Raw genomic sequence first — 71248 nt, 5'->3', positions numbered from 1 at the left:
GCGACGAACAAAAACTACGTGTTCACAAGCTGGTTTTAGCTTCGAATAGTGTATACTTCGAGGTATGTATGCAAACTTTGTGGAAAGAATAAATAGACTGTAGGTTTAATATCCATATTTTATGTGCATTTTGAAAACGGAATCTGTATATTCAATATGCTAGTTTAATTGTTCTTTTACTTGGATTTCATTGGTTCTTTTTGACCATCAGCGCGTATCTTTTACGTAAATGTATTTACCTTATTGGTATGTCATGTATCAATATTAACAGATGTTGGTGATGATGGTATTATATACTCCATTAGCATCTCATTCTCTATATTTCTTAAACATATCATTAAGTGTTATCACATTGAAACAAGAAGCATTGAAACATTCCTTTCTCTGTCTACATAAGCTTTTATAAGTTATTGTTGTAGCTGAAGATACAGTTTTAATAGAATAGTCATGATATATATTTCATAGATATAGTGCAAAAAGATTCTTGAAAAGTATTATGTAAAAGTGGAAGGAGGGGGAGTAATTTATTTTTATTTATGCTTGTTGCAGAGCAAATTATTTCACTCTCATTGTGAAATATGTTGATTAATATTTCGATACGCATCTCTATTTTTCCTTGCAGATCTGCTGATGACTGAGCAGTATCATTAAGATTTTGTTGAATGAGCTTTAAGGATCTCTTATTCTCTATTATAATTGTTTTTTTATTGTTTATCTATATAATTATTTAATGATAAATGGAACTCCTTAATTGTTTGTACTCGATGAAGCAAGGTAATGATAATTCGACCTTATATTTTAATAATCACACTTATCGTCTTAATTTAACGAATAGACAGCTTCCTTATGTACCATATTTTTGAAAACGTGTGAAACAGAAATTATTTACTACTGTCAGAAACACTAGAGGAACAATATCTCTTCTTCATATTTCAATGATTTAAAATTATTTGAATGTACAATGTGACAGGCTTATACAGTGTGCGTTGTTTCAAGGGGTCCTAATAATGCATACCACGAGAGAAAACTGTGTTTGACGTTTATAGAAGAGGACGATAATTATCACTAAAACCCGAAAAAAACATGTATACACAGAGAGTAACTAATTTTTATCAGCAAAAATATTACTGAGTTTGAGCATTCACGATTCTTTTCACCTGTTATTACGTAAACATGATGAAATTTCTTATAATACCCACTTCAAAATCTGGAGGAAAAGTGTATTTATGGCAGAACGATTTTGCAGGGATAATATAAGATTCGTATAAAACTAAAGAAAGCCTTGCGTATTCGGAATTTCGTTAGTTCTTTACAAACATTCGAAGAAACCAAGCTCGAAGGGCATACTTTATACAGTTTTCAAACACGACACAGCCGTTCTTTAGAAAGGTATTAAATAACTAACTCATATGATCTAAGGGTAGAGTATGTACGCTCGAGTGTCTCTATTTTCCGAGAGTACGTTTATCGTCTCATTGTTCGTGTATGCGACAAATCTATATAGAGAAATACAGAATTGCTTGCATGATGTGATTACCTCTTTTCGTGTACAAATAAGCCGGAAATCAATATCGCGCGAAATAATCTTCATACGACAGTTTAAAAAGCACATCGACGACTGAATATTAATCCTTCAACTGCTCTCAGCGGCGCAAGTGCGTTCATTCACCTGCAACTTGCTCGCTCTTGGTTCGGAGAGTGTCGAAAGCATGCGAGGAATAATTCGAGTCGTGCGCGGTTGAAGGATTAAAATTAACGTCTAAAATTACATCTATACATTTACATTTAGCTCTATCTTTCTCTCTTTATCTTTCTCTCTCGGTCTCTTTGTTATTTCTTTGCGATATTCCCTTTTTTTCGTTGTCCCGCCATAGGAAATACTACAGCAAGACTTGGGGCAAGAGCCGATTATACTTTTAAAAGACTTGGACTTTGAAATTCTGAAGGCCATGGTCGAATTCATGTATTGCGGAGAAACCACGGTGTCCCATCAATATTTGTCGTCCCTGCTCGACGCGGCGAAAATTTTCAAAGTACGTGCAATGTAAAATATCGCCATGCCGACCACAGTGTGATTTTGACACGCGAAATCTGACCTGCTCCATGTTCCCTGTAGGTGAAAGAACTGGTGTCCGTGATCGACACGATCGTCGGCACGAAAAGGATCTTGGACAACCTCGAGACAACTTGCCTGAAGCAGCAGACGGGAGACGGCAGTTTCAAAGTCGCGAACAGCTCGCTCACGGAGAACGATTACGTCCGTGTCAGATGTGATAAGCTGAGCATGGAGAACGCATCGCTCTGCGCCGCCGATAACAGCAATAACGACGTGTGTTCGATCAAGGGTCAGTCTTTGGAGAGCGACGCGATCGACGACACCGAGCACGAGTCCGAGCACACGTTGTACGAGGAGCCGGAGCTCTTCGACGTCGGGAGCGACAAAGTCGTCGCGGAGACGCCGTCGTTCTCGATGCCCGAGATCAGCGTCGACTGGCGAAGCGACGCGAACCAAGTACAAACTACGGGATGCGCACGCGGCAATAGAGACGCAATTACTTACTGCAATAATAGTCACGACTTAAAACCTATGCTCTACGAACAATGCTGTGATCTTTCCGAGGTAAGCGATCAAACTACCACCACCTCCTCTTCCTCCTCCTGCTGCTCCACGTCTCGCCTCCCGCGGGTAGACGACGAGCACCGTCTCGAGAGCAGCGCGGACGTTCCTTTTAGCAAAGTAGGCAAATGCGTCAAGGTTTACACGCACAAGCGGCGCAAGTCCGCCGACGAGATGCGCCACAAGCTCGTACACACACAATGCAACTTAGTGCCAACCCCGCCGCCCTCCACGGACTCGATTGATCTGCTGGACGAGCCGTCCGATGTGCCGGTCACTCTGCTGACCTCCCTGGACATGGAGAGCGACGAGTACATCTTGAGCCTGAGCACGGAGAGCATACAGTCCATAGTAGGTAGTACGATAAGCGACCAGCACACGGTGATCGGTTGCAAGAAGTCGAACGCGAGGCCGGTCCTGAGACGGAGCACGCGGCTGAATCAGCAGGAGAGCGATGAGGTCGCGGCGACCGAGAAGCCGTTCAAGAAAGGCAGCTCCCCCAACCGGGCGGAACCCGGTTGCGCGAAAGCGAAACGCAAAGGCAGGGAGGATCGCAAGGTGCCCGATCAGCACGTCGAGCTGCAGTCCGCCGTGAAGAGGAGCTTGAAGAACAGGAGGAGCAGCTCGAAGCTGATAGTGAGGAAGAGCGGCAAGGCGGTGGAGGAGTCGAGAACGACGAGCGGCGGAGTCAGGAGCGAGGATGCCGAAGGATACGCGAGGACGGTGTTTCGAAGCCCCGTCTCGCCGGTGAAGTTCGACACGATCGGCGGCATCGACCGCGCCCTCTGGGGCGATCGGTCCGACAAGCTGAGCGATGAGGAGAACAACGAGACGACGGACTCGCTCGTTTATTCGCCCAACAACGCGATCCCCTTCGCGGTCGGGTTGCTGCCGCTGCGCACCGCTTTGGAGAAGATGCAGGCGACGCCGGATTACCAGCCGCGCAAGACCCGCTCGTCGTTCGCTGCCCCGTCGTCGCGGCAGGACGCCAGCGCGCTCAAGCGAAAGGCGAACTGCGCCTTCCCGGACATCGCGAGGAAGCAGCAGGGCAGCGTCGGCAACGCCGCCGAGAGCCCGAAGACCGTTTGCCATATACAGATTAAAGCGGCGCCGTCGCAGGACGTGAAGAGCCGCAGGTCGCGCTTGCTCGGCGACGGCCGTCGCGAGCAGGCGATTACGCAGGTTAGTTAGGATAGGCTCGGGATGTGAGGCGGTGCTCGCGAGACGGCCGCGGGACTTCTCGTGGGAGGAGGAGGACCTTGATGAACCAGCTCTCTCTCTCTCTCTCTCTCGAGTCAAGTTGTCCCTTGGTATTCGCGGAGGGAGGGAAATGTGAGAGATTCTCAAGATTGATCATTTATTTCGTCGCCGCATGCATGGAGTGTATCATTGTACTCGTCTCCTCGAGATTCGCGCGCTGAGAATGATCTCTACAATCGATCGGGGGGGAGGGTGAACGCATAGAACTACCTTCACGATCGTGTTTTCGCATATAAGAAGGAAATTCTCTCGCGCGCGCGCGCGGCTGTCTCGTCGTGGCTCGTGTATAGATATATATATTATTGCGCAATATAATATACTTGGTGGGGAAAAAAAAAACACCGTGTGTTTCTCTTAACTCGTTCATCATGCGTACGTAAGTCTATTTTTTATAATGTTAATTTAACTGTAATTTAGCTTGGAATATTATTATTGAATCTGCAATTTTGTATAGGTGTAAGCATTGTGCTTCAACGAAGTTTAAAGAAAACATCATGTCTTTTCTTTTCTTTTTTTTTTCTCTTTTCACTTCCTTTCTTTGTTCGTGTTCGCAATCGTTTCGCAGCAAATTACAGGTAGTGATTGAGCGACGTTTTTGCACCGTTTACATTAAGCCTATCATCAAATTAACCCGTTAACCTGGTCATTACTACCTGTGAAAATGATTGTGTTTGAACACGTGAGAATGAATACTTTATAGTCCATTAGCGACTTCTATGTAAAATATATGCCCGGAATTAATTTTAAGCATTGTAAAGTGACACGCGCAATAGAGGGAGAAAGAAAGAATAAGGATAATGTTATATTTTTATAAATTTTCGTTTTTAATTATACATAACACACACACACACACATACACACACGTGCTCCCAGAAAAAAATATATCTCTGAGAGAAACGCAATCTTAATTGAGACACCTTGTACCTTCAAAAAGCATAAGAATAATAACTTTTTAATGAAACCTCGTGAGTCACATTAGCGTGTAACTTAAAATAAATTAGCGAATTGTAAAATGGAGAATAATTTGTATAAATTAAAATGTAGCGAGCATATATCGTGTTGGATAATTGTTTATTTATCGTTTCGATGTCGATCGTGTGTCTTTTTATTTAAAAGGCGTCTTCGTTAGCTGACAATTGTGTAGATGACATATTACGACTAATTTAACATAAGAATGCATGCTATATAAGCGGTAACGAAGCTCCTAGATATGCGTTGCAATAGCCACGTCGTTAAAGGGGAAAGAAGAAGAAGGAAACGAGCGCGTTCTAAATGTACAAAATGTATTTTTAACGTAACTTAATCGAACTCGCGTGATCTACGATCGTACGTCTGTTTTTTTTTTCCTTTTTTTTTTCATCTTGTACATTTAGCTGCAGTATTCTTAGAGTTAAAACGGTTGCTGCTCAATGTAAAGGGATTGTTTATCGCGATTTATGACATACAGATAGTGATGAAAAGAAGATATACATGAATGTAAATACATATATATATGTATATGTATATATATATATATATATATATATATATATATATATATATATATATATATGTATATACATATATTTTTTCACAATAAATGTTTTCGATGGGAATCGGCGACTTTCTCGTAACTCATTCCTATCTCTTTCACTTCGATATTTTCCCATAGTTGTTTCCGCGTTTTAATATCGTAGAATGTTTCAGTTCACGGTGCAAGTGCCCTTTCCCCTGTACTCGGAGCCCCAATGGGACAAGCGAAGTGCAGAAGCGGACGATTAGGAGAGAAGGTCGACGACTCGTCGGTGACTATTAATTAGCAAACTGAAATCATTCATTCTCACGACAATGACGTGTGATGTTCAGGCAATGCTCCTATCCTCAGGTATATACTCTGCGTACACAGAATATTCGCGGAACACACACACACACTGTGCGCTCTGCTTGAGTAACAATAATGATGAAAAAAAATTAGAGGCCCAAGAGGAGGTGGAAACCGGAGCGTGAACGTGAAAATAGCAATGCAACCGCACGGTCTTGACACTGCGCAGAAGGGCAGACAGAGCGAACGAAAGAGAGAGAGAGAGAGAGAGAGAGAGAGAGAGAGAAAGAGGGATTAAAAAAGAAACACAGCGGCTTCTATTTATAGCTGTGTAATTTGATTGGTCGCACGAACACGGCGACACGCGCGCAATCCATGCGCGACTTAGGCGGATCTTCATTAGTGTGTATACATACTTGCTGTTTCTTAGGTTGGTCGAGGAGAACGATCAGGCTACTCGATATCGCGTGCGTGTGCATATATATATATGTGTGTGTGTGTGTGTGTGTGTGTGTGTGTGTGTGTGTGTGTGTGTGTGTGTGTGTATGCACAATGTGCAAGAAATTGATTTCATGAATGAAGTGAGCGCAGTAACTCGCGACACATTTAGCAAGCTCCGTTTTCTTCCTCTTCTTTCTCACTCTTTTTTTCTTTGCCTCGGTCTAGCGCATGGAAGAAAAATTCTGGCGAGACTATATTGAACCACAAGGCGAGAGAGAGAGAGAGAGAGAGAGAGAGAGAGATGTGGAAATATCAGAACGGACTCAACAAAAAAGGGACGTATCTTTTCCAGAAATAGTACTTCGAATGTGTTTGCGGAATGTGCGAAAGTGGCCTCCCGTCGAGAGAAAATACCTCTCTCGGTGTGTATCAGCCGCATACTTATCTTCCGCGAAATGGCAGGTTAAAAGACGGTCGCTAACAGGTAAATCGTCGGGCGCGCGACCGCAGGTCAACGCGAGTGACTATTCCTGTTAATGAGATGTACACACGCGTACGCGGTTAAATTGCATTTTCAGTTCTCTCTCTCTCTTTTTCCCTCTCCTCCCGATCTCTCATGAGCACGCGCGCATCATCATGCAGAAATGAGTTCTTCGGTGTATAAATAACAGCCCTTAGGACTAATAAACTAGTCAACCATGTAACATCATATAATGTGATCTCGTTAACCGGGATTTCGGTGGATCTCGTCTTTCGTCGTTCGGCGATTTTTGTTCGATCGTAGTTACGTTCAATCTAAACACGATCGAACAATCGAGACCGATCGAGATCGGTTCCCGCGACTCGGCTTCGGTTGATGCAGAAATATACGTAATACGATCGTTGCGGAGGATTGTCGCTCGACGATTACGCAATGCCTACTTCCGGATCGTTCTTCGGCGAGTGAACGACGTTTGGAGTTGTTTTCCAGGCGATTTTTAGACCACAGTCGCTTCCACCGCGTTCCCCTTTCTCGTCTCAGCTCGATCGTTTTAGCAACGATCCGTTTGTCGCTCATAGCCAAGGCGCTCGTATTGAATTTTTTCTACCTGCTGATCCACATATTTATGCATTGTTCATGCGAAACAGAGAGGAGGGACGAACAATAGTCTGAAAATCGCCTTGAAAGCTGGACGATTGAGACCACCAAGCATCAGAATAACACAACATCAATGGTTGCGTTCAGAAGACCTAACGATTGTACAACGGTTGAGCAATTCGTCAACATAATTGGTCTAAATTTAGATTTAGGGATCTAACAGTAAAGACCAATAATCATTGACTACTCACTTGTGTTTTCTGACCGCAGTCAATGTTATCATTTCTCTCTAAACAATGTAACTGTTACGCAACATACACGCGCATTGTACTGTATTTACATTGTTGAGCGGGAAATTAGAATGTTAATACACGTTACGGCTAGTTGACGTTCACGTCGAGAGAGCGATCGAGGGCCTCGCTTCCGAGTCCCGATCGATCCGTCACTGTCTTCATCGATATAACTAACTGTTATCCGGCGGATTGGCTTGTGATGATCACTCGCTCGACGACGATGCGGGTGGAAATGCGCGCCGACGAACGTAACACGGGCGGACGCGTTCGCGACGCGTTAAGCTCGCGGGAGTTTAGAGAGAGAGAGAGAGCCAAGGAGAGGACGTGCCCGACGAGGTAGGTCGACGCAGTAGCGTCGCAGCAGCGGTGCAATCAATGGGCGCATATTGATCTCAACCTTTCGCGCGCGCGGAGTCTCCGCACCTGGCGAAGGCGGACGGCGCGAGAGGGTTTCTCCGCGCGGGACTATCTCTGTCGCGCGCGCGCGACTCTCTGCGTACCTTCGCTCTTCTCTTTGCTCGTCAGCATGCTCCTCTCCACGTGCTAAAACTCGAGACGATCGAGTGATTTGGAAAACCGAGTGTAAATATGACTCTTTCTTCTCTCCGGTCGGAAGAAGACGTGATTCGCGTCCGCGATGCGAGCACGTACTCCTTCTTTTCCCTAGTACGGCGCGGCTCCTGTGAGAAAATCACGTCGGTTCTCCTGCAACAGTTCGAAACGGCTTCAAAAAGAGGCGCGCTCAGACGCCGCTTCCGCCGCGACGCCGGCAGATGGCGGCGACCGCGCCGAGCATTCGGATTGGCCGCTTCGAAAGTAGTGCCAGACATGTGTCGCGTTTCCCGCCTCCGGTGCGGTTTGTGTTGTTGTGTGTGGGGGCCGCGCCAGTCCGGTGAGTCGGAGCGTAGAGACACGTAGAGAGCGGCACGTAAGGGCCTAGGCCGGAATCGAACCGCGGTGTCTTGGTCGTCGGCTCTTCTCTCTTTCTCCCACCCCTCTCTATCTGTCGTCCCTCTTTCCCTCTCTCTCTCGCTCTCTCCGGCACGCACGAACGCGCGACGCACGCAAGCAAGCAGGCGGGCGAACGAGCGAGCGAGCGAGCAAGTGAACGAGTGAGTGAGTGAGCGAGCGAGTGAGCGAGCGAGCACGCACGCACGGCAGCAGCAGCAGTGGTGGCTCCCTGTCCGCGCACTGTCCGGTGACCGACCGTGGTTCGGCTGTGTCCGTCCGTCATATTATATTCCCGGCCCGAGAGAGAGCAAGGTTGCTGGCACGTAGTTGGTGGTGTTGCGACGCAGGAGGCGGTGGGGACGGACGGACGTACGGACGTACGGCGGGTGTGCGATTCGCGGTGTGCGCGTACGAAGCGGCGGAACGAGGAGCCAGCGCGAGAGAGAGCGGTTTGGGACTGTGTGCCGGCCATGGAGAAGCGGATAGAGCTCGAGAAGCGGGGCAGAAACCCCGGCGACGTAAGGCACATCTTTTCAGTATTCTTTCATTCTCGCTTGCTGCGTTCAATCTTTATCTCCCCTTCCCACCCCGGTGTTGTGCGTCTTCTCGCCCGATGTGTGTTTCTCTCGAGTGTGTACTCTCTCTCTCTCTCTCTCTTTCTGCGATTCGCACGCGCTCCTTTATTACGTGCACAGGAGAACCCACGCATTTACGCGGTGCTCGCGTCGCGTGCCTGTGCCACGCGACGATGTGCGTCGCCGTCGTTGTCATCGTCTCTTTCTCGTTGCGTCGCGTTGCGTTGTTGTCGTTACCGCCTGGGTCCTCGCGGTTTGCGGCCGCCGCACGACCGAGTTAAACAGTCGGCGGCGGCGTTCGCCGTTGCCGCGAAAGAGGGACGGTGAGAAAGAAAGAAAGAACGAGAGAGAGAGAGAGGGAGAGAAAAGACAGAATCGCCGTGTTGCCTCTCGCGCTTTGGTGGCCGCGCGGCGACAACACCACGCATTCGCTACAATGTGGCGCGCTGCTCTGTTTCTCTCTCTCTCTCTTTCTCTGTCTGCTGTTCGCCTCGTTCTCTGCATTTCGTCTTGACGGCGACCGCGTGGCCGCCGTCGGTCCCGTGGACGGTCGTCTCCGACCGGGACACGGCATATGCACGCACTGACGATGGCCGCGAACGAGCAACGGGCATGGCGCGTTGGAGAGGCTTCTCGATTCTCTCGATCCCCCTTTCTCCCTCTCTTTCTCGCACCTTCGCACGCACTCCGCACGTCGCTTGCCTACATCCTTCCGAGTGGCTCCATTTCTTCCCCGATATTTTTCTCTCCCTTTCAGCCTGTTCGTTCGCCGCGTGTACGTCGTTCTATTTCGTTCGGTTTCTCTCTCTCACTCTCACGAGAGGCGACCGCGCGCGTCGATCGACGACGCGACCAATCGCCTTCTCTCGCCCTCGGAAGTGATCTCGCGCGGCGATCGGCATCGTGACGCGCTGTACGTCTTTCTCTCTCGCTCGCGTCTCGGTTTTCTTCGTCCTTCTCCCCGCGCGCGTCCGTCTCTCTCGCTCGCTCGCTCGTGCGAGTGAGAAATTTGGTGAACGCTACACGGGCGCAAGGGATCGAGCAGCACGGCGACAACGATGCGCGCGAGATCGCCGCGCTCTGTCGAAATGCCAGTGCACGGCGACGCGGTGGGTTACGTGTCGCCGCTGCGTGTTCCTTAATCGCGCGCGTTTATACGTACGCGATCGTTTATTCGCCGCTGCCTCGCTCTTATCGCGTCGCGAGGAGATACGTTTCGCGTTACACCGATCGCGCGCGAGAGAGAGAGAGAGAGAGCACAGCGACACGACGACGATGATTATGACGAGGACGGTAATTTCGACGAAAGGCGGTCGTTTTTCTGGTAGCGTGAAAAGTGAGACGCGCGCGATCACAGATACGCGCGTCGTGCGCGCACCAGCAGCGTGTTCCCTGCAATTAATGGTGGATCTCTCGCGGTGACTTCGTCGCTTGACTTTGTATCTGCGGATAATCGATCTCACTCGAGTTCCCTCTCTGTGTCTCTCTCTTCTCACACACATACACACACACAATTCTCTCTCTCTCTCTCTCTCTCACTCACTCACTCACTCACTCACTCACTCACTCACACGCATACGCACACACTCTCTTTTCTTTCGTCGTGTTACGCGCGGCACCGGTTACACACGCGGTGCGATATATTTTGTCGCGCGATTTCACTTCCGCGCGTTAACAGACTCAACAGACGAGGTGTGTGCGCGTTCGATTCGATTTCTGACGTAATGATGAAACTCGAACATACGCCAACTTCGCCGTGCGTGCCCCACAGCTGGATGCACGGTCCGCGCGAGTCGCGTCCTCGTAAAAATTCCTCTTGCTATCCGGTCGCGAAAATTAAATAGCGGCTAGTCACTAGTTGCATTTCGACGTGCGAAATACTCTCGTTTCGTCGTCTACCAGCTCGCGCACCTGTATGCGCGATGTATTTTGCGTACGTACACACACGCATGCAGGCACGCGAGCGCCGTAATGGGTTAACACCCAACCCAACGGAGATCGTGATGCCGATTGATTCCGGTTGAATTTCTCACCGGAATCCGCCCGTTCTTTGAGTTACAGATTCGCGCATATGTCTCTCTTTCTCTCTCTCTCTCTCTCTCTCTCTCTTCCGATATCGAGAATTCAAAGCTATTAAACATATCGACTGATGCGAAATCGCCGATAAAAATTCGGACGAGCGCGTACGCACACAGAAATCGCACTCGCGTGACGGACTACATGGCAGCGATGATGATTTCGCTATAATGTAACGCTCGAGAATATGAATCACTCCGACGACGCACCATTGTTGTTCGTGCATATGAGGGAGAAAAATCACGCCGCGATTGCCGCGAGTTAATCGTCGAGTTATCGTCGGCGCGAAGACTTAGAAATTCGTTTGCCCACCGACATGACCGCACAGTGTAATAATAAGTTACGTAAGTGATTGATGAAATCTCGCGCGCGCGTCAGTCGCGTGTCAGATGCGTGTGCGCGCGCGCGACAACGAAACCCGCCGTGAGATATCCGCCGGGATGGATTTATATCCGATCCGTGGTCAGCAGACTCTCTTTCTCTCTATGTGCGTTCCTCGAGTAAATTCGTCAAATCAGATCGATCGTACCGATAAATATATTTATACAGGTTCATGCTCGCGAGATAAGATATTCACGGGGCGAACACACGACCCGAGAATAACAAAGAAGGCTCTTACCGGCGAGAGTCGCAGGCCGCGAAATGCGACAGAGATTAATGCGACTGAGCGAGGAAAGAGAGAGAGAGAGAGAGAGGATACTTCGACGGTCGATTTTCCGGCGAAATGCGCCGCATTTTCCATTAACGCCCGCGTGGCGTGCCCGTTAATTAGGCGCGACTAATTGCGAAGAGAACCGAGTATGCGTACGCGTGATCCCGTCGTGAACTTCACACACACACAATAACCGCCGCCGGCAACATTTCCCCCCGGAAATAAGAAAAAGTGCCGGCCGATTGACACACGCCGGTGCGATAACGAGATTTCGCAGCGTGTACCTACTTTGTGTCGTTTTTCGCGATCGATCGATCGATCCTCGCGAGAATAATCGCCGAGAGGAGTGGAAATGCGAGAAGCGTCGGTCGCAGGTATACCAACGCGGGCAGAAGAGCACACGCGTTTCCGCGGTGCGTGAACTGCGTCGAGACTTCGGGGGTTGCGAATAAATCGTGGCCGAATGGAGGAGAACCGATTAATTGCGCGGCCGACGATCGATCATGCCTGTACTCGCATCCGTGAAAATCCTCGCGAATGCACACGGACAGACGTACACACACACACACACACACCCAACAGGCGACCGACGGCAGTTTACAGCATGTCTCTTAGGAAATTTCCTTTCTAGAACGCGTTGTTCTTGTCAGCGATAAAGCGTTTACGGCGCGATGATGCGCGTGCGAGAGACCGCCGGTGTGCGCCGTGCCGCCCGCTCGTCGACAATGATCGTTCTCCGGGAATCTTTCTGCTATCGGTGTGACATCGATCGGAGTGAAAAAGCCGCGACGAGGTGGTACCACTTTCGAGCGAGCCCCGAAAACGCGTCTAGTTTCTCCCTTTCTCTCTCCCTCTCCTTTCCATCGCCCGGCTTAGTCGGTTCCGTCGGCGCTGAGCAGGTATATCTCGAAAACTCGTATCAATTATTAATATGACAAGTTTGTCACAAATAATTATAATAATTTGAGTTAAGTATTAATTCGCCATCTTGATATCAGCTCCTCGCGTTCTTTTCGGCCACGTGAGCACACGATGCGTTCTTAACGAAAAAGCATTTCCGCTCGACATTGAAGAGAATCTCGGAAGTCCGTCAATCATCGGCGAGTTCCTAGTAAGTCGCGAAATGAAACGCGCGACTTCGTCTCGCGGGATGTTCGTTTCTCGCGACGTCGACGGAGATCGTCTCGCGCGATCCTGAAACGTGGAAACTATAATTCGACGGACATGACTACTTAGCCGTTGTATTTTCTAACGTCAAGGCGTCGCCACGACGGTCCCGATTAGCGAAAACGCGCGGCAGATCGCGCGAAGAGCGCGCGTGCGCACCTCGGCGCCGCGTTATGTAAATGAAACAGTCGCTCGCTCGCTCGCTGCTCCCGCGCGCGCGCACACCGCTCGTTCCGCCATGAGAGATGCGCGTGCACGCGGACGGCTGGATGTCGCCATTATGCCGCGGCGCCGGAACTCTTCCGCAGACGGAGGACACACTTCCGCCTGCCGGAGATGAAAAAGGGAGAGAATACGCGTCGCGACGCCGATACGTCGATCGCGTCGTCCCGGCGCGTGGGTACGCACCACGCGCGCTTCATGGTGTGTGTGCGTGTGTATATATGTCGCCCGCTAATCACCGCATCGCCATCTTGGACGAGTCCACTCCGTCGTCGGTGGTGACTCCGGCCGGCCGCCGCCGAGACTCACGGCGGAGGAGTCACGCGCACGTACGCATGTACGCACTCTGCTTTTTTTTCCGTCGAGGCGGCGCGACGCGACGTTATATACATAGTACCGCCGTGGTTCGCGCCTCATCGTCGTCGTGCCCGGCCGATGTCAGCCGGCATCGCCCGACTTTCTCAGGTGCATCGCCGCCGCATCGTCCACGCGGCGTCGCCCGCTCGTACGTGCGTGGGCGTTCGCAGAGCCGTAGCTAGGGTGTGGCGCAAAGCCGGGCGCCCCCTCCCCCCCGTTATCATCTCGCTTCTCGTTTACCGTGCTTCGTCGCGAAGCTTTTTGAATTGTTGACGCGCGGACTTTCGTGTTTTTACGCCGACTCACGTGAAATTGCTGAGGGATTTTGCACGGGAAAAATAATACATATGTGGAAAGAAAAATTTCGTCTCGTGCGTGGTCTCTTGCACGCGCGTATGTGTGCACGCAATGCGTACGGTAATTTCGAAGTTCGTTGGTCACTGATTCTCGGTCCTGCAGCGCGACGATTGCAAAATCGAAAATGTCACGTCGTTCGAAAAGTTCAACGACGTGACACGTACGCGGTGCCCCTCCTTGCCCTCTGCGTGACTATCATTGATCCGCTCCTATGACTCGCGTAACGATGCCCACCACCGTGATCGGCGTCAGGCATATGTCCCTGGTGGACGTGACGAAAAGCATAACAGAGTGTAGATGTACGAGGAATATCTTGATTCACACACAAACACACACACATGCGAGGAATAGTGACCGGAAACCTGACAACAAGGTCGCCCGCAAAAATTCAACTAAACGTTCAATGAGCATCCAATCGATTTGATTCATCGCCATGCTCGTGGAACGGGGGCCCTGAGACGCCGTGTTACCTCGTTATGCAAATTTACCACGCGACGTGCGGATTTCGTGACGCGGCGCATCAAGTATCCGGAGAAGCGCATCCATTGCGTCATTTGTTCCTTCGGATATCACAAGCGATGAAAGACGGAAGGGGGGAAAGGAGAATAGGAGGTGGGATCGTGTCGTTGGCGAGATGCTCCGAAAACCCGACCGGAAAAACGCGCCAAAACGGAACGGCCATTTTTTCAATGCGGATCAAGCAGCAAGAATCGACGGTGTGAAACGAAAAAAAGCAAATGCGACACCGAGATATCGATAGGGCGGAAGCATCATCGATACTTCTTCCAGCAACGAGATATCGATACCCCCCTTCCCCCCACCTCTCGTACTCGGCGTCGCGTGCCGCAGTCCATGCTTGTCGCTTGCCGGCTTTTCCGACGCCGCTAAACAAGACGCGGCATGCACTCCGCTTACCGTCACGCCTCCTCCCCTTTCTCCTTTCCCTCTCTCTCTCTCTCTCTCTCTCCAGCCGGAGAGAGAGAAAGAGAGAGCGCGCGCGCACGCCTCGTCACCCCGCACCTCCACCCCACTGACTCCTTTCCGGCTCCGCTCTCGCCCTCTCGCCTTTCTCTTTCTTCGATCAATAAAATAGCCCATCTCCCGCGAAAGCTTATCGCTCGTTTGAATTTTAGCGTAAGGACGCCGGCCGACTTTTTTCGACTGTTGCCCGTTTTACCCTGCCTTCTCTCTTTCTCTCTCTTTCCCTCGGCGATCCATCTTCTCTTTCCTCTCGTTTACGAGAGATACCGCGCAAAGTAGTGCCATACGTGCCGCGCTACTGGGCCACGATGATACGGATTTCGATCGGTCGACGTTCGTACCCGATCGGGACGCCCTGTACGTGCGTGTGCCGCGCGCTCGTTTTCGCGCTCACGAGTAATTTAATAAATACCAGTCTGGAAAATTGCACGATCCGTTTCAATTTTCCGCGCGACATGATGAGGCATTTTGTTCTATCGTATATCGCATATGCATGTTGTGCTCTGCTTTAAACGATCGACGACCGGTTCTCCCTCCCGGTTTTCTTGTTTGTTAATGTAAATAGTTATAGGTGATTCCAGTGACTCACGCGCTGTATGTGTCTCATTTCTCTGTTCTAGATCAAGGAGCTTGTTCTTGATAACTGTCGGAGTACGCAAATCGTGGGTCTGACAAGCGAGTTTGTCTCCCTAGAATCGTTAAGTCTCATCAATGTGGGTCTTACCAGTCTAAAAGGCTTCCCAAAGTTATCCAGTCTTAAGAAGGTACGTATGTACGCTTTTATCGCAAAGTAAATACTCCGACGCGATGGTTGTTGTTGAATGTTGAAAGAATGTCTAAATATTGAGCACGATTTGAGAAGGATACATTAATGATGCGTAACTCCATTTATCGTGAGAGAGCGAATCTCTCTCTCTTTCTCCTTTCACATGATGTAAAGGCAAAATGTCGTTCTGTTGTGCAGCTGGAGTTGAGCGACAATCGGATTTCGGGCGGTTTAAATCTGCTCGATTCGAGTCCCAAATTAACTCATCTGAATCTGAGTGGGAACAAGATCAAAGATCTTGACACGCTACAGCCGTTGGTAAGTTCTCACGCTTGTTACGTGCCTCGTGAGGCGCCTATTCGTCGTCGTCAAGTAAAATAAACGACAATCGCGCTAACGCAAGGTCCTTTTGTATATTTCAGAAAGAGTTCAAGAACCTCAAGAGCCTGGATCTCTTCAACAATGAAGTGACAAATATGGATAATTATAGAGAGAAAGTCTTCAATCTGATCCCTAGCTTACGATATCTTGACGGGTATGAAATTGTACAGAGAGCCGGCAGCACGCTAAATCATGTTTTTCTCTTCGCAAACCAATCAATCATTGATTTTTCTGTTAATTTTCAGATTTGACGCTGACGATGACGAAGTTGATGAAAGCGAGGACGACGAAGTCAACGGTAACGAAGACGGAGACGGCGACGCTAACGAAGAAGAAAGCGAAGACGGTTGGTTGAGAAAGTGTTTTGATATTACAATAATTACGAAAATTGTAGATGGTAATAACGTGTACTTATATTGAAATTATAGTTTCAGACGAGGAAGAGGATGATTTCGTAGCTGAATATGAAGAACCAGGATTAGACGTAGTCTACAAAGACAACCTTGAAGTGAGTTTCGTTCGCTTTGTATCTTAAATAATTTATAATGCGGAACTGCAATCGTCCACAATGTGATACCGAAGCATGCTTAGGGATGAACAGTACGTTCATTGAGTTGTTTCGCTCATTAGACGCTCATTATCCGTAACGTAATTATGAAAACGTGTGTGTAAGTTATTCTATGGCTTACAGTACAACACGACCCAGTTTTTCAATGTGATTAAAAATAAATATGTCAATATGATAGGATGACACTGACGAGGAGGATTATATGGGTGAAGAAGAAGAAGAAGACGATGATGAAGATAACGAGGACGAAGAGCAGGACGAAGAGGAAGGTACGAGATTTTTTGAATTTTTCTTACTTCCTCGCTATCGTTTCTATTTAGGATTTTGAGGTTAGCACGATGTAGTTTCTTTTAACGTAACGAAGCGAATAAGAGGAGGGAATTCGTTCGCATTATATCCGCGAAATTGATCTTCACTCACATCTCGTATTCTTTACTATTGGCTGACTTTCATTGCTTTTTACAACGGTGCTGAATTCTGTACAGAATTGTCACCTGCACGAGGAAAGAAAAGAAAACATGAAGACGGAGGCGATTCAGGGAACTAGAACACTTAAGATGGAGGCAAATTTCTGGTACTGTTGAATGAGTGTAAAATTCGTATAAATAATAACAATAATTGCGACGCCGAGTGAACAGCTGGGAATCAAACTAATCGACCGACCAATGACAGACTCTACAGTTAGTGATGTGAATTTATCAGTAAATCATTGACTGAAGGAAAATTGTCTGTGTAACAACAAAAGATTTGCCGTTGAGTAGGTGAAGTGGGATATATGAATGGTAGATTTGCGAGAGAAATAAGGGGAAGGAAATGAATGATGCTGGCATAAAAATAGGGCTGCATTCCAGCTGGACACAGCACAGTTTTAGTTATACTAACGATATTTTATATAGAGTATATAGTTAGAGTATTAGTGGTGTTGCATAGAGTGTACGGAAGATCGAATATTAAATGAATCGTGAAGAGAAAGCGAGTGAAAGAGAGGGAGAGGGCGAAATTGAAAGAGAGAGAGAGAGAGAGAGAGAGAGAGAGAGAGAGAGAGAGAGAGAGAGAGAGAGCGTATGCAGCCTGTGTATGTGTGTGTGTGTGCGTACGTGCGTGCGTGTGTACGTATGTATGTATGTATGCGCGCGAAAGAGACAGAAATAGGCAGAAGGAGGCAGTGGAGTTTTACACTTGAAGGAGCATATTTGTCTGTTAGCTCCAGTCGGCCAAAGGCTGGTCACGCTGGAATGCGGTCATCGTTAATCAGTACTAAGGTTACATAAGTTACATTTTAAATACATTATTATTGTACCGCGAAAAAAAAAATAAGTATAGAGTAAACGCGAGGAACAACTTTTGTACAGGTTTACACCATACATCGAGGTGCATTATATGCCTCTGTGATTTTTGGGACAGAAAATAAAGAGAGAGAGAGGAAGAGAGAAGTATATGTTGCTCGTGTATGTGAGCGTATATATCCGACGAGGGTGGGACGGGATCGGGAAGTAAGTCAAAAGACAAAAAAAGAAAGAAAGAAAGAAAAAAAGAAATAAAAAAAAAGGAAACCGGGAATCGCTTTAAGCGATATCGAACGCACACGTGTGCGCGCATTTCTTCCTCTAAGAAATGCACGATTCAGTATCATCAACGCGCGGGGGCTATCGATTTAGCGGATAGAAAGGTAAAAAAAAAGTAAAGAAGAGGAAATATCGTAATATCTCTTATCGTTTTCAATCGCGCGATTTCGATGACAAAGTAAGAGAGCGAGTTTAGACCGACGTTTACCCGATGAATGGAAGAAACGAAATTCCTCAGATACACCTCGATCGACGTGTTAAGCGTTGTTGCGAACGCGGACACGGTGTTATCCTAACTTAGACTTTTTTTCTAGTGAGCTTTAAGTTCCAGATATGTTTTATGTATGTACCAACGGCGATCGGCCGCTGCCCGGCGCGCATGGCTGTTAGGATTATTGTTATTTACTCTCGCGAACATTGTTCGCGTAAGGGAGAAAGAATTATTACGCTCTAACTATAACGTAAAGGAAAATCACAATTTAATTATTGCTATGATCTACAGTAACATCTCACTTTTAAACGGCAATTGTACAGCTGATGTAACTCGATTCTTTGGTTCGTTTTTTTCTTCCCTTTTTATATATACACGTATATATGTAGGACATCTCAGAGAGCTATCGTATTCTCTTTTAATTATATGTCTCGTATATATTATGCGTGAGAGAGGAGCTCGTTCTTCTTCTTTGGAAAAAAGAAAAAATTTTTCGCGCAAAGCGACACATCGATCGATAATAAATATGAAAACGAGAGTTTTGTTTGTTTTATATCTAGATGAGACGAAGTTCCTTCCATGGAAACTTAATCAAAAAGTCTTGATGGGATATTCGTTATTGAAAAAAAAAATTGGGACAACTCGCGGATTTCTCTCGAATTTTCGCTGAAGAAACACGCATTCATCAAACGATTTCCGACTGAAAGGAGATACGATAATTCTGGGACATCCTGTGTATGCCAAAGTATACAATTCTGTTAGTCGATAATTTAATTGTTTTTTTATACAACATTACGTAAACTGTAAGCGGCAGAGGCCTCGGTCTTTGGAACGAATCGCTAAAGAAACAAAAAAGTCAACATCGTGTGCGTCAAGCTATAATTAACCTTTAATTTCTGTCTCTGAAGTTACCATTGCGCTGAATACATTTCGTGATGAATGACGAAGAGTGCGAAGATGATAGTTAATGGATATTCTCATCTCAATATATTATAATTAATATTAAATTACGAGTATGATTTTTTAAGGAACAAATATTTACACTCGCGCTTTCGCACTTTTCAATTCTACCGAGATCAGAAAACGCAAAATTAGACGTAGTTGGGCGGTTAAGGAATAACGAAGGAAAAATGCGAGTAGAGCGACACACACTTAACGATACATGGGCGTAAGATAAGAAAAAGAAAGAAGGGAAGGATTTGTGCAGAGATGGATCGGATGATGTAGTTAATGGTGAGACTGTAATGAGTAAACTGGACGGGCAACCAATTAACTACGTAATCGTGTGAGAATGGATGAAGGAATGTGGTAGCAAGTGAGAATGCAAAGAGCGAGAGAGAGAGAGAGAGAGCGAGCGAGCGAGCGAGTGAGAGAGGATCGGTTTTATAAGAAAAAAAGAATAAAAATAATAATTATACGGTAGAGTCGAGGACCTGGCGCCTCCTTGTCGCCAGTTTGGTTATGGCCTTATCCAATTTTTCCAAGACTAAAGCAAATTTATATTAGGTACAATGAGTATATGTAACATGTACAGGTCCAAATCTGTAAATTTCCAATCTTGCAATTCGTAATTGCGGCTCGCGCGGAGAAAAGGCGTATTAAAGAGTTAAATTATAAATAATTAAGAATTTAAATTATAAATAATTGAGAAAATATTCCGCGCGCACCGCGACACACACGTGACACACATACAACACACACACGCACACGACATACCGTACATGCGTGACACACTTTTGTCAATTGCGATTTTGGATAGACCATTTAAGTAAGGGGAAAATGCGAAAAACAAAAAAATTTGTCTATCACCTTCTATTATCAGATATATTACATCTGTGTACTGTCTGTCTGTTTCCGTTGTTAAAATGGATTTTTATCATAACGTTTGTTTATTTCGAGCAATCCTCATCACACAAAATAAGAAAAGATAATTTATTAATAAAACCATTTACAAATCAATGATCGTGCGTCTGGTGCATACACACAACTGACGAATAAGAAACCTAGTTTTAGTTATTTTTATTACTCTTAAGTGTAAAAGCGAGCGGGGGGAGAGAACTTACTCGAGAAGAATGAGTTCATACACACACACACACGGTGTCGCAAAAAAGATAATGTTCTTCCCCGATCATTTGTTTTTTGGCGTGAATAAGATGAAAATTTTTCCCCTTATTTTTATCTTTTTTTTACCCTCATTTATATCTCCCAAAAGTTCGATGGAAATTTTATTTGAAGTTGGCGCAGTGACTCGCTCGGATTATCGCCATAACCACGGACGGTGGACCGATACCCAAATCGATCGGATGTGTACACCTATATATAAGTGAGGGTATGTATAACCAAAGAGACTGCGATTAAAGAGAGCTCTTATCTTAAGGAAGGATACATAAAATTTAGTTTGGAAGCAGAATGGCTGACTTATCATCAGTTTAATACAGTGTTTTATGTTTTAAATCTTTCGCCTGTATTCTTTCATCGATAAAAGTGCCTTAAATATGATTCCTCAGTCAATCAGGTGGTTCTCACTCAGCCACTTTCCTCGATAAAGAGAATTCAAAATACGGGCCTTTGCTCTTTAAATATCACACGATAACTGTCTGATATTTCGAGTCTTAAACTAAGAAGCGGTTCTGTTTATGATTGATGACAAATCGCTGTATAATAAAAAAAAGTGAGAAAAGATAATTTAAACATAGATCGAGGATACAAAGCACCGAGAGTACAAGTCGATCATTCTGTCGAGGCCTTTATTATTTAGCAAGAGACACAAGTCTAGTTATATCATTTATTATATTTTTCTTTACATAAAGTTTATATCAAATATTTTTCTTACTAAATATGCAAAACAAAGACAAATAATGAGATAACTAGACTCGCGTCGACTTGCCTTTTGTTGGAAAGCGATCTTTGCGTTTACGATGAATCTATCATTTAGTAATCTGTTCTCAATACTACAAGCTGTGAATAATTTGTGTTAATTCTGCGTTTTCGACGACGTTCGCGTCTAAGTGACAATAGTAATAATTTTGTACGTGAAACTCGAAGCGACGACCTCTCGACGATCGAGAGAATCGATTCGCGCGCGCACGAGAGAATCGACTCCGAGGATCGACAATCGCCGCGCACGCGCCGGCCCAAGTCGCGCCACGACAGGTGGCGTCACCAACATGGCCGCCGGTGGCTCGCGTCCACGTATCGTACCGCCGCGCTTCCAGTGCCTCTCCGCGCTCCCGTACGTGCGTTTCTGTTCTCGCGAGTTGGTGTCGCACCGCTGCCTCCCCCCTGCGCAGAGTTGCGAGCCGTCGCCGCCGCGTCCGACAAGTTGAGAGGCAGAGTGTGAGAAAGAGAGAGAAGGACACAGAGAGTTTAAGTGCTTTGGCTGTTTCCTCCGAGATCCTTCGGCGACCTGACACGACCGACCGACAAGCGCTTCAAGAGACATGGCCGAGAGTAAGGGCGCGTTAATCGCGAAGACAGTGCAAAAACATGCTGGCAGGGCGAAGGAAAAGGTGAGTGAACTAATGCTATTTCGTCGTCCTCTCTCCCGCCGACTTGCATTTCTCGCAAGATTGCCTGCGAGAAACTCGGCGAGTGTCGTATGTGCGAACGACTTCGGCACGCCGAGAGACGGAAGGATGAGAACTCGTAGATTCGCGAGCGACAGAGCCGACATAACCTCCGATTTGCGTCGGTCGCGACTTCTGACGTTCGTCGCGTCGTCCGGAAAACCGCGTTGTTTTTCCTACGGTAAAAATACTAGTCTCTCGTCGATTTGACATCGCTGGCTTAGACACGCACGCGATCGTCGTCCACGAGACGCAAGCGTAAATACAACAGTACGCGCGAATGACCTTCGCCGATTGGAGAAAGAGAGAGAGACGAATGACTCGCGAACAACAACAACAACAAAAAAGGACAACGGACGCCAGTCTTTCGCGCGTTTCGTCTGCTCTCGTCTACGCGGATTCCAGGCGAGTTCCCGCGGGAATATCGCTCTGTCGAGATACATGCGATTACGCGTCGTGACGACTCTAAGTAATTTGCGAGAGAGAGAATCGGACGCAATTTATCGGAAAGAAAAGAGCGAGAGAGAACGCGCGAGAGATGACGAGGAGTCTCGCGACCTGTTGGAAGGAAAAAGCTAGTCGAGAGGAAAAAAGAGCAATTAATGACATCATCGCGTCCTGACGGGAGATAAAAGCGCGATGAGCATCAGAGCCCCCCCTCCCCTTTCTCTATTTTCTCGACGACGATGATCGCTGCTTCCCGTAGCGATGGCGCCTTCGCTGCTGCGCGTGTTCTTACGTAATTTATAGGTAAACACCTCCGTAATTCCGCGGCACGGTATTGCTCGAAATGACAATTATGCAACCGCTGTGCCTGCGTAGGAAAAAAAATGATGGTACAACGCGCACAACAGCGACCGTCGCCGTTGCACTCGTGATCAACAGACGCGTGTCTCGCTCGGCCGCATTTTTTTCTTTCTTCTTTTCGGCGAGCATTCTACGTACGTCTGACGACAATTTACGACAATGCGATTTTCGGCCGGTCGAGGCTGCCCGGCCTCGTTGACCTCTCTCATGCGTGTGTGAATAGAACATCGTTGTCATCATGGAATGTTTAGCAGCAGGTGGGATGCCTCGGGCCGTAGCCGAGTCTTTTTATTCTCCCGGCTTTCTCTCCCCCTCCCCCCCCTCTTGTAATGTAATTGATCCGTAGAGACGTGACTTTCGTTCGTTGGTAAAATTTCGCGACGGGTCTTCGTGCGTCGAACCGACACATCGATTGTTTTCGATCAGAAGCGCCGTGATACGATTAAGAATGTTATGCATTATGCAGAGGCGCGGTCGAGTACACACGCAGCGCGCGCGTTTGGCGTCGCGAAACGTCTCTCGCGAACGTTTGCTGCTCACGAGAGCTCGAGATGAGAGGCGGCGAGTGTGTTTACGTGTTTCACTTTTGACGATTCACCGGCGACGAGTGGCGGGGAGTTCCTTCGCTTTTTCCGCGCGTCATTCAGACGCGAACGCAACTCGTCGTATTATTTGCGGAAACGTCGTTTGCGCGATCCACTTTTAGTTTCACTTTGCCACAATTCATCCGCGCGCGCCGGTCGGCTCNCCTCTCCCTCAGGCGCGACTAGACGATCGCATTTACGCGGGGTAATATCTTTCTCTCGCTCTTCGCTTATCTTGAATTATTTTGAATCTATGTCTAATTATGGAAGCGGGAACTGAATTTCCTCCCGCGTGTCGCGAATTCAGTTTGCGTCGTATAAGAAGAACCGAGTCTCAGGGTTGCGCAAACTTAGTTCGACGCATACAACCAAAGAAGTGGGGAAGAAAGTTTGCAACATTTCTTCTTATTATTTTTTATTACTTTTATTTTTCCAACAAGTTTCGCATTGCATCTGTATCGAATGGAATTTGTTTTGTTTCCTGGTTAAATTTCAAAATAAATTTTCAGTTAAGGGGGTTGCAAAGCGAAAGTAGTTTAATAAGAATTCGATGGAACTTGCACTCCGCGTATATTGAAAGGTTATTTAATCGATGTTAAAAAAAGATTGACCGTTCGGGAATTGAGATCTCGCGTTTAAATCGGATGCTTTTTATACGTTACATTCCTTGAGATTAACGTGTTATTTTTAATTTGTATCTTAAATATCTTCTAAGCTGAAAATGAAAATTCGACGAGGTACCAAGATATGAAGACTAATGTGTAGACATCATACATGAATCTCAGAATTAATTACCGTGTCCGGATCACAATTTATAGTAATACTCAAAATACATGTATATATATGCACATATTTAACACTTACATCTTTTGATTATCTGCGGCACTTCTATTAGATCAACTGATGCATAAATGTAACATTGATAAGAAAAATAAGGTAATATTTTAGTATTTGTAATGTTATGTATATATGTTAACCTCAACTTTGTTATGAATTAATTTTTATTATTCAAGTAATTCAGCTGAAAAAGTACTAATTTTTGATCTCTTGAAAAAAATACGACACTGAGCCTTACAATTTTCAGAAGATAAATCGGTTAAATTCAAAGTTAAATTTCAAGTTAAATCTTAATTCAAATCTTAATTCAACCTTCCGAAGATAAGTTTTTTTATTAATACACCGGATATACGTTTTTGAAGTTGAAGTTCAAAGTGTCGCGACCTTTTCGTCGCCGATAACACACTCTCACGTGTCACGTGAAATTGTGTCTCCGTCGATCTTACTTCCTCTCCTACCTCATAATTACAGAAAGAGAGAGAGAGAGAGAGAGACATTACATGAACATTCGATCGCAAGGCGCACACCGTAGATTGCGCCTCGCGATGGTGCACGTCGCATCGCTACTTCCGCACTTGGCCTCCGTTCATCCATCCGTTCCTACGTACACATGTATCCGCGCCTTTCGAGGACCCTCGTCGTTGATGTATCGCATAAGCATTGCATAACCGACTCCCCGTGTCACGCAATTCTCGTATGCACCGCGTCGTGGCTCGCACAATTTCTCAGCGGCACGCGGAAATAACAATGTTCCGCGATTTTCGCATTGCCTTCCCCTCCCGAGATTGCTCGCTCGCTCGCAATCGTTCTTTCTAAAGTTATACGAGTTCCTCTCCTCCTCTCTCCACCGACGAGGGAATAACCTCGATCTCCGGCCCCTCTCTTTCTCGCTCGTTCGCGTTTACTAGTAACGTCGAATGCGCGCATTTTTTCCTTCCTCTTTTTCCACCTTTCGCGAAACCGGGAGAGAAACGCCCTGGGATACACGCTTGGAGGTGAATAAAGGTGTCTTTATGCGCTCGGACGCGATTTCGCGCGCACTTAGACGGATTTACTGCCGCGCGCGTATGTGCGTGTAATCGATGCAGTTCGCGGTAAGGCACAGAGAGACACACGCTTTTACTTATACACCCATATCTAATCTCGGTGATTTTTCCACTGAATTCCAGTTAATTCGTGAGCGCTCCGGCATTGTGCCGCTGCGACTGACCACACGATTTATCCGGTAGAACCGGTCGTCTATAAGGCGAGTCACTCGCGTTCCTCTGTCCAAATCGAGAACTCGCGAAGAGGGAATCCGAATCGGCGGTACCGCGTCGGCGGGAGAATTCGAGACGTCCCAGCGGCGGCAAATTTATCCGAGATCGCGAGCGCACCTCCTCGCGAAAACGCTTTAAATCACCGGTGACCCGTAGTCTCTCGACCATCCTCGATATTTTAATAATATTCCCCCGGCACTTTACGACGGTATGCATATGTAAGCCTAGCTCGGTGGTCGTTATTTCGGTTCTCTTACGCGCGCGTGTGAGGTCATTATTATTTGCCGAATGTATACTCGCGCCGGTGTAAAAATACCCGGGCAGGTGACAGAGGGAGTTGACCGCAGCAATAGGAACGGTTCCACGTTTGCTCGTTATCTCAGAGCATGGGAGAGAGACTAAGAGAGAGAGAGAGAGAGAGAGAGAGAGAGAGATTGGTCCGATATTCCTTTTGAGCGACGGAGACAGAGAAGCGACGCGGTTCGCGCGCGCGTTCTTTCGGTATTTATAGCGCGAGCGAAGAGAAGAATAACACATTCGGCGGGACGCACCATCATTGTTCTTTAACTTTTCAGTGGTACGTAGCGCGCTAACAGTCCAGGATAATTATGCTACACTCTCGACGCTTGATAGCTCGTTTTTATCGTTAGCATTAATGCAGGCATCGCACCGACTAAAATTTTGAAGAGCCGGTTCTTTTTAATATGATGCGTCCGCCTCGGACCGCGAAGTAACTCTCGTCTTCGCGCCCGAAGATCGCTCGAAGACGAACATATCGACTCATTAAGGGAGTTTTAATTTTCTGCCCATTTTAATTATGACTCGTAATTAATAATAATTGACCACAATTATCTCATGAATGTTTTTTTTTTTTTAATTAAAAATCAGTTTATTTCGCGTAGGTTAAATTGAATGGGCAAATTAAATTTTATAATTTCAGAAAAGTAGATTTATTAACTCTCTAATGGTAAGCTGAGGCCAAATTGACCCTACAGCTTAATTTATTTCACAGCGTGCGCGCGCTGTTTTCTCTCCTTAAGGAATTCGCGCTATTATCTGCTTCTTTCATCCATGTTGCAGATTGATTACATTAAAAATGAACAAAACAGAGCACGGGGTCGGATTCGACCTCATCTTTCTGGATACGTTGAGAATCCACTTTGTCGTTGGAAGGTTAAAGGTTCTGCTTATTTCCTGGAAGTTCCTTATTAGCGTTAGAACCATTTTTATTGAAGGCTATAAAGATACATCTAGAAATTAGGTACCAAAAATATATAAACTGTATAATAATTATTTTAGCGATCGGTTTTATTCGATAAAATAGAAACGGCCCATAAATAGGAGGACTCTGGACGTTAACGAGTTAAACTAACGACGTTCGGGGCACGTAACTTCTAAAAAGTGATGTAACACCGCTATCGAAACGTCACTCGCGTCGGAGCGGGCGGAGTAAATAAGCATTTCGTTCCCGAAGTGAGGCGGTCGTCCCCGCGATTCGCTCGATTATTCTCGAGCGTGTATTTCCGATCGGCCGATAAAATACTTATCGGTGTAGCTTTCCACGAGACACACGTAACCCATTAGTAACACGAAGTTGAAAACTCTCGGTGATTACGTCGTACTGCCGGAAGGAGCGAAAGGATTAAGGATAAAGCGCGCTGTTGTGTGCATATATGCACGTATGTGTGTGCATATATATGTGTGGTATCATTTTTTCCGTTACCACCTCGCTCTCTTATCTGCTCGTTGCAAAGTAGGAAGAGAGGTAACAACAACAACAACAACAACACACTATAAAATCCGATATCGCGTGTACCAGCGTTCGCGCTAAGCCCGGTTAAAGGTTCAACCGGCACTCGAGGCGAAGAAAGTCCGAGTGGGCCGCGATGTCCGTTAAGGAGCCTTCACACGATCGGTAATTACTATCAACGATACCACACGTGTATCGATACCGCTGTGGATCGCGCACCAGCGATATCCGCGGACTCGTAACAAATGTATAGTGAACTATTAGACGTAGATATGAGAGTATATAGACACACGTGCACGCTCGTCTGTGCACGTGTGTGTGTGTATGGATTATATCGTGACGATGGTTGACCTCTGAGACTCTTAAAACATTCGAGACTCGCCGACGACTCGTACGACGCATTCGAGTCTCTCGAAGCATTCAAGGCTCCGGAAAGTTTCCGATTTCGAATAGCATGCGCGTACGCGGAGCGAGTCGGGATTTTTGTCTCGTAAGAAAAAATTAATCGAAGCAAGTCGAGTCGAGTCAAAAGAAACTTCAAGATTTATCGTTGTATGTATAGTCAATGGCAGATAAGTTATATTTTCGTTTTCGAATGGTAGAATGAACTCGTATTTTGCGTAATTATGTCAACCTTTCGTGGTTGAAAGAACATCTGTATCACATCCGGAGAGGAAAAAATGAATGAATCAAACGCGTTTTGATTGAAGGATACGGAATTTCTGAGTTTTTACGAGCCAAATTCGGTTTTTATAATCAGGAATTCTGTCTCCCTCAATCAAGTCGCATTTGATTTGTTCATCGTCAGGATTAGTTGGTCATATTTTTTTCTCCGTGTACATGTTATCCCGATTTACATTTCGGTTCGGTTTTGGTTCCGTCAAGGTAGATTTTGTAGATTCTATACGCAATAAAGAATTTTGTGTATATAACGGTCCGCTCAAATTCTCGTGTTACTTTAACCAGGTGAATGTGTTAAAAAGATTATGTTAATAAGATGAATATGTGAATTTCACATATGTTTGGGTACTTTTTAACATATTTCCACGTTAAGGTAGCATAAAAAATTCAGTGGACCGTTACACCAAAATTTTTTCCGTGTGAAAACTTTTTATATTTGAGGTATTTTTCAAGTTTTATACGTTTTATCGATTTTTCCAAATTTTACAAAAGTTTTGTTTACATATGAGGCGTTTTATAGATTCTGGAAAGATTTTATATGAGGTTTTTTTTCTAGAATTATTTAGATTTTATAGCGTATGTTCAAATTTCCACGTTAGATTACCGTTTTGATTGCAGTTTGCGCAACGACATTTGCGTAACCCTGAGACTCGGTTCTTTTTACACGATTTTTTCCCGTGCACATTATTCGCGGCAGAGCTGGATCATGTCTCGGGTTAGTCGCGCTAGTTGTCGGCGTGCACAGTCTCGTTTCTTCACCGGCGCGCGGAAGTCTCTCTCTCTCTCGCGCGTCTCGCGGTCGCGCGTTTCATAGTCTCCTAGACGCGATTTTCACCGCCGTATCCCACCTCGACCGGGACGCGACGGTTACTATTCTCGTCCCCGAGAGTCCCCGGACGCTCCCCGCGACAACTCGGCAAATATATCTACGAGCCCGTGGAGACGACAAGCGGCTTTTGAGTTTCGCGTGCGTTTCACGTTTCCGTCGCGCCACGCTTCTCAAAGTCCCGCGTTTCGGAGAGCCTGTTTCTCGAAATAGCGTGGATTTATAAATTAAATTAAGTATCGTATATGTGTGCGTATCTGAGTATCCGTGTATTCCGTTTGAGCGTGTAGAAACGAGATTTCGCACAGGGCGTTGTGTTTCAGGGTAACTCGGGAAATTCCCCTATCCGTTCGTCTCATTACGGTGATTCGCGTAGATCGTAACACAAAAATGCAGTCCACTGCACTTAGAGGCTCGAGACGACTCGGGTCACGATTAGATTGCGCTGCGTCAGACTGATTAATGACGCACACGCGGTAGAAGAAAACTGTAGTCAGCATTATTCGAGAAAAAGAGATGTGTGTGCGTACGCACGTATTCTCCCCCTCTCCCGACGCTCGGTTTCGTCAGGGGAGCCTCGTATGTTAGTTTGAATAACGGCAGGATAATAACTGCTTGATGATACTCACGAATTTGCCTTGGGAAGGAGGTGTCCGCCTCCTTGATTGTGGAAATGTCGTCTTTAGAAATTGAAAAAGGACGTACAACTACGATATACATAGATTATTTAACATCTCAATCATTCATATTTCAAGGGAACGAAATCCGCGATTTCTGCCGAGAGAGAGAAAGAGAGAGAGAGATTCTTAGCTCTCGGAAACGTTTACGACCTCCGTGACTATTAAATTATAATTATAAGATTAATGTAATTGTAATGAAATGTTCGTAACAGCACGTAACTAAAAATCGCGACAACTGAACCTTCTTTCAAGGATACAGAATATTCGCTACTTAACGGCTTTAGACGTTCACCGAGCAACGACCCACTCCAAAATTCCAATTGGAATTTTCGTCCCGACGCATTCGAAGTCCGCCCGCATTTTTACTCGCTCGGCAATAACTCCCGCTTTTCTGTGTGTTAACGAAGTCGGCGCAACCAGCCGGCGGCGTAACGCATTCTTACGCAAGTCGCTCGCGTCGTATAGATACAGTCGTGTATCATATACCACGTGAGATGCGCAGGTAGAGATGCAGACTCCGCGGAGCGATATCTCGCTAAGCGGGTCGGCGAATTCGAGACTTTGACTTCCGAGCTGGACTCGAAAGGAGCGAACTAACCGAAAACGCGCCGTAATCGCCGTTCCCTTCGTTGCTTCCTCGTCGTCGCTTTGGAGAACACTTTGGAGATGGTCCAAGCGAGACTGTCCGGCCAGCGGCAGCAGCTGGTCTCGCGAAGAGCGCGCATCGAAAGAAAGGCGCAGCCGAGACGGGCGTCTCCAAATGACCTTTCTTCTCAAATAGAAAGGTGCACGTTCGCCGCGAATAACAGTCGCGCGGAGCGTTTCTACCTCGCGAAGAGACGAGACGAGCGCGCGCGTTTAGGATTCTCCAGGCACGCATATCCATCGAATAACACGTCTTCCCGCTTCGAGAGGAAACGTGATCTCCGCGTCAAAACGGTCACTCGGTGAAATCGTGATCGCGAGAACTCATAGATTCCGTTTTCTGCTTATAGCGTCAGCGGTAGACACCCGGTATTCAGTGAGTAAATTTATCTTCGGGATTGCTAGGAAAATCCGAGTTCTCCTATCAGATACGGATGTGTGTCGTAAAATTCGGGATGAATTTTTTTCAGATTTTTACGATGTCACAGATTTACACATCTGTTAGAAATTGGTTTTAAAGTTTCGAGGAAAAAAACCGATTTTCTCTCATTTTTGCAATTTACGAAGGAAATCGTTCGTTTGATATATTTATGGTGACCAAATAATATTATATTGGGTTAAAAGATATTATTTCAAGTAATGGCGTTCTCTCTGTTAAATAATAGAATTTTCTTGAATGAGACAATACGATTTTTACTGAACAAACAATACTTCGTATATGTTGTTTCTGTGAAACAAATTTCAATCAAATAAATAGAAATACTAAATCTAAAGAAACCTTTTTCTCTGTGTGTGGGAAGCTCTAGAACGGTACAGCTTCGTGCGTCGGAGCTATTACGTCGATTTGCGTGCTCGTTGCCTTTGATAATTAGGACGGGCATTACTCCCCGCTCGATTTTCGAGAAAAAAATGACCACCGGTCGCGAATGCCGACGCTGACCTGCCCGCCAACACATATAGACGCTCCGGTTTCTACTAAAATTAGCGGCACCCACTGTGCGCCAAAGCATTCCTTCTGCCTCTCCGGCCGCGGAGCCTCCTCATGGCTTATCGATGAGGTAACGGGCGCGATAAAGATCCCGTTTTCTGCACCTGCGGGAAGAATCGATGCAGCCTCGGAGAGAGAAGCGAGAAAGTTTCTTGAAGGAACACCCGTCCACTCTCTTCTCTAATCCCCTATCTCGAGCGATAATCCGCAGAACTGGGTTGTTATCTTCCTTTGTTACGTTTTCAAGCTGCAATTCACACGTGCGCGCACTGCAGCACGAAATCACGGACTTTTGTCGCGCAGAGTGATGCAACTTATTACAATTGTAAAAATTCGTCGTTTCTCTCTCTCTCTCTCTCTCTCCAATCGAATTTACTCTATTCTCCGAGGAAAGGATTGCGTCGGGTCAAAGAAAAGGTAAAAAGAATAAAAATTCACGGGAGGCGAATTTGTGTCGCGCGAATTTGCGCGTGGAAATTCGCTCGTCCTCATTCGTCGCGCGATTCTCTCGTCGCTCGCACGTCGTCCGAAGTTTCTTACAATCGTTTGAAGCATCGTCGTCGGGAACCGATAAGGCTGGCCCGAGTCCAGTGGACTCGTTATAAATACGGCTCACGACAAACGCAGGCGAACCGGACGACTATCGTTCTTGACTCTCTTTCTGCCTCGTCTTTCGTTACTCTTCGCTTCATATTTTTTGTACTATGCTGCCTTCTAACGATATGTTAGCAACGACGTGCAGCACTTGTTCCTCTTTCCTGCCGCGGCACTCTTCTCTAATGACGCTTCTTTTTTACGCTGCACTTATTCTTTTTCTTCCGTTCTCCTTATAGTTCTCGCTTTTTCTTGCCCCTACTAGGAGAGAGATCGTCTGATCTAACGTATCTGATATAAATAGAAAGGCAATGCTAAGTCTTTACATATTAAATATCTGCTATAATATACAGGGTGTAAATTTCCGATACATCCGTGATGTGTAGAACGGATTAAACTGAACGGGAAAATCCATGTACTGTTTTGCAAAATTCACAGTGGTTTGTGAAAAATTAATTAATCAATCCGAGCGAACGAGTATACGAAAGGCGTTTCCTATGCGTTAATTCGCTCATATTGCTTAATTAATTTTATTATAATCGTAAACTATTGCAAGTTTTGCAAAATAGTACATGGCTTTCGTGTCTCCACGGATATCGAGAATTTTCGAACACCTTGTATATTGTATTATAGTAATATACCAATGTAATAATATGCTGTATTGAAAATACTAATTGTGATTTATATACAATACTGTCTCACACACAATAATAACTCTTAAAATCTTATACAGATTAGATAGATAAGATAGTAGTCAAAAACACTTTCGTTCGACGCGTCGAGGAACAGAATCACGTTTTGCTTGTTCGAATATTTTTATTAAAGCAACAAGATATAAGCGTTCTCAGGATTCAACAAGAGTTTGTTCAACATTCGACGATGTCTGTTCGCTCGGAAATACAAATCGGCCCAAATTCGCGAGATTCACGACTACGCAAGACGTTGTTTTAACGCGATCAGACGTAAACGGATCGACGGTTCGCGCGTGTTCTTGAATCAATGCCGAGACTCTCGGAGAATTTTACACGAGTTACACAAAAGCGGAGAAGTCTGTGTATCATGTTACGAAAGAAGAGAGAGGGAGATATATATATATATATATATATATATATACGTGCACTCTCGGTCGAATCGCTCATTCGCGTATCGTCGTGGAAACCGACTCGCAAGTCCGATGGCAGCATTTCCTTATTACATCATCCACCGGGAGACGCACGGTCGCTTATACGTGGCTATGGAAATATCGCGCGGGCGTACCGCGACGTTCTGAATGACGTCGTGCCGTACGGTTTATTAATAACCACCGATTCCCGCGACTTTTTCAACGCGACGTCCCGCTGGGATTTGTCCGTCGTTATTATTTTCTAAAACTTTGATGCACGGACAGGGATCGCGTTGCACCGTCTTGAGAAAGGAAAAGAGCGAAGAGTCAATAACAACGTTCCATGCAAATTTTGCGAACACGTTTTTTATCGCGTCTCGAGGTTTCTCGTAAAAATAAGATGTTTCTCTTTCGATGGAAAGAGAAAGAGAGAGAGAACCAAAATTTCGACTCGGCCAGTCACGAGTTTCATTATTGTTTCTCCCTCTTTCGTTTGCGATAAGAACGCGTAGCCGGAAATCACACTTAAAGAGGCGCCACGGGTCTTTCGGAGTCTGTCCTCTGCGAGGACAGACTCGTAAAAAGGCATGGCCTGACGCGTCGGTGTCGAGCGAGGATCTGTTACAACCACCTGTGGAACTGGATTCTGAGTACCGGTTCGATATTCCGGTCTCGAAATCTTAGCCATGAGTGTCACGAGGGCCCGTTTTGTATCAAGGACCGTTTAAGTACCGCGTCCGCTTCTTCAAACGAGTCCCGGACTCCTTGTGGAATTTCGGCGCGTGTTACTTGCGCGCAAGGCTATACGACTATTAATAGGGATTAGCGTGTGCTTTATTCCAGAGGCGACCTGTATACACATATATATACTTTATATATAAATTTACGACCGGCGATTCACGTCGCAGCTATAACGACACTTCACATTACGTTGCATGGATTGTAACATTCTCTTTTTGCCAACGAATAGCCTCTGTTCTCTCTTTTCTGTCGCGTAAAGTTGGATTCTTATTTATAAAATTTGAAAAAAAAAAATAATACATTTCCGTCTGCTCCTTTGAATAGAGTTCTAGAATTCTCGGTGGATTTTGAAAATGATTCGTGAAGAAAAAAAAGGTTGCCATAGATAAAGATTAGCTGTCCATATAATATCACTGAAATCTATTTAATTTAGCTAATTCTTTTTGTCTCTAATTTTAGCTTCTATAGCTAAAAACTGTGGGACTCCGGTAACTACATTTCAGTTGTATTTTATAGACAGCTGTTGCTTGAAGCAACCAAAGTGCCATTTGGAGAAAAGAGGTAAAGGGCGACGCTTTCCATTTATCGAAAATTGTAATTTTTTTTTTTAAGTTTTGATAAGATTTCGCATAGTTGTAGCTTTAAGTAGTCTCAACATCGTTATCCACGCAATGAAATTTCGCCATTCGCTCGTACAGCCCGAAGAGCTCTCAATCACGACGAGAGGTCTCTGCAGCCCCGATAATGTAAAGCAATTACGCAATTATCCACGTTCTGATATTGAAACGCTATTTCGCGTCGGAAGGTACAATCATGTGTACGTAGTCCACGTGCTCATCGGCACGTGGTGTTTTTTTTTACGCAACGCTACTATGGTGCTCCCGTGCGAGCGCTCGCGCGATAACGTCGGCAAAACCCGCCAACTATATCCCGGTAACACGGAAACTCTCTGCGAGCGGCCGTGGCGATCCTACCGCGGCTCTCTACGTGTACGAAAAGGAAACGGACCTTGATACGGCGAGGAACAGGATCCGATCTCCAGTGCGTACCGGTATCCCGATATCTCTGTATCTCGTTAACGGAAGCCTTTCCTCGAGAGTCGCGAGAGAGTCGGCTGGTCGGTCGTTCGCTCGTTCGTTTAGTGCATAAGTCGGGTATTTCTATGCCTGGATGCGTGGAATCAAAAGAATTTTTTACGGCACCCTTTTTGTTCTTCTTCTCATAAATTTTTTTCTATCTGCATGCAAATGTGTTCCTTTAACGCTACAGAGGGAATTTAGTCCTCCAGAATCGTAATTTCTATATTAAGCCTTCAAGTGGAGAAAACGGCAATAACTTCCCCATTTGTAGCATCAGAGGAGTACAATAGACGACTTTTGAACATTTGACGTTAGAACTTAAGTTAAACTTAAATTAGTACTGAAATTTCAACTCGGGCTGCCGGAAATTTTACGACAGAAATCATACGGCAGATTTTTTTAACAGAAAAATTGACAAATATTAATACGTATAAATATTATAATAAATAAATAATATATAAAAATCTTAATAATAAATACATATTAAAATATTTGTAGATCTTCTAATATGAAATACAGATATTTTATTTTAATATCTTTCGGATTCCCTAGAATAACCTGAGAAAATATAAGAATGACAAAGAAGTAAGAATAAATAACCGATAAATAACCCGAAAGCTGAACATCCGGGTAATTTGAGTACCCGAGATACCTAGAATCGATATTATTATTTAGTCGGTCGTCATCGCCGCAGCCGCCGTCGTCCTCGGGTGCAACACACCCACACGTCGTCGTGTACGGAATGCAGGCACGGCAGGAAGTGACGACGGTGCGATCGCGACGATAGGAAGGGAGACACCGCGACCTGTCTCCTCGTCCGTTTCGCTTCGGAACGGAAATGGAACGGAATCGCCGTGGCTCGTTTCGACCAATTGGGTCGCGAATTCAGGCCGAGATCACCTGCTGCATTAATGCGCGCGTCGTCGTCGCGCCGGTGCTGCGTCGGATCGAAAATCACGTGATCAATCTGCACATTGAAACTCGATTCGCGCCTACGTTACTACCCAATTCCGCGGAATTCCCTTAAAGGTTTGAAGGTTTCGTTGCGAAATGATGCGATCAGACTCGGGCTTGCGATTAACAAAGGTTTGCGTCATTTGGCTCGCGAAATCGCGCGACTGTCCGGGAGAAGAAGACGGTTATTATTCCGACGGGACGGGGCTCGACGAAGGACGGAAAATGGGAGAATAGAACGAGAATGTGACGAGGAGGAGGACTTAACATTTCTTCGCGTTTGGCTCCGCGCTGACAAATTTTGTTTTCCGAATCGCACCGGTGGAACGTTCCACCACCGTGAATGACAAAATTAGCGGCTGTCCATCACGCGGTGATCGCGCCGCTCGGACTTCAATTAACGTAGACTGCGCGCGACAATGCCAACTCGGGAGGGTTAAACAACCGTACTTGAGAATCTTGGCGCGACATGCGCGAGTCTCTCTCCCTCTCTTTCTCTCTTTTTCCCGCCGATTTACAATCCCGCGCGCGCGAATTATTTCGACCGATCCTAGGATTATTCCGGTCGATGTTGCGAAGAAACGCGCAAAACTGTGTGTTTGTCGCAGGAGGGGGGGGGGGGGGGGGNNNNGGGGGGGGGGGGGGGGGGGGGGGGGGAGGGTGATCATACGAGATTTGCAGTCGCGTGACGTAATGCGCGTATCACGACGGTTAATCGGTTAACATTTATTCACCGGACGAGCCGCGCGACGCGATCAGGTGTTGACCATTTGCATTTATCGATTACGCAAACCGCTCGAGCGCATTACTCTATCTACTCGCGTTTTATCTGCTCGATATTATATTAAAAAAGGAAGGCTCGATAAGTGGAATCCTCGACTGCTCGAGTGCCGCCGGACTCTCTTCTGCATTTTTTCGACAAGCGAGCGTTTAACACGAGGCGAGGTAAGATAACAGAGACGGAACGCGGCCTCCGCACCGCAGTTTGTTTCCCACAATAATAGAATTGACCTATTTTATCTCGCTACAGCTACACTGTTGAAAAATCGAAGCGTTTCGAGTCGAATGGAACGAACTCGTGTTCTCCTAGTTCTTTGATTTTCTCCACTTACATGTGAACTCCTTCGTAAAAATTTTGACACGCCTTCAATCTCTTATCAATCCGATTCGATTTTTACGCTCGATCTCGCTCGTAGTTAGTGCAAAAACTCGCGTAACCAGCTCAGGTTAGCCGATTTGTTATCGGCGTGACCGTCGGAAAAATTTTGCCGAGGTGCAATTCCCGCGTAATTGCCGCGATTCTCGGCGATGCCTGTCCGTGTCCTGAGCCGTGGCTGAGATGCAAAATTGCCCGATAACATGCCTCGTGCGCACGCAGTTATACGGCCATTTGCACCGTAAATGGACGCATTATCAAAGACAAATAAATCGTTAACGGTGACCGTTCTCCCTCGGCGAAAGCAGGCGGAATCACCGGGCCGGGGAAACTAACGACCGTGCCTCCGGACAAAAATGATGACGGCTGGCCGGCGAGGCAACGGTGATTTTTAGCGATGGACACGGAGAAGACTTCGATTTGCGTGTGTCTCGCGCTTAGACGCCGACCCTGGATCGCCGAGAGCTGCCCGTTCGAGAACTCTCTCTCTCTCTCTCTCTCTTGCGACCACCATCGTTGAATACAACGAAATTGAATTTGCCCGACGTGCGCGAGATCGTCCGGAGGATTAATCTCACTCTCGGTGAATTAACGCGATGATCGCCGGCAAATTGCGAAATTGTCGAACTTGCGCGCGTGATACGCTCGGATAAATCGGCCGAGTAAAGTCCGATGGTTTCACACCGGTCGGTCGCCGCCGGTGCTCGCGTCGTAGGTTTTAGCCCAGTTCTAATATTAGAGAACTCGCCGGACGCGTATTGTCAGTCGCCAGAAAAGTGGTGAGCGCACTCGGTCAGCCTGAGAACACGACGCCGACGTGTACTCGCGACGAGAGAGAACGTTTCACGCGCGAGTTCGCCCCGAAGTGTCGAGTATCGCATCTTCTCTCTCTTTCTCTTTTACACAGCCGATAAATCTGCTGAATCAAACGATCTATTTTTTCCGTGTGCGCGAAAATAACTCTGTTGCAATTTATAAAATGATATTCGTAGCTCGATCTTATATTCAAGATCGTCTGATGTCCACCTTCAGATGTCAATTAAACGATTTGTACAGCTGAAGATGAATTTTAGATAATCTTAAATATAAAATTTGACTATTAAAAAAAAACAATGCTACCGTTCAAGTAATATTTGATTCAAATATAATGGTTCTATGGAAATAGAAATATGATTAATCATATACATACAATATATTCCCTTCGTATAAGTAGATATTTATTTGTATGTGTTACAACAATTGCGACAAGTATTAAATTCATAATATAGAGAATATCAGAATTTATATTCTTATAAAATATTTACATTTGGGCGGAAAAATCAAAATTTAAAATCATTAGAATTCTTCAGTGGAAAAGAAGTGTTACGTAACTCTAACAAGTACTCTCTTAAATTTAGAGCCATTTTATATTTGTATTCAATAATTTATTTACCAATTAAAGTATAACCACATTTAAATAAGTATATTTACTGTAAGTTTTTAAAATATATTCAAATTGATGAAAATATTGCATGATTAAAAAGTTTGAGAAAAACTTATAAGTACGTTTATTTAAATCTAGCACGATTTTTTTCTGCGTATGAATATAGTTTCGACGTTGCTTGGACACTGAGATAAATCTTCGCGATTTCTCAAGGGCGATTCGCTTACCGGCCATCCGAGCCGATTGAATTCAGCGGGAGAGGCCGAAGAAACGGAAATCCGGCGTTAGATCGCGCATAGACATAAAGGCTCTTATCAAATCGCTAACCGGGCCCGGTTGAGAGGCGCGGATAATTCGTTTCGCGCATAAAGCGCATAATTGTGTCGACCTTCGCCGCGGTTGTCACTCGATTACGCACCGCCGCGTCGTCAAGGCAATTCAGTTTGATCAGCGTGCAGTCCGCCGACAATAGGGTTCGACGTGCCTTAACCCTTCGCAGCTTGCAGCGTGCAGCTATCAAGGCCGCTTTTCATCCGCGCGGTTAAGCCGCGTTAAGCAGATTTAAGGACTGCCGAGCGTACGTGCTTGCAGATCGGCGAGTCAGCGCGAATCGACCTATGTGAATCGCGTGTGCGATGGAGAATTGTACGTGTGACGCACGATGACGCGAGTCTACGTGTGAGAAAAATAGATTGCATCATGAAAAGAGAAAGAAAGAGAGAAAGGGGTCGGTCGATGTAACTCGAATCGAGTTAAACGAACCCGATTTCTGGGGCTGCGTACGGCGAACCTGCTGTCTCGATTCTTCCGGTGAAATTTTCATATTTTTTTAGTATCTTATTCGTACGAAAATGCGAGCTCAACGTTTTAGTTCAACAAGGCGATTTCGACACGTTAACACGACTTCGCGTAGACGAAAGAAACAATCGCCGCATTTCTGTCGACGTTGCAGCTACTTCGCGCGTATCGGCCAATTTGATTTCTCCGACAAGGATATCGGGCGCGATTTACACGGTTGAAATAGCGCGATGTCGGTTAACGAATTGTCGGAGACAGATCGACATTTGACGATGAATAATTAAAGCCCGAGAGCAGCACCGAGAGAGCCTCCCGGAACGAGCAGCCTTGCTGAGCTGCTGTGTCCACCAGCTATAGAATTTCGGATCGCACGACCCGGAATCCCTGTTATAACCCTCCATGGCTCAATTTATTATTCGCTATTCGCGACAGTGTAATCAAGCATGCTAATTGAGTTAGCCTTCATAGCCGTGTACGACGCCGCAAGTCTCGCTGAATTAACAGCGCCATTATCACGTTCTCAATATATACATACTGCACACGCTGGAAACTTCGCCTAGTCGTGAAGCACGAAATCGTAATCCAACGAGATATTATAATTTTTTTTCTTGAAGACGAAAGACGAAAGAAATGTGTTACTTGACGTAAAGATATTTATTGTTTGAGAGAAACCAGGCCTGTTTATTAAATCATGCATTCGTCGTTTCTTTGCTCTATTCCAAAAGACACATTTGTTTAAATTAAAGAAATTTTATTAAATCCAAAGAAATATTTTTCTCTGTATATAGGGTGATCATTGGTTAATAAATCGATATATTAAAATTTCATGAATATATATTTATTTTTATAATAACAGATACATACACACACACACACACATGTACTATATAAAACTGACCCATTTTTTGTAGACAGTCTCGTTCGTCTCATTTGGTTCGCTCATTACAACATAATAGCTTTTACTTTCAGCAACTTTCCGATGGTCACTCCGCGTAGAAAAAGCTTGAGATCTCTTCGCGTTTGCGGACTCTCTTCTTCGTTCTCATTTCGATTGTCCGTGCGATCGAACGCCGGCCTTGATGTCGCTTTTAATCCCTGCTGCGCCTCGAAGACCAATAAATTCTTTAAACAGTCGCGAGCGCTAAATCCGCTGCTTGTTTATACGACTGTTAAAACTCGGGAAGATATCGCGTCGCACGTGTAATTACCATACAAGGACGTTTTCGCGGCGTAACTAATTAAGTGCGCGAGCGGTAATCTTCTCACGCGGTGGCTGGTTAAAAATATTAAGTTATTAAGCGTGCGAGCCGGTGTGCTTAGCTCGGCGATACACTTAACGAGCTCAAACATTTAATATAGCAACCCGCCGTACCCGAGTCGAAATTTTAGTCCTACTTTAAGTCTAATTTAGTTCTAAGTGTTCAGAGATCTTCTATTGCGCTCCTTCTATAGTGTTACAAATAGGGGAGCTATTGCCGTTTTCTCCACTTGAAGGCTCAATGTAGAACTAAAATCTAGACTATGGAGAACTAAATCCCTTGTGTTAAAGGAACGTTAAAGGAGCACTTATTGTGCTCCTTTGACGCTACAAGTGGGAACTTACTTTTGTTTTCTCCGCTTGAAGACGACATATTTATTAGGTGTACGAATTAATTCGGTGCCCATTTTTAAATTCAGAATTGTTTACAAAAAGTCAAGTACAAGTTTAATGTTCGAAATAATTTCCATTATTTTCTATAACTTTACTCCATCTATCGGATAGCTGATGAATTAATTTGTACGCCTAATAGAATTTGAAGTTTCGACTCGGGTAATCTCGTGGAATACTCGAAAGTTCAATATTATATTTATTTTTGCTGATAGCTCGCGATCGTTCAACAGCCTGTAATTGCAAAATATTCGATTATAGATTGCGTAGACACGCGATCTCTTTCTCTCTCTCGCTCTATCTATCTCCAACTCTTTCGAACAGTATGTGTAATTATAAATTAGCGTTCGCATTTGTCATCGGTCGGCCGGAGAAATGTACGGGAACCGCACAATGCGGGCCAGCGGGTTTCCACAATTCGGAAACCAAATAAGTAACAGCTGTGCTACGGTGATTTCGCAAGCGTCGGGTTCCGCGACTTCATCGTACCTAATACGGCGATCATCTAATACCCACCTAATTAGCATACGCGTTGGTGGCGCACCGTATTCGGACGCGTGCGTTGTTTTGCAAACGATCTGCCCGCCGAAGAGGGATAATCCGATGCTCTGATTAATCGTGTTGTTTTTATAAAATTCCTCGGTTTCTTGAAGCACGTAAAATCGAGCAGAGCCACGTCAACTCTGTTTCTCATTACTCACTCTTTATAATATCGGCGAAGCCATGTCGGGAATATGCGAAAGCGTCGAGAACGTCGGAGAGGAACGAATTAGAATAAGTTAGAGTTAATTGGAATCAAGGTAAATTCAATCGGAATAATTTTCTTGCGAAATCTCGTCGTTTGATCTTATCAAGAGTTTGCAGAAGTTTGTCGAATCGTCGATGATTTCTTCGGTTCGAGAGGTGAGTCATTTTACAGTCGCGGAATCAGACGTGTACCTTCAAAGGTAAGACAGGTAGAGAATGATGGATAAAGATGGCAGATATTTTGGAGATGATACACACTTTTGTTAATTGGAAGAAGCTTGACTGAAAATCTGACGAACTTTTTGCAAGCTTTCTAAAATAACATTCGTGTCGAGATCAGGCGAGACTCGGGATAATCCTTTAGATTTTTTTATTTTGAGAAATTTTCTCTCTAAAAACGGTGTGTTATCAAATATCTCGAATGTTGAAGCTTTTCCGCGATGCTGATAGGTTACCTACAAAATCTGGATCTCAATACGAGTCGTTGCTTACTTCGACTTGCATTCGAGCGCCTGGAACTAATTATTTATTTATTTACGCATCTAGGGAAAATTCCCCTTTTTACATAAAAGAGAAAATTAATAATAGAAATCACTTGTAGATTAATAATAAAATTAATATAGAAATCACTTGTAGAGACAAAAGAGACAAGAAAAAAAATTTACATTACTGATTATTTACATTATTGATTGAATTAATTCAATAAATTATAATAATATTATTATTATTAATTTACATTATTGATCGAATTAATTTTACAAATAATAATATTATTATCATTAATTTATATGACTGATTGAGCTAATTTAATTACAATAGTTAATTATATGAGTTGATTTAATAATAATAATATTATTAATTTACAACATTGTGGCAGAAATGGAGAGAGCGAGAGAGAGAGAGGAGGGTACTTCGACTCGCGACTGTCATCACGATAAATCACGTGTTTCGATGGTAACAGAGACATCATTTCCCGGTCGTCGCGCGCGCGAATTTCAGTCTGGCGTTTACTTAGCGTTTACTTAGTTAAACGAACTATGATTTTTCCCGTGTATAATAGTAATCAACTGAATAACGGGCGCGTAACGCCCATCTGTGTCACTCAGTCTTTGGTAGTGCTAAAAAAACACTCGGACGCGAACGGGAGGCGACGCACGCGACAAAGTAAGGCGCGTAAGGTCGTTCGGTCTGTCCGCGTGCGCGGTGTTGTAATTTCATAACACCAGTGTGCCAGTCCCCCTCGGCGAAAGCCGCCGTAACAACGAACGCCACCCATTCTCATTGTGCGAGTCGCATTCCGAGGAGTCACTCGCCGTAATTGTATGTGGGGGCAGCGAGCTATGAAATCTCGAAATGGGTCAATTAAGCCGGAGAATTATAACGGCCGCGGACTTCCTCCGATCCGGGTGATATCCTCGCTTTTTATCTCGCGATAACACACTCGACTCATTGAATATCATCGAGTATTTAGCGGAGGTCACACGTCGATCGCAGCCTGGCGATGCCGGTCACCATCGATGACCCCGGTGGCGGTGTCAATGCGTTAAATTCGCAGGCATCTCTGTAAGAGGCCGCGAATGATCGATCAGCTGTTTCGGCATACCTCGTGCTCCCCCCCCCCCTCTCTCACCGTAATCGTTCCTCCGGCCGGTTTCAGTCGAAGACGGACAAAACCGTCCGCACGGTTCCCGTTAGCTCGACCAGCCCGCGCGACCAGTCGAGTTACCTGGACCAGGTGAGAGAGAGAGAGAGAGAGAGAGAGAGAAACCGTGTACGAATGCAGTTCCCTCGCAAGGACGATAACGGCGCGCGTGCCTCGTACCTTCCTCGAGCAAGAGTGTGCGTGTTAAAAAGGAAAGAGGAGAAAAAAATAGGCAACTTCGATAGCTAGTCGTCGTCGTCGAGGCGGCGGATTGCGAGACTCTTCTCTCTCGGGAATTCCTCCGTGAATCTCGACTCGATCTCCCCGTGGAGGCCACTACGTGGTCCACACCACGTCTGGTGCCAACCGCCAACAACATTGCAATTGCAAGCGGGGCTCCCTCGGACTCCGCAGCGGTGCACAGTCGCGCCGTGGGCTGTTTTAAATTTAGAGCGGCCCGATTTCGCAAAACGCCTCTTGCGAGAAATCCCGTTACGAACGAATTACAGCCCGGAGCCCGTTATAACGAGCGTCGGCGTTTCGCGTTTGGAAATTCGATTAAACCGCGATCGGTCTCATCGATCGGGCGTTAGCGTCCCCGATTTATCTCGAGCGAGTTCAGTTCTCGAGACGTCGTCGTCCTCGCCGCCGTCTTGCTTTTCTCCCTCTTTGTCGGAACGGGAGAAGCGGATTTTGCGAGCTCCCACCACGAGAATTGACAAAACGCATTCCCGACGAATGTGCCCCGCTGCGTCGTTGCGTAATCGCCAGTTAGATCGCTCAATTAGTAGTCAGAAGTGATTATGAACCGAAGTAGTTAGAAGGTTAGAAGCGACGGACGGTAGGCTCTCGAAGTGAATTTTTCACGCGCGAAATCGACCGGAGGCTTTTCTCCGTTGCTTTCGATCGATCGTTTGACTCGGCCGCAACGTAAAAACGTACACATGAGCTGTGATCCAGATAACCGTCTCTCTCTCTTTCTCTCTCTCTCTCTCTCTCTCTCCCTCTCTCTCTCTCTCCCTCTCCCTCTCTATCTCTCTCGGGAGTCCGTTCACTTCGCGGTCTTTCCTTCGCTTCCTTCTTTTTCCGCCGCTCCTCCTCTCTCTCTCTCTCTCTCTCGTGGCGGCGTAAACTCTCGGTTCTCTGATCGATAATAAGGAGAAAGAAATACGGGTGCTACGTATGATAATGGTACTTAGGCTCGTGCGGTAGAATCGAGTGCGCGTTAATCCGGTAGCCTTTCGTATTCCCGTGTAATAACCCGTGTTAGGTCTGCATTTCGCGCGGGGTTTCAGTCAAAGGCTCGGTCGGGCTACGAGATACTTCGTATTCAGGAAAGATTCTTCAAATCGCGCCTCGAAAAGCATATTACTGTGGAAAAATTCCTTAAATTCTCGGTGTCGGCAACAACAAAAAATATGATTGGCGCCTCAAGAAGTAGTTATATTTTATAGCGAAGTTATTAACAATCTTATCTCTCTGTGTGGCCAACAAAGGCGAACGATTCTTTCCCATCGATGCACAGAAAAAAAGGAGAGAGTTCTAGATTCAAGTAAATAATTGCTCTATATGCATGTAAATATCACTTGATCCAGATAAAAATACTCGCCGAGGAGTATCGGAGGTAATTATTTCCTTGAATCTAGCACATTTTTTTCCACGCGCGATTTAAATTCGGCACACGGCAAACCGGATCGAACTTTTTTCCCCGACTGACCCAATAAAATCCTGCCGGGGAAAAGCCGCTCCTCCTCCATCTGATCGCGATACGACACACACGCTCTTGGGCGTGCTTATAAACCGCTTGGAAATGCGTAATTTATTCGATCGGTAGAGACGTAAGTTTCCCGTCGAACTAGTTTACTTTATTGTTCGCGACATTTACATCTCGTTGACACATTTACTCGCGAAGTTACTCCTGCGCGCGCGCGCGTGTGTATGTGTGTGTATGTGTGTGTGTGTGTGTGTGCAAACATGTGCTTAATCTCCGCGGTATATCTCCCGTTTATTATAAAGCAGCGAACGTAATATCCAAGTTACGTGACTTTCTTGCGAAAAAGAGAGAGAGAGAGAGAGTTATAATAAAACTATGCGCGCGATATCGCGATATTACGGCGAGACGTGCACCGGTTGCAACCGGCTGCAGCCGCCTCTCGCATAGACTGCATACTCCTCGCACCGTTTCCTTTTTTCTAACGGTGCAGACCGCCCGTAAAATTCCCGCCTTGACCTACAATATCAGCCTTACCCGCTTGGCTAAATATAATTAACGAAGAACGGTAGAGTAACGCGCGCGGACACACACACTATTAAAGCGTGACGTTAAGACTGATTTTGCGGTGACGCAGCGGGCCAGAACGCAACCCTGTCATCACGACAATGTTGCATCGAGCCGCCGCTGTAATGCGATCCGCTGACCGGATATATACCTGGCCATATTATTAGACGCACTTTGATTCTTTAATAGAATACGGGTTAGGAAGAGAAGGCAAGCTACTAATTTTTGTTTACTCGCTTAGATTAATTTTCGGTGTCAAACAGCGCTTCTTTTATCTCGGTAAACTTCTGAGGTGTCGAATCATTCGTTTTACCCGTAGTAAAAATTGATTTCTCTGTTAGTAAGCAAGGGATTTGAAGTTTCAAGTCACAAATATAAAACTACATTTCAATTGATACACACATACACACACTCAAAGCTCACGTCTGTTCCCGTTATTATCAACAGTGCAACTAGCGCTGGGTTCGTATCTGTTCGAGATCATTGTAACAGCCAAGCGAAATGACGTCGAAAAAATATCTTTTATAGAATGACGTTTCCTCAACGTAATTCGATCGATGGATGAGCCATATTGTAAAGCTGGTTTTCGAAGAAGTCAATGAAATGTAATAAATTAAGGTGCATCTAATAATACGGCCGGGGACTGTAAAGAATCCCGGGCACGCAAAATTGCACCTTTTAAACGAATTAATTCGGTCCTTGCGCGTCGTGTTACAATTAAACGAATTAACGAGTCGACTCAGTGCGAGCAACTTGCCGCGATTAACATTCGAAGTATAAATAAACCGCGTGTGTAGCGGCAATTCTTTAATTCCTCTCGGCGATGTATCTTTTTAACTTTCCACTGTTCCTCCCGCTCGCTCGCTCTCGCAAGAGCGCGCTCGCGTTAATCGCGATTATTTACGTTATACACCGGGGAATGTAATTTCAGTGTTTCGTAATGCATATTTAATCGGAAGCCCTTGAGCACATATTTACTGAATCCGCCCCGGCCGGCAGTTCACTTTGCGGCAGCGCAAAGGTTTCGAGCGAGCGCTCGCTCGCGAGTTTTCAGGGACGAGGCGGGGCGCGTTCAGCGAGAATTCGCCTTATTGAGAATAAAAATAAGAACATGTAATGAAATATCAAACAAGCTGCTCCAAAGTCGGAGGGCAGAAGTACCGAGAGTTTACTCGGGGGATTAAACAGGGTGGAAAATGCTCGCCCCAGAAATACCGTGAGGGAGCTCATTATTTATCGCAGCTTCCTTTTTTTCACTTATCGCACTCCGTTTATTTCATGATAGAAAACATTGTTCATGTATTATATGTAATATTGAAATATTTTAATATTTTACAAGAAAATAATTTCATTCAAGTTGGCTCTAGCTGGGACCGATAAGAATTAGGTAGAGGAAACCGGCAGGTATCGCGACTCGTTGAACCCGGCAGTTTTTCGAAAGAGCCAAAAGATACCTCGGAGGCAATCTCGGGAGCGAGGAAGGGTCCGAGCCGTGTTTCGCGTATGCGCGTATACGGGCACGAATTACGGTTCGCCGATGGGCGCCGGATTGGCCGCTCGTGGCGAACGGCTCGGCGGGCCGACTGCCCGAGAGAGGTTGATGTCCGAACCCCGCGCCAACATTCCGACTCCTCGTTCCTTCCTGGTGGTCTCTCCGCGACTGGTTCCGTGCGTTCGGCCCGAACGAGAATCAACGAGTCGTCGGGAAAAAGCTCGGCGTCCGTTCGCTTGTGACGCTACGCGCCCGTGGAAAAGTTTCATCACTTTCGTTAACGATTCGTTATTGTGTGTTGTTCAGTGCCGAGAGACTGACCGGGAAAGAAATTGCCTCTCTGCGTGCGTTATCATTTAAAAGGCCGTTACTCCGGAGGAAAAGTCCGATTGTAATCTGACGTTATCGTGCGAAAGACTTACGCTTATCGTAATGCATACGCATCCTCCATGCTTTTTTCCCCGTGCTCGCGCCTCTGCCCGCGCGACAATGCTTCTCCCGCGGTTCACAATGTGAACCAGCAGCGAGTGGCGAAACGGGGCCATAGGATGGCACAATAATAGCGATGCAACGGCACATTCGCGTCATCTGCTCGGCTATTAATAAAGCCGAGAGAGGACCATCTATTTCGGAAACGACACGTCCGGGTTGCCTCGCGTTTCGAAGCCTCGGCGTTTTATTAAAAATACAGCGTTTTAAGGGCCGTCCGAGTGCGCGTCGCTTATAGCGCCTTGAAATAACGCCGAGGCCTTCTGAAATAACGCGATAATATCGAACTTATTATTTGCGCCGATACTTTTTACGTACGCGTAAAGATTTTGCGACGGGACGCACGCACGCGACTTCGACTTCGCTCGCGGATAGAAGACGTAGAAAGTCGGATGGGATACGGACAAGAATAGAAAATGGTAATTGCGCGCCCGGAAGCTCGGCCAGGATTTTAATGATGTATTCCGCGAGTCGAAATAATGAAAAAATTATGAAAGAGTTACAAATTGATCTGCATTGCATTTAAACGTGATACCAATGTTTGACGGTAATTCAGAGCCTGGATTAAAAGTTGCTACACTTTAAAGGAGGTCGTGAGATGAAATGAGTTTGATAAGAATTGAAATATTATCTAACTCATTGTTCGTGTAATTAAAAAAAAAATTGACTATTCGATGTAACTAAAGTTGACTCTTTTTATAGGTGTTCCTTGAGACCAGCTATTTTTTTTTCTATTTTTAATATCTTTTAGATTAAAATTAAGGTTTTGATGAAAAACTACTATGATATTAAAGATTAACATGCAGACATTATACACAGATTTCAGAATTAATGACAATTTTCGTGTTTGTTTTGAAAATATAGCGGTGCAAAGTTCATAATTTGTAGTAATACTCGAAATATGTACAGGGCGTCCGGAAAGTTTTGATCGACCGGCCGTGTGCGAGTAGAACGAGTTAAACTGAGCAGGTCTTTTTTTGCAAAAAATCACGCAAAATTTCGAGTCATTAATTATTGAAAATGGCTACGTATAGAGGCTTCTTTAATGAATAACTCAAAAATTTGCGCGGTTGTTTGCAAAATGGCAGATTTTTCTGTCCAATTTAACCTTCACACGAGCGATTGGCCGAAAAGTTTCGGAGACCCTGTACATGTCTACCTCAACTCCGTTGCAAGTTAACATTTATTACTTACATAGTGAAATAGAGCGGAAGAACGTAATTTGTATGATAAATACTAAAATTTACGAGCGTCCTCGTTGATGCGCCAATGAAAATACGGCACTGACTGATCGATATACATCCTTAAGTGAATTTCCTCGTGAAACCTGCCGGGGCCGCCGATCGTCGGAACGAGGAATCTTCCGTATTCCCGTAATGCCCCGTTACCGATCGCGCCGTATATACGCGCGCGAGTGAAAGTTTTCCTATTTATACGGAAAACGCCGGAAGCGGCGAATAATTGGCTGTCGAGGGTAATGACTGTAGATAAAAAAAGGACAAATCCCGATAGTCACGAGGCGAGATCGGATGTCGATGGTTTGTCTTCGACGCGATAGGCAAAATCGCAGGAACCGAGCGGGTGTTTTATAGCGCTTCGCGCGGTATTGATTACGCCCATGAAGTTAGCGGGATTCGGGGCGGTGGAATTTGCAAAACTTTCACGTGGCCCGCGGAATTCTGGCCGGAAAACTGGCGAAGAATTGACGGAAGTTCGGAAGCGCGCGAGACCTCGCGTTTCGTTGATCGAATTCACGCTCGCCCGATATTTATAACGCTCTCGCATGCGCGATATCGTATTCGCGCGAGTTCGCGAATCGTGCGTGCAAGTCGGCCGCGCGTGTAAACGAGTTCACAGTCTTCGTTCTCACCTGCTACAAGGTATCGAATGGAAGCTACACGCCGACTGAATAACGGTACGGTGATAGAGAGGGGGGAGAGCAAGAGAGGAAGAGAGATAAATTGAAAGAGAGAGAGAGAGAGAGAGAGAAGTCGTGACAAAAATCGTGCCTCGTATTGGACAGAAAAAAAAAGAATGTCGCCGGTCGTGCAGTGGGTCGTGTCGTGATGCGATGATTAACACCTATCAATATCGACCAATCCGGATCACTGCGCGTATTAGCGTCTACTTTCGAGGGCCGTATTTAATAGTCGCGTTTCGCGTCGAAACTCGAGTGTCTCGCGAGAGACACTTAAATTTGAGCTGAGTCGGATGTGTTGGTTGTTGCGACTGAATTATCGCGATTACAGATACGAGATGTGTGACGTATCGTTTAATTTATATCATATTACACAACTTGACGGGGGAAATTCTCAGATCCGACTGTGCAAATCCAGATCTGAGACGAGTGTCGTGTTACGGCTCTATCAAGGCAGGTCTGAAAGTTGCATCAGAGTCACGGTCGATTTCGCCGAGTTAGCCCGAGATAGACGACCTTCGGTTGAATTCTAATGGTTTTTAAAAACGACGAAGGGAGAGAGGGAAAACGAAGAACAGACGGTAATCTTCGTCACTTAAATTTCACCTATTAGGAAAATTCGGCAGCCATTGGATTCCGGAAAATCGAAAGCTTGGCGGAATCAAGTATTCGCGTCGGACTTTGAAGACAGTCAGATGCACGAATATCGTCGAAATTACGCGTAATTTCGTGAACGAGGAACAACGAGAGGCTCTCGTTACTTCGTGAAACAAGTATTTCGCGGAATATTATCATGGTGGTGGTGTAACGGTACAGTCGACATACCGTGTATACGATAAGCGATGGGATGATATATCCGCGCATATTCACCGTCGTTGCAGCAAGTGCAGCTTCCGGGGCGAAAAATCTCCCCCCGCGCCGCCGTGACTCACCCCGCGATAACGCTATTTCTGTTGGTCCGCTAATGCGGGCTCGCAGACCGACTCGCTTGCAGACTCACTCGCTCGCTCAACTTATCTCTCCGGATGAGTTGGAATAATATTAAATATCGAAAACAACGGACACGTCAACGTTCGTGACATTATTTTGTCCTTTGTCTTTGGAAGTATTAATTCCCTCCGTCGAGAGAGATCACCCTAAGCGTCGAGTAAGGGCATCTTTAGCGGCATGGCTCACTTATCGGTTTAAGATGTTTCATATCTTGGTCTTTGTCTTTGAGTAACAGTAGGTACAATAACTGCTTTATGTCTCTCCCTCCCTCTCTTTCTTTTTCTTTCTGTCTCTTTTCTTTCTCTCTCTCTCTCTCTTTCTCTCTCTGAACGAAACACCAGACATATGCACGATATATACGCACCATATGCTTGCACTGAGAGAAAAATATCTAAGAAATAAACAAATATTTATTTGCTAGGTGCTAATGGCGTATTTACTTATATTAATATACATGTTTTTATACTAAGAAAATTTTTTTTCAAATGGGAAAAAGATAGTAAATTTGTTTGGATGCAATAAAATTGATTAAATTTGTAGAAATCTTTTTATCAGTGTATACATTTTTTTAATCTGCAGCTTTTTTACGAAAAAAATTTGTTTATCCCATATATATATATATATATTTTTTTTTAAGGATATTCAGATTTAAATAAATGTGTTATTATTATTTACCGAAAAAAGATTTTTTATTTTTCAGATATTTTTCTCTCAGTAGATACGATTTATCGTCTGCTCTCTTCCCTCAATAATTGCAATTAGAGCTTAGACGATTTGATTTCGCGAGCGTCTCCTCGTGGATAGATTGAAAATCGAATCGACCGAACGGCATCCCCGGCGTGAAGTTTCTCCGTGGTTGATGGCTGCTATTGTTACGTAATCCGTATCCTTTCGCAACGTCGCGCCTGATTTTCGATAACAATGGTAATGTTACGGACGGTCTAATGGGTTTCTTGTTAAATCCCGGCCTCATCGGCCGGGAAAGTAGATCGAGCCAATGGGGATCGTCTTCCGCGCGACTCATTTTCGGCTCCAGCCAATCTTTTTGTTTTACATGGAAAAGCAATTGATCTAACCGAATCTTTCGTTGCCTGGATATCAAACTTGAAAAGCTTGGTTGTAAGGACAGAAATATTCCTTCAGGAAATTTCTACTCGATCAATTACTCTGAGTTGTCTCAACCGGGTTTTAATACACAGAGGAAAAGATTTCTTTTTTCGTTTCTCGTCACTGAGTCTTCATCCGATCTCGATTCAATTGCGGGAACCGAGTCTTTTTTTGTAGCAAACAAATAACAAGGATACGCACACAGGGTTATTATCGCTCATACTGCAGTAGCGCTTACTGCAAAAATGGTTTCCCCGACTGTAATTATTTCATTATATAATTACAGCCGGTACATCGCAAATATCAATGCATCACAAATGCACACTGAGAAAGAAATTACAGTCATTGTTGGCCTCAGCTTACACCCTTTTCTACAGAAATAGTAGTAGCAATTTGCACGCGAGGTTATTATTATCACTGACACGATATTAAGACGATACTAGAAAAATAGTTTTCCTGACTATAATTCTTTTATTACGATGTATAATTAAGGCATTATAGTTACGAATACCAAGTATATTTTTCTGTCACGTGAAACGCGACTCCACAATCCGTAAGCCGATTCCAGCAAATATCAGACACTTTTCTCAGCGCAACGGTATGTTAAAAAAATTTCTTCGTCTTCGGTAATGCGGAGAGAAGCTGTCTTTCAGCGAGAGCCTTCGCTCGCGCCGAGGCAGAAAACTCTAGGCTGTCTTCCACCTTTGGAGATGCTTCACACCTACGCGGAGTAAGCGTTTTGTGGGAACGAGACCTACGCAAAAATTCACGAGCACGCCCAAGTTTCACTCGTCGACCTCGTCCTTCTGATTAAAGGGATACGCGATGATACAGCGAATAAGTCACGATTGCGATTGTCGACAATTCACGCCGGTCTCGCGAGAATGTTGTCGGAGCAATTCGCGATCTGTCGCGTCTTCTCGAAAGATTGTTAATTATTAGACAGCCGGGGATTGAGAAGCACCGTTTTCCTCTCTTGTTGCAGTTCCTCCAGAACCTGGGCAAGGTCGACCGAACAGCGGACGACATATTCGACGAGCACCTGCAGAACTTCACGAGGCAGCAGAACTCCGCCAACAGGCTGCAAAAGGAGTTCAACAATTACATCAGGTGTGTTCGAGGTAAGTCGGGGGACAAATTCGCCGGTGATCTCTTCTCCAAATGGCGCAATCGTTAGACGCTTGTTAGACGCGAGGAAGAAAAGAGAAGGAAAATAGCGTGACGTGCTCGCTCAACCTTACGTCGCCGTGACCTGTTTGCTAAAGACACGTGGAGGTTGCATTGTTCGATGTACTCTGCACTCCTTTTTTCGCGAATCGCGGAGAAGGATCGACGTATCCGTCTATCGACGCGCGGCTTAGCTCGCGGAGGTGATTTCCACGAGTGCGGGATACTTCAGATTCGCCCCGTCTCTCTTCATCGATATATTCAACAATTTTTTTTTTCTTTCTTTCACTTTTTTCACCCATTAAGGGTCGAATTTATTTCACAAACGTTTTTCGCTAGAAGCTTAATCTGTTTATGTTTCAAATGTGCCTCAGATTAGTATAAGACATATTGTCATTGGAAATATACACAGAAAGGAAGCATCAGATTCAAGTAAAAAGTCATTCCAATATTCCTTACCAAATTTCCACTTGGATTAATAATATTTATTTGATACGAGTGAGAGATTTTTCAAGCAAATTATCCAAATAAAATATTTACCCGATTCCATAATATTGAACGGAATTCGAGTAAAAATTTCCCAAGGCGAATCAGAGTAATCGTTTACTTGAATCAAGCGCTTTTTCCCTGTAAAATCGCTTGCGATCCTGTACGTTATTATGCGATAGAATCGAGCATTCGGGAAACGCATTGCGCGCGCAGCGAGCCTCGTTTCGCGCGCGAGGTCAATTTTCGATGGCAAATTGCGAAGGCCGTCGTCTCGCTCGCGGGAAAATCATTTTCGCTCTCTGTCAATCTCGGCGCGCTCGCTCGCTCTCGTCGCGATCGTTGTACAGCGCGGCTGAATGACGGACGGATGAATAAGTCGCGGACATTGAGTAACGAGCGGCGGTAGTTGTGGGCATACGACATCAATTACGACGACAGGAATCGACGTAATATTTTAATCGCGCACATATTCGGTAACACAACGCAAGTTAGACGGACACACGCGCACGCACGTGCTCTCTCGCGCGCGAAGCGAAACAACCTTTGAATGACGGCAGGAAGAAATTACTCCCGGCGGTAATTCGCCGCGATCTTTCGCGGCGTGTGGCCAAAATATTAAAACAACCGCGACCTTGCCCCGCCGCTGTGGTTCATATTTCAGATAAGTAGCGCAAATTGTGACGCACCGCGAGCGCGCGAGATATGCGATCGATAGGCGTGGCCGATCTTTCCGCATCTTTTCAACGAGACGATGCACAGAGTGAGGGAATAACTATTGCCGCCTTGAATATTTCGGAAAAATTCGAATGTTTTACCGACGACTGGATGAAGATAAGTTGACGATAGGTGTTTGAAGCGACGACCATTGATGTGTCGATGGAATTTCTTGGATACATTTTTCTTTACCCTTGTATTTCGGAGATATTCAAGGTGTTAATATATTTATTGCCTCGCCATCGTGTAATATGCTTTCCTTTCTCTTCCCTCCCACGCCGTCGGTCATTCTTCTTCACGTACTCGGGATTTCGCGAGAAATATCTCGTTTTTCTCTCCCTCCCCGCCGGTCCTTTCTCCCATCTGCACTTGAGAGACTCGGCGAGGTCTCACGACAACGCGATGCAAAATTGATAAAGCCGCACTGTCGAGGACCCGGGGGAGCTAAGCGTGAGAAACGGGCGAGGGAGAATTTTCGGCGCCTCTCCGTTATGCAAACGTCTCACGCAACATCCACAGCCGTTTGCGGATGAGTTCCTCCTCCTCCTCACTACGGGAGGAAGTGTTAATTTCGGAGAACGCGTGGCACCCGCGTCAGCAGCAGCAGCGGCTCTTCTCTTAGCTTTCCTTTTATCACCCGGCAGACACTGCTGTGCAACGTCGTTTGCACATTAATACCCGCATATGCGGCGCCGAACGCGAGTTTCTCTCTCGGTACCTCCGTCGACGGCATGTGGACGGAAGTATCAGTCAGTGGCGGAAAGGTTGCGACACCGTTTTCCTTTTTTTTTTTCTCGGTGAATTTCGCAACGCCTTCCGTATCCAACGGGAGAATTTAGTTTTTGCCGGCCCTCTCGAATGGTAAATTTTCACGTCACTCAAGTTCGTTCGCTCGCGATCGAGAATGTAACGCGGCATTTCGAAACGCTCAAGAATTTACTCGGCGGCGGCTTTTTTCAAACGTACTCTTTTCGCTTATTAATCGGCAATAATGATGATAACATTTTCCAAATTTTATAATAAAATTTCCAAGAGGAAGTATATATATTCTAAGGGGAGTATTTCGCGATAAGATGTCCAGCGATTTTCTTCGTATTGCTTCAATTAACGACAGATCGAGGAAACAGAATCGACGGCTCCATCGAGGGGATCCATCGAGGATCTTTCCTCTCGTTTGTCTCCGTCATCGTTCGAAAACAAAGAAGGAATGAAAAAGAACCAGGCAGGTGCGCTCGGGAATCGAGAATAATAAAAAGCAATGATACTGAAAATCGCGGCGGTTGATTACCGTAATTGCGCTAACGACAACGCCGTTAACGCTCGCTCGCGCGTGCGCGAATCATCCGCGTTAGCGCTACTTGATGTGCGTCTTGAATTGCCCGCGGCGGTACCGACGTTAATTGAAGAAACTGATTTACGATTTAGCCGCGCTGTGATATCACCGACGCGTGCGATCGTCCTAATAAATATTAATTGTCGCATCCCACGCGCCTCGGATGCTGCGTCCTTTTCGCGTGCGCGAATTCTACCCCCGGCCCGCTCCCCCCCTTCATTTTCCTTCCTCGTCTCTCCGAGACGAAATTTCGAGTCGAAAGAAAAATAGCAACCGGATGCATTATTTAATAATCGGCTTAACCAATGGGAATTGTCTTTCATTGTATTAATTGTAGAATTAAAGGTTTAACGTAAGGTCTTGCGTCCTCTCGGGGGGATCGCGTATCGCCGGTGTCGAAATTCAACGCGAGCGATAACGAGAGATATGAAGATGCAACGCGGAATTTTTACGCAAGCCGACCACACGGGTTAACGCGCTAAAGGTGAGGTTTAGATGTAGGTCGGGAAAGTAGTAGCGGGCAATCCCGGCCGCTCCCCGCGCGAATTCCCGAGCGGGGAGACCGAGTGTCGTCGCCGGACGGGAAATCGGCGGGAAGAGGTTTCTCGGAGCGGCCGATGACCGTCCTTGTACACCAAGATAAAGGTTTCCTTGGATTTGGTCTATTTATCTGACTGAAATTTGTTTCATAGAAACAGCATTCACGAAATATTATTTGCGTGAGTAAATATTTTATCGTCTCACTCAAAGGAACTCTATTATTTAACGGAAAGAACGCTATTATTTGAAATTTTTAGCCAAATAAAATATCATCTGTTTACAATAAATATGTTAAATGATAGAAATAATTTCTCTATAAGAAAATTGTCTTTCGTGTCGAACAAATGTTTTATCTAAGATAAAGATGCATATTCGTTGGAAGGCCTAACAATCGTACTTGTTAGTCGAAACATTAGTTTCTGTGGAGCCCGCCAATGATGAGATTTTGTTTGGATGCGATATCGATCGAAAATCGATCGAATTCGGAGAAATCTTGTTCGCGGTGTACGCGCGTCTCGTCGAGGAGGATTTTCATCGGTTCGATGACGTAACGAGAAGCTAACGTATTATAAGGTAGGCGAGACCGAGTAGACGAGAATGAGAAGCTGAACCGACGGGTGTGTGCGTCTCGTTTTGCAGCGGTGCAGGCCGCCTCGAAGACGCTCATGGACTCGTTGAATGAAATCTACGAGAGCCAATGGACCGGACACGATCTGTTATACGTACAGGCACAAAATCTCGACATGCTGTGGCAGGATTTTACTCACAAGCTCGCAGATCAGGTTCTTGTGCCACTCAACACATATCAGAGCCAATTCCCGGAGATGAGGGTACGTTGTTCTCCCTGTGTGTATGCGTAAGGCTGCGCTGATAGCTGCTTCGAACGATCTTTCTTTACCGGTACAATATTGTTCTTAGCGCGCTTTTTAAGAAATGTTATTGACAATAACTCGAACGAATTGAAGCTGTTCTCGCCCAACGATGAGCTTGGTCGATTTTTTTTTTTTTCAGAAAAAGATCGACAAGCGCGGCCGTAAATTGGTGGACTACGACAGTCAGAGACACAACTTCCAGTCGCTGCAGTGCAATCCAAAGAAAAGGGACGAGCTGAAGGTGTCCCGGGGGAAGGAGATGCTGGAGGAGGCGAAGCGCACGTACGAGCAGCTGAATTCCGAGCTGCACGACGAACTGCCGGCGTTGTACGACTCGCGCGTGCTTTTCCTCGTCACCAATCTGCAGACCCTCTTCGCCGCGGAACAAGTCTTTCACACGGAAAGTGCCAAGGTACCAACCAATTCCACACGGGCGTTTTACAGTTTAATCACTTTTAACGATTGCGCGATACAATACTTACGATGAGAAAAAAATACTTAGATTTATTATTTGTGGGGTATAAAATTTATTTCGCACAAATAAACCTGGCACAAATAAACCTGGTTTCTGTAAAAAAAAAGTTTACGTCCCACAAATAAATTTTTAAGCATTTTCTTCTCAGTTCAAGTTCTAACGATCGATTAGTTTCTACACGGAAAAAGACGCTAGATTCAAGTAACTATTCCAATATTCCTTAGCAATTTTTTACTTGGATTAAATAAATATTTTACTTGGATAATTTACTTGGAAAATAAATCACTTGATTCAGGTAAAGATTTGTTAAGGAGTATTGGAATATTTATTCACTTGAATCTAACACTTTTTCTGTGTAGACAATTTTCACGCTCGCGAACATTTCGTTTCAGTCAAGTCGAACCTGACGAAGTCTCGGTTTCGAGTTTTGAACAACATTTGCTGAAGTCGCAAAAGTAGTTTCACCTGTGTGTACTATTTCCTACTCATGTTCCCAGGTGTATTCCGAATTGGAAGCGATCGTCGATAAATTGGCCAACGAGAGTCAGCGAGGATCTTACACGCTGAAGAAGAACACGGAACCGCAGTCGCCCAAGTCGCCGAACGCGAACTCGTCGTGAGTAAATTAATTTTGTGAAATTTTCAAGTTTTAAACAATATTTTAAATTTCAATAATACAGACAAGACATTATTGTAAGCGCGGTAAGCGCAAGAGATACATTGAACAAGGTCAATCACGTAGTATACAATGTTTGGAATATCGGCAGTTGTAGGAAACGCGATAGCGGAGCGCAACCGGTAATTAATGCGAGGCAGACGCGGTTTGCCGCGATTACGCGAAACGCAGCAATGCCAAATAGTTATCATTACGTAAGGCGCGATACGACGATGAAACAGTAACACAGCAATTAGACAGCAAAATAGACGCGATACCGAAAGATACGGTAAAGCCGATCGCCCAACGATAACAAAGGTCTCGATTTGTTTCAGCTTAATAATCAACACGCAACCGGCACAGAACAATATCTCAGGAGGTAATTATTTTCGCATTCGCATTTCCGTTCGAGTTTGCCGCTCGAACGCCCGTTTCCCGTCCCGCCCGGACTGCTTTTCGTGCCTCGGGTTCTCTCGTAGTACAGTCCGCGCGGCATGCGTTGTATGCCCTGCCATTCCCTGGATCGAGGATTGCGCGATTTTCAGCCTTACGCACGTAAGGTCGAAAATCGCGTGAACAACTCTAGTTACAATGATCCGTTGCAAAAAATGCATTTATCAGAAAAGGACTTTTTTCAAGAACGTTGAGAAGATACGAACACTCCGAAGAAACGGTACATTAACAGAAATGAGATTCTCCAACAGCGCTCATTACAACAACAAAAAAATATGCAGTCGAGAAAGAAATATAAACGCTTGGTGAGAGAGTAATAATTAAAAAGGGACTCTTGATAACCGTAATTGTAATGATAAGGCATACACGACGCCAGTGTGTACGTGCGTGTGCGCTAATACTTGCATGCCTCTTCTCGTGATGTGTCCTTGCTCCTCGTCGCTCGCTACTCGCAAGAACGACTCGGGAAACGGGAGTGTACGGGACTTCGCGACGGTTCCCGCTTGCGGAAAGCGCGAAACACGCCGTGTTGATGCGACTTGCGGCGTGCGTACAGTTTTGAGTGTGCCTCCCTGTCGCGTGTTTCAGCCTTGGACGACACCGAGCCCGCGGCCAGGGACTCGTCGCCGACCACCCAGATAAACGGCAACGCTAACAGCAACGCTAACAGCAACGCTAACAGCAATGATAACTCTCTCAATAACCAGGACGCGTCGCCGCCGAGCGCAGTCGCGCCGTCCAAGCGGGTCGAAGAGTTGTACGATATTCCAGTCGGTAAGTCGCCCGCGGATGTCGACGTCGGGGTGCCCTTTGACGCTTCCTCTTCTTCCCGGCGCTGCCCGACGTTGATCTCGAGCGCGAACAGCTCTATTTCGACCAACGACGGTCTGCCTTTTCCTTTCATACGCGGTACCTTACCTTCACACACGCACACATTCACACACGATAATGAAAAGTAAAAGAATGAGACAATACTGTTGGAAACAGTAACGGACAATAATGTTGGGAACAAGTCGATCGTGGTATGAATCGTTTTGATCGTCGGTTCGTTTCCCGTCTCGCACGATTCGAATCCCCGGGGCAAATTATCAGGTGTACATATTAATTCGGTGCTTTTACATTTAACGTCTCGTAACGTCTGCTTCAAATTTCAATATCTTTCGGAGTAAAGTCAAATAATGGAAATTATTTCGAGCGTTAAACTTGCACTTGGCTATTTGCAGTTAAACCTTGAATTTCATGAGAAAAGGCAGCAGCGAATTAATTTGTACGCCTAATACGTGTATACATTAATGGACGGTGATTAATCTCTCGAGTGCCTGTTAAATTTGCAGCATCGTTAATTGGTAGAGTAAGCGTTGCCTGCTGCCGTAGCCCCCTTTGTGCATGGTCTTGCCGAAGCGAGGAGAGAGTTCGGTGTTCGGCCGGTCGGTTGTGTTATAAAATTGTGATAAATGAACGAAACATATTTTTTTGAACGTTGCATGTCGAGCAATATCGTATCCCGACGAGATCGCAGACAGGTCCATGACTAATGGGGCGGATTCGATGCTTCTAGAGGTGGAATATGAAAATGCTACCAATTTCTCTGTAGGGGCGACGACCGACAATCTACCGCCGGGCGTGCTGTACAGAGTTAAGGCCACTTACAAGTACAGCCGCGAAGACGTCGACGAGCTGTCGTTCGACGTCGGTGAGATCATACGCGTCGTGGAGTACGACGATCCGGAGGAACAGGTGAGACACGAGAGTCGACTCTCTCTCGTCCTTAAGGCCTGTATTAATAGAAGTCGTTACTTGAAATATGCGCCATGTGGAGACGCTCGCATCTGAATTTCGAGTTACATTTGAGTTTCTTTATTCGAATCGTAAAGTTACACCTGTAATCGCGATTCGGCCGAAAAACTCACACATCTTGACTCGAAATTCCGAATTCGAGTGTTGTCTCACTCGAGTTTCCAAAAAAAATAACGCTGTTATTATACTTACATATTAAATTATAAATATAAACACACCCTATAAAGCGCATGTTGATAATCGTTACTTCAAACTTAATCTCAAATCATGGCCCGAGATGTTCAGACCATAATTTAGAATTAGGTCCGAGTTTTTTTTTCTTTGGTTGAAGTTGAATTTTTTCAGCCGAACCTTTTCACATACGGCAAACGGGACTTCTTGTTTTCGTAACGTGTTTCCAAAGTGTGTAAAATTTCAGCGAAATTTCACCCGCCGCCAATGTGTCACAATAGTGCGCGACGTTACACGTGTAGTCAGTGTGATTCAGCTGAAAAATCCACAAGTTAACTCTGAATTGAAATCCGAGTATCTCACTGGAGACAATTTTAAAGTAGCGACTATTAACACGCAGGCCTAAGTACGTTAACGTGTGTGCGTTTCCGACGTCTCTTCTCTTCTGACGACGATGTCGTGTTCGTTCGTTGCAGGAAGAAGGCTGGCTAATGGGCATCAAGGAGGGCACCAACGAGAAGGGCATGTTCCCGGCGAACTTCACGAAGCCTCTGTGAGAGAGCTGTGTGCGGTTCGCCATTTAACACTCCAATGCTCACAGAGAAACAGCGTATTTTACTCTAAGATAAGTTAAAGAGTCGTAATTGAAACGAGAGATAAGAATCGTTGCGCGTGTGTGCGCGCGAGAGAGAGTAGTATTACGCACGACGTGTACAGGTGTATAACGCGCAGGTGGAAAGAAGAAACGAAAAAGAGAGAGAGAGGGAACGAAAGCGGGAGAAAGGAGGAAGATAGGCGGACGACGAGCTCTTGCAGGAGGAGTAAGGGGGAGGGGGGGCGGGCGGGGAATTCGATAAGATAGTTATGCTGTGGAGGGTACTGCGGAGAATCAATCACCCCAAAGTGCCTTAACCCAGCCCACTGTCTGTGCCAACATTCACTCGTTTTGTTCATCAAGTGTGTGCGTGCGTGTGTGGTACCTGTGTGTGTATGTTTGTGTATGTGTGTGTGTGTGTGTGTGCGCGGGATAACTCTCTCATATCAAACGTACGAAATACAAACACACCGTGAGTAATCAAATGAGATATTTAAGCGACTAAAATAATATATTGTAATACGTACACACATTCGACACGTGCCACATATACATGAAAACAGATACACACACACACACACACGTGTATACACACTTAAACACGGTATATGCAATATTATAATATAAAAAAACGAAAGCTATATATTAAATTAATATTATTTTATGAAATTGTACATAGATCTATATACGATTTAAGAGTATTTTACGAGGTAACTTTGTGGCCACTGAGAGAAATTATCGCTATAAGAGGTATACATACATCCTAAAAAAAGTTTAAGAACAATCGCGCGCAATATCGCGAGAGAAAGAGAGAGGTTGCCAAACTCCTCGTTCCTCGCGAGGGGAGGTGAGAAAAACTTCAAGGTCCAACTACCTGTCTGCATTCGTAACGTAAGGTTTTACAATATTTACCCGCCTATCGCTCGGCAGGACAAGTCTATATAGAGTAACGATAATCATACCGGTCAAAATCTCGCCGCGATCCACAATGCCAAATTTTTCAATGACATATTAACGTATAATAAGGCATCGAGGAAAAGTGATACGTAAGAAAATGAATATTGCAATGTATAAATGAGATGATATATGCGTGCATATAATCTCCGTGTAATTTTACGGTCGATAGTTCTTCTCTTCTTCTTGTTCTTCTTCGTCTCGCCCAAAGGGGGAGCGAATTTTGTGTTTAGTGGAATTTATTCGCGATATATTTTTGCAGATTTTATTTACTCGTCCATTGCGTGTATCCGCAATCTTATGTACATGTATGTAGAAAATCGAGTAGCGACAAGAGAGGGAGAGAGGGAGAAAGAGAGAGAGAGAGAGAGAGCGTTTATTATTATATTATTATGCTATTATTATTATTACTATTATTATTATAATAACTATCGCTCCCGTTTATCTATCTATATTGTCAGAGTAGAGGAGGAATACGTAACGAGCCGACCCCCGAGAAAAGAAAAAAAGGAAAAAGAATTTTTTGTAGACTCGATCAATACTCGATAGATCTGCCCGAAACAATCTTGTATTCGCATCTTGTGTAATAAATAGTGTTGTAATAATAATATATATACACACACACATACCTTACAGAGAACGTGATGTTAAGTGAGAGTATATGGATTTCAGCTTCCACTTAATCGCGGCGTGTGTCCTGATTTTCCCGCATCGGACTTGCGAGATCGGCGCAAGTAGATCAGATTGTTTCGTATTGATTGATCCATTGTCACGCTAACGATCGATCTGCCGGAGGTCACCGATAGATTTTCTTGACTTTTCCCGTTTATTATCCGTAATAACGCAATAAGTGAAGCTGAAAGTTGCCGCAATACTCAAGAAAAGAAAAATATCGATCTGCGAGAAAACTCGAGACGGTACTCGGAGAAATCGTCTCGAGCGAATCGACGAAATTCTCGTTTTCTTATTGTTTCCGCCGTGTCGCGCTTTGCGTCACCCACGTGCTCGTCCAGCGGAGGGCGAAATGCATTTAAGTGTCGAGAACCCGGATAAAGACGAAGGAATCCTTCGGTTACGTAACATCGATATTTTTTTTTATTAACATTACACTTGTAAATGAGTTTGGTGATTCGAATGTTTGTAATAATATCTAACCGAAAAATCGAATGAGCGAGAAGTGTACATAGTCGTTTACTGCCATCCGCGCGTCAACGTGACGTGTCATGATAGGCTGAATCTTACGACACGTCGCGTCGATATGTAAGATGGCAAGGAATCTCTTCAATGGCAATTACGTCACGCTCTACGATTTATTGCGCTCACAATGCAACCGAACATGGAAAAGCGCGTAATCGGAAGAATCCCGGTAAAAAAAGCTCGCGTAATGCTTAGTGTAGCAATCGATTGTTATATCGTCATTTGTCACTTTTACGCCTTGTTGTTTTATCATTTTCTTCTTTTTCTCCCGAAGCAGTCAGTCGTATCTTTTTATAACCTTAATACAAAGTGTATCAAACACACAAACAAACACACACATACATACACGTCTATATCCCCCTTAATTGTCTTGACATTTAAAACTGATTATACAATAAATAACGACTGATTTGTAATACGTAACACACGTGAGCGTTTGTAGCGTGATTCCTTGCCCCGAAGTTGAATAAAGAAGTGTATTTCGCTTGAGAATATCCATCGATCATCGTCCCGACGAGCCGAGTTAAGTTGTTAAGCACCGTTAACAAGCAAGAAAGTCACTTCGCCGCGCCAATAGTCCTGCCAATTCTCCTTTCTCGTTTTCGGAACGGCGAACTTGCTCGGAGGGATATGGCTGATGTGACGATCAGTGGAGTGATTATGCGAATATATGGCGAACCGAATTTTTTTTACACAAGTCTGTATGCGTCTCGTAACAGTTAGAAATAATTCGTAAACATCCAGCTGTACATTAACCGGCGGAATAGTTTTAACATGCAATTAACGTGACCAAGTTACTAGGAATTTTTACTATTACTTATTGATTATTATTATTGATTATATTATTAATTATTCAAAGAAGCGGATAAGATATGTCAAATCAATGACTTGCCGTTGCAAGGGCTCCACGTTGATGTCCAAAAGCGAATGTATACGTGTTGGTTCCGCCTGGTTAACGTACATAACGCACATAACTCGCGCGTTTCATTGTATCACTGTCGCCGAAATCTCGAAGTTCCGTTTTATTTTCAAAGTAGGCTCAAGTAAAACGCATTAAATACGTTGTGAACGAGCGATCTCCGATCGAGACGCGGCGAGCTGCCTTCAGAAATTCATCCTTCTCATTTTCAGAGAATTATCCCTTTTATTCCTCACTCCAACGACACGGAGAAAGAAGGAGCTTCCGCTCAAGAGTCGCAAGGATACTCCCCTCCCTCTCCTCCTCCGACGACGACACACGCCCGTGCCCAGCGCAAGAAAAGATCGCCGCTGCCCATTGTTCGTGCTGCGAGCACTACAATCGGTCGTTGAAGCGTTCGGCGATGGTAATTCCACAGACATACAGAATAGACTGCATCGTAAATCCAAGTGTGTTATTTTTACACACGCACAAACGTTCTAAAATGACACATTTGACTGAAACTATTTTTATATGTTTATTTCCTTCGATTTAGTTTACGTCATTTAAAACGTTCAATCGTGTTAAATGACGTGACTTAAAACGGTAAGACATGTATAAGAAATGTGTAAGAAGAGCTTCAGTTAAAGAATTTGTAGTGTGAGCACTCCCATTGGAGGGCTGAAAGCCGGCATCAGTAAGAATGAGAGAGAGAGAGAGAGAGGGGGAGGGGGATTGATCCAGTCATGCTTTCCTTGTCTAATTGTGTAGATGGGGAAAAGGAAAAAGAATGTATGAGATTTAATGAAACGTCGTTGCGACCAGATTCACACTCACAAGAAACAGAAAGGATAAAGCCAGATTCTAGATTTAATGTTTTTCATATGTTCTTTTGGAAATTTTCCAACGGAATTTTATCGTCGAATTTTAGAAGATCATCAGTTCACGCGCATAATTTCCGCACTATCCGAGGTTTTTCGTACATTTAGGAGAAACTGCATTTCACAAGCAAGAAGCGTGCGGAGAATTGTGCCAAAAATGTCAAGTGAACTGCATGGACAGGAAATGATCACGTCGACGCTGATCGAACACGGTCATTTCAATGCTAATTAATTAAGGAATCGAATAAGTCGCAATTATAGGCTTCGCGAAGCCACACATTCTAAACTTAATCCTCTCGTGGAACAATGGCAATGGTTTGTACGATATATGCTTTCCCCGATATGCAGAAGGACACACGTGAACACGACAAAAAAATATACATACATGGAAGAGTGAGACCACCGATGGAGGGAACTACGTTTATACACAGAGAAAAAAGTTTCTTTGGATTTAATACATGTGTTTATTTGACAGATTTGTTTCAATTAAAGGAATTTTATTAAATCCAAAAAAATCCTCTATATGTATAAATTTAAAAAGGTTTCCAGTTCCATCTCGAAACCGATGAAAATTGCTTTCCCGATAAAAATCGCACGACAGTCAAAGTAGAAGCAATGGGACAGGAGACCATCATCATCATACAAGTTCCAATGGACAAGAACTCGGAGTTGCGTAATAGAAGCGAGAAATGTGGAAGCAGGAGATGAAATAAACACGGAGCCATTACACACATTCAAACTTGAGGTATCGTTCGTATAAAAACTGCCGCGCTCTCAACCGTGCGGTGCTCGGCCGATAAGGCGGGACACGCGGCGACCGACGCAACCAGAGCGTCGCTCGCGACGGTGGCAGCACCGGCAGCGCCGTTACGTTCTCCGTGCCTCCTCCCCGGCGGGTGGCGGCCGCGCCTCCTACTCGCCGATTTTAATCTCGTTAGCGGACACGTGCGCGCCCCCCGCGCCCTACGGTGCTGGTGATACGCGGAGGCAGCCACGAGCGAAACGGGAGCCGCTGGCCGTGGGTGCCGTGTCGCGCGGGGCTTCGTCAATCTGGTTTGGTCTAACAGGATTCCGCGGCTCGCGCGACGCTTCATAAAAGCTGCGCGCCGGACGGGCGCGGCGCGTGTCGCAAGGAGGAGTCGCTCCGCTCGAGAGGTGTGGGCGCTCGTGCAGCAGCAGCCAGCGGTAACGGCAGCATACAGATAGACGAAGGCACACGTATATATACCCACATACAGATAAAGCGAGAGAGAGAGCAGAGGTAGGAACGACGAGAGGCATCGCGCGCATCGTGTCGGACTTTCGCGATCCGACACGTCGTCGTCGTCGTGGTGTTGCCCGTGCTCGTCGTGGCCGTCGTGACCACGCGCGTCGTGCCGCGTATGCCGCGGTCGTCCCGTGGCGTCAATCGCTGCGTCGGAGCAGTAACAGCGGAGCGACAGCAGCAGCAGCGGCGACAGCTTTTCGCGTGTGCCAGAGGAAAGAGCGCGACAGAGGGAGCGCGAGTGAGTGAGTGAGCGAGCGAGCGAGCAAGAGACGGTGGGCGCGCGCGAGACGGAGAGAGAGAGAGAGCGCGAGCTTCGAGGGGGATAGAGAGCGAGAGAGAGATAGAGTGAGAGAGGGAGACGAAGCGCCGGTGGGTTACCACACCCAACACCGCGCGAGCCGGGGAGCCGATCGCGAACGTCGCCGCTACGCTGCTCTCTCCCGAGAGCTCTCTCTAGCTGCCGCGCGCGGTGCGTGTAGTACGCGGCTCGAACGAACGTGCGCCACCCAGGCTCCTCCGTTGTCACTCGGCTGGGTGACGTGCCATCCGTGCTTCCGTAGCGTAGTCAAGTGTCCGCGCGCCGGACTCTACTCCGCGGCAAGGAGAGAGAGAGAGAGACAGCACGAACGAACAACACCGGGAGGAAGTGTGAGGGGGTGTGGAGAGAAGTGCGTGAAGAAGCGAGCGAGAGGAAGGAAGAAGGAAAGAGAGAGAGAGAGAGTGAGGTGAGAAGAGGAGGAGAGAGAAAGACAGAGACAGACGGACCTCGCCCTCCGCGGGGGAACGTCCGTCGCGAACGACCGCGGTAACAGAGAACGTTCGACAGATCGACACGCCGCGTCCGTGGGAAAGGCAAACGTGCGCGTCCCAGTGATTACATGTGTGTACGCGTGTGCCGTGCGTGAGTAATAGAGAGAGACACGGAGAAGGACGGGAGAGTGCTGCACGGTGCGTGCAGGTATATTTCCATGTACACACGCGCGCACGGTGAGAGATTCGCGTAGTGCGCCTCGGCGATCTCTCGCCAGTACCAGGGTGAGAAACGTGCGTGCGAGCGAGCGAGCGAGCGCGATCTCGGGACGGTACGTACGTGTGATAAGAGAGCGAGAGAAAGAGGGAGATAGAGGAAGAGAGAGAGAGAAGGAGAGTAAGGGAAGAGGAGAGGGACGGAGACGCGAATCGGACCAGACGGAGCGCGCGCGCGAGATAGAGTGAGAGAAAGAGAGCAAGAGGGAGGGAGGGAAAGAGAGAGAGAACGAACGAACGAGCGAAAACGGAGCGAAGGAGCGAGCAGTAGAAGACGACAGGCGGCGCGAGGACTCGTGTGCGTGCGCGTAGACGCGCGTTGATGCGTCGCTGGCGTCGTCGAGCCTCGCCAGGAGCAGCGGCGCTGCGTAGACGCCGCCGTCGTTGAGGGGGGAAACACGGGTACGTCGCCGGGGACGTTCCCCCGTCGTCGTCTTCGTCGTCTTCGGCGCCGCCGTCCTCGTCGTCGCCGTCGTCGCCGTCGTCGTGGTGACCGTCGTGCCGGTGGTGATAGTGGTGGCAGTGGTTGTGCTGGTGGTGGTGAGTTGTTAGGAGTGTGTGAAACGTCGTCGTCGGAGATAATCGCAGCGGTAGTGGGAGCGACAGAGGCAGTGCCGGGGCGAGAAAGACGGAGAGAGTGGAAGAGAGGAAGAGGACCACGGGGACCACGAGGACGGCGACGAGGCGTCGTCGTCGTTCGTTCGCCGTCGTCGTCGTGGCCGCCGCCGCCGCCGTTACTGTGATCGCGGTGGCGAGATAATACCCGTCTGTCCCCGTCGGACAGAACGACGATTCGCCGACGAACGAGTACCGTCGCAGGGAGCATCGCAGCGTCGTCGACGCAGAAAGGGAGAGAAAGAGATAGAGACAGAGGAAAGAAGAAGAAGAAGGGAGGGAGCGCACGCGAGACCACGCGAAAGAAAGAGAGAGAGAGAGAGATCGAGTGACAGAGAGAGGAGCAGCAGCCGCAACGAAGGTCGCCGCCGGTCGGCGAGCAGCGTTCGCTGTCACCGCGAATCGCTCGTACGCCCTCCTCCTCTCTCTCCCCCGGCCCCCTCCGTCGACGAGCTCTTCTCCGGCTGTGCTCCACCACCTTCGTCACCTTCTTCTCCCCTTCACCTCCGGTCGTTTCTCTTCGTCGCCTCCTTCTTCGCCGACTCCTCCTCCCGTCTAAGGAGGATTCCGCTGTCCTGAGCCATGGCGTGCTGCCTGTCGGAAGAGGCGAAGGAACAAAAACGCATCAATCAGGAGATCGAGAGGCAATTGCGGAGGGACAAGCGGGATGCCAGGCGAGAACTTAAACTCCTGTTACTCGGTGAGTGCCACTTTGTTTCATCCGACACACACACGTATACGTGTGCAAATATAGAGAGAGCGGTTTCTCGTGTAGCAAGAGAACGATCGCCGGTGCGCGCGGTCCTGGAGACGCGTGGGTGCACGCGGAGATGAGGCGTGCTGCTCTCGCCCTCTCACACTCGCCGGTCGAATTTCCGCCGGCGATCACTCTCGAGAGAAGGGGGGAGGGGGCAACAAAGTGAAGCTCCTGCGCGCTTACATAATTAGTCGCGCGTGGTTCAATCGCCTTGCGCTCGTGACGAAGGAGAATCAATGAGTCGCGCGCGCGTCGCGTGTCGCACGAAGCGCGCCCGTGAGAGAGCGCGAGCGCACGGGGATCGTTTAACGCAGCTGATTATCGCACGCGAGTCGCTCCTTCGTCTCGGGAAAGGAAAAAAACGAGAACCCGTGAGTGGTGGTTGTACACCGAGCAAACGAACGGCGAATGCGCAGCGCGTCGTTGTAGTAAATGTCTGAACGCGCTGTAGTTTGGAAGTTTCGGAAAAAGCCCCGTTTTTTCCCCAGTTTCTCCGCGGATTTCTCCCGGTTTCCGGCCGGAGGTTGCAGAAATTCGTTCGGACAAATTCACGCTTCGGTTAAAACCCGCCGAGCCTGTTTCGTCCGTAATGAAGGAGTTCCGACGAAAATTCCGCGGAAAATTGAGAAAAAATCGGGGTTTCCCCGAGACCCTGGAACTACCAGCGCGAACTTTCCTTGATAGGCCGTCGCCTATCGCAAATCGGCCCGGAACGTTCGGGATTCGCTGTGGAGTACTCATCTTTCAAATTGTCGCAACGAAAGTTCGCGTTCGCCGCTCACCCGCTCGGTGTGTGTACCCAGCTTGGCGAGGAGGATCGCCGATGACGCATCGGTGACACGTCGACCGCTTTCGAATTCCATATCGCTCTCCTCCGTTGATGAGAATGCGACGGAAAAAGAAAGAGAAAAAGGCGAGGAAAACGAAAAAAAAAACGTAATCCGACGTGCCGCGATGACTGACGAGGGTCACCCCCGGCTCTCCCGTGTCGTCGTTCGTTGTTGAAGAAGGTAAGCGACTAATTTGCCACTCGACTCACTTTCCCCGCTATCTCGGCGTAAATCCCGCATTAGTCGGAGAACAGGCGGCGCGCTGATAAGAGGCGAGTGGCCGTGCGGGGCGGGTTAGATCTCGAGGAGAGGAGACTAACGAAAAGGTGTCGGACAGTCCGATAGTAATAACGCTCTCGCCTTGCGCAAATTGCTCGCCCTTTTCATACGCGGAAAGGGAAAGGGAAAGAGAGAGGGTGCGTCGGGGAGTAAGTTGTGTTAACGTGGGGTTTACGAGGCGCGCAAGGTGGACGGCGAGGTGGTTAGTCGCGGTGTGCTTGTCCGACAAAAGGAAACGAGGAAGACGTGTTCTTTCTCGCTCTCTGCCCCCTGAAACACGTAATTACGGCTTACAAACGACGCGATAGCGCCGCTGTCCCGCGTGCGATTCCATCGTCGGGGGGAATCGCCGATTTTTACTCCTCCCCGATTACATTCGCAAACTCGTTATCCGATACGTTGCCCGGCAACGTATCGCCGGTAGTACATTTGGCACGATAACAATAGTGCCGTAGATAATAGTGCTAGTAGCGTAATGAACTCCGGGGTCAGCGTACCGTCGGTAACTCGTTGTACAGAGTAACCAGACAAATATCTTTGCGCTGAGAAAGAAGTACGTGAACATTTATTTGCGGGTTGTACGATATATTGTCGCGAATCGAACGTTATTTGTTAAATGAACGAGTACATTTTTGAATAGTTCTTTTTTCTCAGTGTGTGGCTGTTACTTTAACCCCCAGCTCTTGACGAGAAAGGTGGAAATCCTTCTCTCGAAAATTCTAGCTGGAAAATTTCGAGATAGGAACTCCCCTCGGGAGATTCCGTTCCGAATTCAAACTCGCCGGCTGGCCAAACGTGCGTTCAATAATTACAACATAATTCCGACACACATTCTCCGTCGCACGCTGAAAAAGAAAAATGTCACATTCACGTGAATATTTGCCAAAGAATATCGGAGCAATTGTTCCACTTGGATTGGGTAAATATCACTTGATGAATTTAGCATATTGAAAGAGAGAAAAGTGCTTGCATTCAAACGGGATTCACTTGATCCAAGTGAAATAATTACTCCGATATTCCATAACAACCGTTTACTCGGACGCAGCGTTTCTTTCTTTCGGTGTAAGATGTTAGAAGGCGACTAAAGGGACTCGTTTTAACGGCCGTCGTAAAATCAACGGGACGTGAGGCGGCGCGAGACCACGAGACAATCATGAATTCCGTCATTCCGGAAAGTGCTGTGCTGCTGCGGCATTTCTTTCGGCGTATCGCGGTTATCAGCGTCGCGATTATTACCTCATTCGGAAGAATAGCATAGATTCGTTCACTCGCTCATTCGTCCATCCATCCGTCCGTTCGTCCGTCTGCGTCGTTTCATTCATGCGTCTTTCGCGAATGTGGCCGCCGACGCTGACGCCGATGCCGGCGCCGCCCGGGAGACGTCCGCGTCACGTACGTTTCTCTCGTCTTGTGTGCACGAGGTCGATCGGCGCGGCCGGCGTGCGCTTGACAGCTCTCTCTCTCTCTCTCTCTCTACCTCTCTCTACCTCTATTCTATTCTCTACTCTCTTTCTCTCTCAACCGGCCGCTGCTCCGCGATACTACGCTGGCTATACATACACAGTGTGTACCACCCGGATACACCATCGTCGCTTCTTCTTGTCGTGCTATGGATTTTTTCACCAAGCCGGAACGGAGTCGAGAGAGAGAGAGAGAGAGAGAGACTGTGTGTCTTCGATGGACGGATGGTTCTCCTCGGTGTAGTGACCTCTTGACACTCGAGAATTTAAGATTTCGCGCTCGCAGCCGAATTACATTCGCGATCTCGGAGACACGTCTTCGGTCTCGACACTTCCCTCGAGTGTCACGTTGTGCTGACGTCGAATTAAGATTTTGTTAACACGTTACTCATCGAGCATACCGCCGATAAAGAGCCTGTCAACGGTTTATTAACTTCTGATTGGTAGAGTGTTGAAAAATCAAACATCTTGATTTCGCCAAATTTCAAGTTTCCAGCTTATCATAGCGTAAATGAAAATCAACGGAAAATTAAATAAAAATTAAATAAAATTAAAATCATCGAGAGATTTTCGAAGGATCGGCTCTGATTTATTTTTGCAAATTTTTTATCTCTGATTTACCTGTAATACATATGTTAACAGTTGCAAGATATGGTCGTCGGTTTTGCGTCGGGTCTTGTATAAAATTCTGATATGTTTCGGCCGTTCGCCGGCGCGGATTTA

The 71248-nt window shown here is 46.1% G+C and overlaps 4 protein-coding genes across 20 annotated transcripts in view; all 4 read left to right on the top strand.

Moving 5' to 3' along the window:
* Positions 1-4692, top strand: part of LOC106745343 — a 5601-nt gene extending 909 nt beyond the window's left edge. The window contains exons 1-6 of one of the 6 annotated variants that reach the window (XM_014620870.1): positions 1-62; positions 623-774; positions 997-1098; positions 1247-1389; positions 1875-2033; positions 2117-4692. The exon at positions 1-62 is cut by the window's left edge and continues 27 nt beyond it. In XM_014620870.1, the coding sequence (XP_014476356.1) occupies positions 1950-2033; positions 2117-3808 (1776 nt within the window). In that variant the 5' untranslated portion in view covers positions 1-62; positions 623-774; positions 997-1098; positions 1247-1389; positions 1875-1949 and the 3' untranslated portion in view covers positions 3809-4692. The other 5 variants (XM_014620868.1, XM_014620866.1, XM_014620867.1 and 2 more) reach the window with 5 other exon arrangements.
* A 3658-nt stretch (positions 4693-8350) lies between these two features.
* LOC106745346 (acidic leucine-rich nuclear phosphoprotein 32 family member A-like) lies at positions 8351-17564 on the top strand. Of its 4 annotated transcripts, none has more exons than XM_014620879.1 (8): positions 8351-8959; positions 15449-15592; positions 15793-15912; positions 16017-16129; positions 16221-16321; positions 16404-16483; positions 16722-16812; positions 17029-17564. In XM_014620879.1, the coding sequence occupies exons 1-8, from the start codon at positions 8912-8914 to the stop codon at positions 17088-17090; spliced, it is 759 nt and encodes a 252-aa protein (XP_014476365.1). In that variant the 5' UTR covers positions 8351-8911; the 3' UTR covers positions 17091-17564. The 4 variants fall into 4 exon arrangements, with proteins under 4 accessions (XP_014476365.1, XP_014476364.1, XP_014476363.1 ...); XM_014620878.1 differs by lacking the exon at positions 8351-8959 and adding an exon at positions 13158-13334; XM_014620877.1 differs by lacking the exon at positions 8351-8959 and adding an exon at positions 13343-13462.
* A 3955-nt stretch (positions 17565-21519) lies between these two features.
* LOC106745344 (myc box-dependent-interacting protein 1) lies at positions 21520-63004 on the top strand. 5 transcript variants are annotated; one of them, XM_014620875.1, is made up of 9 exons: positions 21520-21828; positions 52086-52221; positions 55983-56173; positions 56355-56627; positions 57188-57306; positions 57681-57724; positions 58387-58572; positions 59357-59535; positions 60243-63004. In XM_014620875.1, exons 1-9 carry the CDS (start codon positions 21760-21762, stop codon positions 60321-60323), a joined length of 1278 nt encoding a protein of 425 aa, XP_014476361.1. In that variant the 5' UTR covers positions 21520-21759; the 3' UTR covers positions 60324-63004. The 5 variants fall into 5 exon arrangements, with proteins under 5 accessions (XP_014476361.1, XP_014476357.1, XP_014476360.1 ...); XM_014620871.1 differs by having other exon boundaries at positions 21521-21828; positions 59393-59535; XM_014620874.1 differs by lacking the exon at positions 58387-58572 and having other exon boundaries at positions 21521-21828; positions 59393-59535.
* Positions 63005-67758: 4754 nt separating this feature from the next.
* LOC106745342 (guanine nucleotide-binding protein G(q) subunit alpha) overlaps positions 67759-71248 on the top strand; it is a 31923-nt gene continuing 28433 nt past the window's right edge. For 4 of the 5 annotated variants that reach the window (XM_014620858.1, XM_014620859.1, XM_014620860.1 and 1 more), the window contains exon 1: positions 67782-67899. In XM_014620858.1, the coding sequence (XP_014476344.1) occupies positions 67782-67899 (118 nt within the window). Of the gene's footprint in view, positions 67900-71248 lie in introns of all 5 variants that reach the window. The other variant, XM_014620864.1, reaches the window with a different exon arrangement.

The sequence above is a fragment of the Dinoponera quadriceps genome, unplaced genomic scaffold (genome assembly GCF_001313825.1).
Source record: "Dinoponera quadriceps isolate SergipeBrazil2010 unplaced genomic scaffold, ASM131382v1 scaffold1609, whole genome shotgun sequence".
Classification (NCBI taxonomy): domain Eukaryota; kingdom Metazoa; phylum Arthropoda; class Insecta; order Hymenoptera; family Formicidae; genus Dinoponera; species Dinoponera quadriceps.
Note: the sequence above shows the minus strand (reverse complement) of the source record. Positions and strands in the feature narration are given on the sequence as shown.

Bases quoted from the DNA above. Each gene is read 5' to 3' on its own strand.
- LOC106745346 (XM_014620877.1), top strand. From the start codon at position 13,355: ATGTCGCCCGCTAATCACCGCATCGCCATCTTGGACGAGTCCACTCCG. The intron at 15,913-16,016 runs GTAAGTTCTCAC...TGTATATTTCAG, and splicing joins TTGACACGCTACAGCCGTTG to AAAGAGTTCAAGAACCTCAA. The intron at 16,484-16,721 runs GTGAGTTTCGTT...TCAATATGATAG, and splicing joins TCTACAAAGACAACCTTGAA to GATGACACTGACGAGGAGGA.
- LOC106745344 (XM_014620875.1), top strand. From the start codon at position 21,760: ATGGCCGAGAGTAAGGGCGCGTTAATCGCGAAGACAGTGCAAAAACAT. The intron at 21,829-52,085 runs GTGAGTGAACTA...CTCTTGTTGCAG, and splicing joins CTGGCAGGGCGAAGGAAAAG to TTCCTCCAGAACCTGGGCAA. The intron at 56,174-56,354 runs GTACGTTGTTCT...TTTTTTTTTCAG, and splicing joins GCCAATTCCCGGAGATGAGG to AAAAAGATCGACAAGCGCGG.